General features: G+C 38.7%; 3 protein-coding genes across 3 annotated transcripts in view; 1 reads left to right on the top strand and 2 right to left on the bottom strand.

The window, feature by feature from the left end:
• capn2l (calpain 2, (m/II) large subunit, like) overlaps positions 1-15,426 on the bottom strand; it is a 16,120-nt gene extending 694 nt beyond the window's left edge. The window contains exons 1-20 of the mRNA XM_052122417.1: positions 15,158-15,426; positions 14,338-14,407; positions 12,509-12,627; positions 9,276-9,409; positions 8,878-9,046; positions 6,342-6,425; positions 6,133-6,218; positions 5,037-5,111; positions 4,686-4,846; positions 3,508-3,677; positions 3,217-3,228; positions 2,643-2,854; positions 2,500-2,536; positions 1,445-1,510; positions 1,294-1,351; positions 977-1,041; positions 761-829; positions 538-616; positions 333-449; positions 187-245 (exon numbers count right to left, since the gene is read on the bottom strand). Of these exons, the coding sequence (XP_051978377.1) occupies positions 187-245; positions 333-449; positions 538-616; positions 761-829; positions 977-1,041; positions 1,294-1,351; positions 1,445-1,510; positions 2,500-2,536; positions 2,643-2,854; positions 3,217-3,228; positions 3,508-3,677; positions 4,686-4,846; positions 5,037-5,111; positions 6,133-6,218; positions 6,342-6,425; positions 8,878-9,046; positions 9,276-9,409; positions 12,509-12,627; positions 14,338-14,407; positions 15,158-15,394 (2,079 nt within the window). The 5' untranslated portion in view covers positions 15,395-15,426. The remainder of the gene's footprint in view (positions 1-186; positions 246-332; positions 450-537; positions 617-760; positions 830-976; positions 1,042-1,293; positions 1,352-1,444; positions 1,511-2,499; positions 2,537-2,642; positions 2,855-3,216; positions 3,229-3,507; positions 3,678-4,685; positions 4,847-5,036; positions 5,112-6,132; positions 6,219-6,341; positions 6,426-8,877; positions 9,047-9,275; positions 9,410-12,508; positions 12,628-14,337; positions 14,408-15,157) is intronic.
• A 9,970-nt stretch (positions 15,427-25,396) lies between these two features.
• On the top strand, positions 25,397-57,228 carry LOC127639547 (calpain-2 catalytic subunit-like). The gene is made up of 21 exons (XM_052121612.1): positions 25,397-25,815; positions 29,490-29,559; positions 31,394-31,512; positions 37,219-37,352; positions 40,189-40,357; positions 41,336-41,419; positions 41,553-41,638; positions 43,058-43,126; positions 43,237-43,397; positions 47,139-47,308; positions 47,973-47,984; positions 48,102-48,313; positions 48,996-49,032; positions 49,115-49,180; positions 49,264-49,321; positions 49,666-49,730; positions 50,727-50,795; positions 50,900-50,978; positions 51,105-51,221; positions 56,769-56,827; positions 56,929-57,228. The coding sequence occupies exons 1-21, from the start codon at positions 25,579-25,581 to the stop codon at positions 56,950-56,952; spliced, it is 2,097 nt and encodes a 698-aa protein (XP_051977572.1). The 5' UTR covers positions 25,397-25,578; the 3' UTR covers positions 56,953-57,228.
• An 11,879-nt stretch (positions 57,229-69,107) lies between these two features.
• mrps28 (mitochondrial ribosomal protein S28) lies at positions 69,108-70,610 on the bottom strand. The gene has a single exon (XM_052121613.1). It carries the CDS (start codon positions 70,447-70,449, stop codon positions 69,874-69,876), a length of 576 nt encoding a protein of 191 aa, XP_051977573.1. The 5' UTR covers positions 70,450-70,610; the 3' UTR covers positions 69,108-69,873.
• Between the last annotated feature and the right edge of the window lie 1,479 nt (positions 70,611-72,089).

Below are 72,089 nucleotides of genomic sequence, written 5' to 3'. Positions count from 1 at the left end.
CTGGTCAAGTGGTTGAATTTATTTTTCAAAACATTTTGATAGCTAAAAAAATGACACCAAACAAAATGCATTTGTATGACTAAAGTTAACAAAAAATGTAATGTAATTGTCAGCCCTTCACTACCAAAAGTTAAACTCAAATCAAAACTTTAAATCTCTGGATCAAGCATTTACAGAGAAACATACCTCCATCATGTTCAGCTCCACCATGCCATTCTTTTCCTTGTCCAGCACTTTAAATGTTTCTGAACATGAAAATGTACAGCATCAGCAGACATACAGTACTTACACAGCAATCATTATTCAATTTTAGCTCACTCTCAAACACTTACTGAACATGCATTCAAGGCGCAACAGACAGCTCACAAAATTGTCAAAGTCGATGATTAGATTGCTGTTGCTGTAACGAGCCACCATGATCTGGTGTAGAGAGTTATTCAGAGAGAAGCCTAAAATAGACAAAGAAAATATAAAGACAAAGTTTCCAAACTTAGATCCCACAGAGTTGATTGAGAACTTTAAAACGCAAGCTCTGACCTGATTTGTCTATAGCCTCTCTCATTTCTGAAGAGCTCATTGTGCCTGATTTGTCCTTGTCATAGTTTCGGTAGATGTCCTGACAGGGCATGAACACAGCCAGACCATAACGTTATGACATTTTATAGAATCCAGTTGCAGAGTAAATTACCAGGTAGAGTCGGCATTGAAGCCATATTGTAAAGAGCGAGGGAAAATTATAATTAGATGTATGAAAATATACCAAGTAATTCTCAATTTTAGTCCAGAGAATTTTGAATTCCAACAGGCCAAGCTTTCCACTGCCGTCTTTCTGAGACATCAGTTAAGTGAATAATATTTATAGAATAGAATTAAATAACATATTGTTGTATTTGGGTCATTTCTAAATATGGTAGATTTCACACACTTGTTACACAGAAAATTTAAATGATGACATCACATATTGTGGAAAGGATACATCCAGTAAGTTCACCATGTTGCGGCAAGTTTCCAAACTAAATCCATCCGTTTCAATGTCCTTGCCTTTGAAAAGTATATTACATGAATTAGTATAATTATAACAAACAACTTACTATGTGGTTCAAAAGAGTCCAGATTGGAAAACTGGGAATCAAAATGGATCATCAGATAATTGTTATGCTGGTAATCGTATTGGGGACAAAAACTGAAAATACAAAATATAAATATTTTGGACTCCACAGTATATAATCTACAGTATGTACAAAATATTAAGCATGTTTAATTATGGTCCACAAAAATGTTAAAAGAGCTTACGTTTAGATACCACCTTGTTCAGGATATTTTGCAGCTCAAACACAGACATTTCACAGTCCTTGTGGAAGAAATATTTTTAGAAGTGGTCCATAAAATAAACATGGACATAATTCTAAATTGCACAGTTAGATCATTATCATGTGCTACTCACTGTCCCTGCAAGTTGTCCAAAGAGATTTTTAAAGCGGTTATCAATATCAGCCTCAGTGACTTCAACCTAAAAGTTAAAGTATTAGTTATAATAGAAATCAAAACAATGAACATGTTAGTACAGTCTAGTTAGACCAGGAACATACTCTGTGCAAGTTAAAATAAGAGAATGCTTGTTCAATGGATTGCAATAGCCACATCTCATGAAAATTATGTGACTGTGGCAACATTTATTCAAAATTACATTATGTTGTTCATTGCACATATGGTGGCAGTTCTGAGACGAAATGTCCACAGTGGTGCTAAAAGCGAGTAAAATGTTCTCCCACACAGATGAGGTTTTTAATGTTTATACTATATCAATATTTAATTCCACCCGAACTTAAACCTAAAACTTAAATCTAACCGATATTTCATAAAACGCAAATGTGAGATGAAAAATGCCATTGCTGAAGCAACCACGTCATTTTGCGACGCGCATGCTCTTTAGGACTCATGCCCCAGTCCTTTGCATAGCACGTGCTACGCTCTATCAGTTGAGCAAATTAATCACATTTAAGTAAGTGCTCATTAACAGACAGTCTACTGTTTTACTTGTGATTTGTTTGAAAGGGGAAAAAAAAGGAATTGTTGTTATGAAGCTTTAGTGTTTAGGAAACTGCAGCGATACATACAGTGAACCATGTCAAAATACTTTGGCAAACATGTAGGAATAGTAACATGATATGTTATGAGACCAGGTTGGATTGCAAGCGTGTGGTCCCATTTTACAGCACTATTATTGCTGTAAACTCAGTTCCCAAGGGAGCAATAGTTCCCCTCAAATATTTGTGTCATTAAACTAGTGCAGTAATTTAGGTAGCTACTGTAGCTAGAAAAATATTGATGGTTTAAGGGACTTTAACGAACTTGCTGAGCAAGATTCTCTTCAAAATGTTGCTCCAACATGACGGTAATGGTCCTGATAGAGAAAAAAGACTGAGGATGCGTTTAAATTTATGTACTTGCATAGAGTTTGCTTTAGACATTAGGCATGACACAGCACCCTGAATTTACCTCGGGAGCCTTTAACTCGACAGGGTCATCAAGCTCTCTAAAAAACACATAACAAATTTAGTTGGGAAGAAAAAACATTGTCAAAATCTTCAGTGTTACGTCAAATACTGCGGCCCACAATAATAATTTATCCAGGAACTCACTGGAACTCTGCCTGTTTCTCAGAGAAGACACGCACGCAAAAGTCCCCATCCTGATTAGGCTCGAAAGTGGAGGGCACAATGAGATACTCGCCAGGGGAGAGGCAGAAGCGAGAGCACACTTCACGCAGATTGATGAAGGTCTCGGAACGAGCCGCTGAACCATGCTGCACGAAGAAGTTACGATCCAGATGGAGATTCCTTTGACCAACAAACTACAACAGTTGATAGGACAGGATATTTCAATTAGATTTAAGGAAAACCCACAAAGGATGATCTTTGTCAGGGGTCGGCTACCATTGGCATGCAAGTGATACAAGAAAAAGAGATTATATTTAGTTATGAGCTATATGGAAGCTAAATGAACCACACAGAGCAGATAAACTGTCTTAGTGAACCACTGATCAAGATTCAAATGATTAAACTGTGATCAACAAAAACAGTTAAAAATCTACAGTATGCAATGGGTTTTAAAAGCTATAAGGAAGACCAAAACATTTGTGTATTTAATGCTATGTAGCAAAAACATGATGTTGTATGTCTCAGGATTTTGTGCATCATTATCAACAGCCCATACCTCCTGAGGCACCTGTGGACGACAACAAGAGAGAAGTTCAGGAATAATTTGAGACAATCAGAAAGAATAACTGGTTATTTGGTTCTGCTCTCCACCTCCATAATTTTACACTGCTTCTACACTGGAAGTGTGCAGCATATTGCGATGCACAAAAACTAGATAGCATCCATTATAATCAACACATTTTTCAGCTGATTGGTCTGTAAGTAATTGCGGCACAACATAGCATAACATTAGTCACTATTAGTGTTGACACCGTGTTAGGTTGGTCCGTCACAGCTCTATTCTCACCTCGTAGATGGCGAAACCAATGGTGTGCATGTCTTCTCCAGCCTTTCTCATTTTGCGGCGGTTCTTCTGGATCAGACCCACCACAAAACTGCAACCTGCTTCATTATCAGCAGGGTCGTCATCCTCTTCCTCCAACTTGATCAAAAACTGAGGGTTCATCCAAAATGAGCCTGTAGGGATATATGGGTAAAAACATACAGTTAAATTGAGATCTTTAAATAACATTTTGTGTTTCTTGTGTTTATGCTGAATCATTCGGTTGCAAGCTATGCTGGCAGTTTATGGAGTTGTTCAGTTTGTAGTCTTAAAACCTGAAGAGAATTAGCATTTTATGGTCATGGGTTGGAAATTGAGCTGTTCAGTTACAGTATGACATCAATTTGTAGGCCAACCGTAAAGGTTACTTTGCCATGGGTTTCCTTCAACATGATCACGTGGAGAATAAAATAAATTGCTTCCAAAAGTTCATTTACCCGGAAAAAACAATTGCATTCAGCTGAATTACTGACAAGTGCAATCCCCCATCAGACATTTTTGCATCAATTTATTTTTGGGTGTTGACCTTTCCCTCTAACGTTACTGATAGTATGGCACGAGCAGCCTCCGAGGTGTTCACAAAATCAATGGTGAGCGCGATTATGAGGCTGCATTTTTACTCTAAAATGACCACTTTACTCCACTGACAGTTAGGGTTGGAGGTTGTGTTAGGATGTAGAGTTAATAATGCATTCCTTCTGACTGTATTACTCCATTTACAACTAAAAATTGCTTTTGCCATCACTCTGTGGACATTTTAACATAGAAAATGGAGCTGACACGTGCCCATATGTTGCCCAACAACATGTCCAGCTTCGGCCACTGGGGGCAGTGGTCTGAATTTTTAGCAAGCACAGACGATTTCAGGAGCAAAACTTTCAACCTTCTGTCGCCAAATTGAAAATGAGATCAGCCTGTTCCCTCTGAAATCTCCAATGTTTTTTAGAATGGAGGTTTTAGAGTAAACTGTGATCTGTGCTTAAAATCACTTCAAGGGACTCCAGTGTTCTACTACATGAATTACACAGAGTAATACATCAAAAGTGAATTTTGGATCTGTTGTGTGCTTTAAAACTATAAGTTCCTACATTAGAACATTAAGACTGATCAGAGTTAATCAGGTGGACTATGCAGTTAATTACCTGGGTAGTTCCTGCAGCCTCCGGCAGTAGATCCCCTCCGCCAGTTGCCATCAAACTTGGACAGCGCCCACTTATTAAAGCTGTCATCTGACAGAGCGTCTGGGGTCAGGTTACAGATCTCCACCCGTGAGTAATGGCGCAGGAAATCAGAGAAAGACATCCTGAGATACAGAACAATATCTTTACACTGGACAAGATAAAATAATTACAGATTTTGGGGTGCTTGGATTAGAAGAGTAGACATGAAATATGTCAAATGTGCTGATAAATGTTTATTTATTTTTGTATTTGATTAATTTGACCCACAAATGAAATGGCAATATGGTCTTTATGTTTAGAAATGCAGATTACCAGAACTCTCCGTCCTCTGCTTTGGAGTTCAGTCTCTCTCTGTCACTATCGCTGATCTGACGCCATTCTTTCTCCCTATAAACCAATCGCATTGAAATTATGATTCAGCTGTGAATTTCCTGGTCATTCTTTAACAAACATTTTAAAATTCGCTTACAGGGGACATTTTAGGAAAACAAGATTTCCTTGCTCTTTTCAAACAAGTGTTTGATCTTCTATGTAGACATAATCTTACATGTTCCTCTCCATCTCACCCAGCCCATTTGCCATTATTCAGACATCATTACAGCATTGATGTCACAAACATGGCAACATTAAAGTAATAGTTGAAAATTGTGACATGAAAATTCTGTCAATATTTATGTACACTAATGTCTCTAAATTTTTCTCCCATATAATGAGAGTAAATATGAACTTTCAAGCTCCAAAAATAACTGTAAATAAACTCTATAAAACCACAGTAGAAGTAGCTGTTATGACTTGCACTATATTACAAGTCTTCTAAAGCCATATGATCACTTTGAGTGATGAACATATTGAAATTTATGTTGAAATTAATTAATCAATTCCTGTATGCAGCAGGCAGCACCCAAATCAAATATGGCGACTTCTTCAATAAAGTCAAACCTCATTGTATTGAAACGTGAAGGATGAACATTCTGCTAAAAATGTCCATTGTATTACACTGAAGACAGAAAGTCATAAATGTTTAAAATGACATGAGGGTGAGTAAATGGGTGAACTATTGGGTGAACTATTCCTTTAAGGTGAGGTGATTTTGTTGTGAAACCAGGAAGAAGTTTCTTCCGTTAAACTGCCTGACAAGGAGGAGGGGAGAAATAGAAACTGTCCTTCCCACACCTGAAGTCATAAGGGTTCAAACAAAGTTCCCATAGCAACTCACGGCTCTCTCCCAGACAACATGGGTGTGGTTAAGTTCTGCAACACTACCAGAGTATCCGCTTAAAATAGGTTGTTTGTAAATCACAGGATTAAGCAGGTTTTGAAACAATATGTCAGAGATCTTTAAGTGTTTTCATTTGTAGACATCTAACATTGAAGACTGTATACAGTATCACCATACAGTGTTACCCACCCATCACTCCAGGGGCCAGTCCATTCTACCTGACCCCAGGGGTTTCTGATCCGAATTAGCTTGGTTAGTTCACCTCTGTACTCCACCTATGCAGACAGCATGAAAACATGTACAGTACTGAGCAAAAAATATATCATACTTCACATTCCATAAGCAATTAAATCCTACTGCAATTTTAAAGAATATTAGTCGACAAAGTCACTACTGACCTCTTCAGCTCCTGTAACTGAGTAGGCGTGTCCTTTTACCAGCTTCTGACTAGTAACCGCCTCTGAGTCAGAGGAACTTGTGATCTACAGCAAACCAAAGCAAACAAACTATGACTACATGACTATCAATTACAGGTTTCTGACAATTTCAAAACAGAATCAGTTACACATGACTACTAATTACAAGTTCCTATATAGCTGGACAACAGAAAGAGTACTTATGTTGGGAAGAGTACTCCAAAAATAAAAAGGAGTAAAAGTACACTTCCCAAAAAATATACTGCGAGTAGAGTATGATCGCACAGTTAATAGACATGTTCCGGTACCCTGAAGTCTACCCCATTCTACAGAGTGACTGACAAGCAGCATCTTCCATTAGAGATTTTAGTATAAATTTAAATGTTTATTTTTTCCACAAGCACTACTGTGGGTTGTGTGAGCAGCCTCAGAGACTCAGGTTCTGGTCCCATGGAAACCAGGAAGGGGTCTTGTTTACATATTCAATAATGAGCCTGATTCTGAGGTTGCATTTTCCATCTAAGATTAAATTTTTACTCCACTAATGGTTAGGTTTAGGGTTGGGGTAAGGGAGTAGAGTTAATAAAATATGCATTCCTATTGACTGTATTACATCATGTACTACAAAAATTCATATAAGGTGCCACTCTGTGGACATTTCACCCAAAAACTATAACTCACACATGCACAGACGTTCTACAACACATCCAGCTTCGACCACTGGGAGCATTGATCTGAATTTCTGTAAGAACAGACCGATATCAGCTGAAGAACTTTCGATCTACTGTCAACAAATTTACAGTGATATGAGTATAGCTACTTCTGCTAAAAACGAATTAAGAAAGAATAAAAAGTAACTTGTTTGAAAGAACCGAGAGTAGTGAGCAAATAAAATCAGGACCGGAAGGTAGCGATAGTGAGCACAGTTGGAGAGAATGTAGCAAAGTATTTACAGCACTTAAAACATTTACATTTATGCATTTGGCAGACGCTTTTATCCATTTCGACTTACAGTGCACTTATTACAGGGACAATCCCCCTGGAGCAACCTAGAGTTAAGTGCCTTGCTCAAGGACACAATGATGGTGGCTGTGGGGATCGAACCAGCGACCTTCTGATTAACAGTTATGTGCTTTAGCACACTACGCCACCACCACTCATATATATACTCAAGTATACACTTTTTTTTTTTTAAACTACTTCATAATGAACTATTTCTGAGAGATAAAACATCTGTGAACACAACACTTTGCAAAAATTTGTTAAATGCTTTAACATTACCCTACAATCTATGAATATGTACGTTATTTGAGATATAAGTGTGGCTAACTTGCTAAAGGTAGCGGCATCACTTCTGTCAGTTGAAAAATGGTGAATGCTTCAGTGTCGTAACAAAACATTAGTGTATAATTTGAGTTGATACTACACTGTGAAAGGGCAGAGGGCGGGGCCGGCTACACACCCGGCCCCTAATCAGGTTAATTAAACCTCAGAGAGGGATAAAGGCCAACAAGACTGCAGTGGGACAGAGAGAGAGAGAGTTTTACAGGCTGCTGTCTGACACTTTTGTATGTTTGCCTTTTCGTTTCAGTTCTTCATTAAAATATAATTTATACTGTCAATCCGGTTCTTGCCTCCTCCATTTCATTAATCCCTTGCCGCCAGGAGCCCCTCATTAAACGGCAGGGAGGGGCTCCTAGCCTCCTGAACGTGGCGGGGTAGGAAGACTGCCTCCGATCCGTCCGGGGAGGCGTGGCTGTCGTCCGTTGGAGGTTGGAGGAGTGGCCTAGGACCAAGCTACGCTGTATCGGATAACTGGCAAGTAAGTGTTTTTTTTTTCAACCTCTCCTCTCTCTCTCCCACTGCCGCAACGTGTTGGCCTTTCCCTCTCTGTTTTAAAATGTTTTTGTTAATTTGGCACAATTAGGTGGCACATTTTTTTTGTTTCCCTCCCCTTGTCCCCTCCCTCAATCAGGTAGACAGGATGACCTGCCGGCAGATGGGGCGGAAAGCACGCCCCTCCCCGGCCTGAGAGAATGAGGGAGGAATGTGACAGCTACACACCTGGCCCCTAAAGCCTCAGAGGAGACTGCCGTGGGACAGAGAGAGAGAGAGAGAGAGAGAGAGAGAGAGAGAGATTTACTGGGCAACTGTCCGACACCTTTGTGTGTTCTTCATTAAAATATTATTTATATTGTCAAGTCGGTTCTTGCCTTCTCCTTTCCATTAATCCCTTTGCATACACTTTTTAAATTCATAAACTAGACAGCCGAGTGTATACTGTAGTGCATAGTGCATCATTTGGGACACAGCTGAAGGATTTATGAAATCCTCTGAAGTTAGGTTAAACAATTATTTAAGCAATATTTTAGTGGTGCTCAGGTAAACATTGCTACAGCTGGGACTCGGATGCCCAAATAGTGTGCAGTTACACACTGCTAGTTAATTTGGTAACATCTTTCTCTAATTAACTGAGGTGAAAATGCATAAATTCACAAATAAACATGAAGTTTCTCACATCTATTGAGCAACCAAGCAGCGAGCCTCTGCTCAAAGCCTTCTGGATGATTTTGAAGAGGTTTGGATTTGCTTTCGCTAGTTCATGGACTTCAGCGATGCCTCCAGTGAAATCTTCAAAACCCTCTGTAGTGCTGCCACCAGAGAGAGCTTCATAGCAGCCGTTCAGCCTGAATACAAGGAAGCCGATCATTATCATTATTACAAAGTATGGCTATATATTATATATATTATTATTTGTATTTATTTTTTAATGCAATATATATATATATATATATATATATATATATATATATATATATATATATATATATATATACATACATATGTTTCTTTCAAACCCATGACCTTGGTGTTGCTAGTGCCATGCTCTACCAGAAAACTTTATGAAACACTCACTTTGCATAGGCCTTTTCCAACAGAGCGCTCCAAAACTCTGAGCCCTCTGCGGAGTGAACAAACAGCAGCTCTTCTTTCCTTGTAGGCAAACGGTCATCAATGACAACATCCACCCAATCACCAAACTGCCAGAACTGAAAGAAAAATGGACAAGCGTACACATTCAATGAAAGTTTGTAAAAGGGTGATTCTCAGAAAACATGTCAAGAAAATGTCCTGGTCATATTGAACCCAAAATCATTACAAAAAACTAAATTACATTATGCATCAGGAAATGCATAATGATCCTTAAGGAAACTTAAAAAGTGTGGATGTAAGATTCAGAAACCCTTGTTATTAATGTGGCCATTTAGTGAATTGCAGCCAGCTCCCTGTTGCTCTCGCACACACTCCATAGGGACACGAGCGAACGAGCATCGACCAAAACAATGACGTAACGTACAAAGAGGCTGAACGTGATTCACCGACATCATGCTGACAGATGAGGTAATTCAAATTACACAGTTATGATTGTTTTTCTACAAACTTTGAGACTAAACACATACAAATAGAGAATTATGTTGGCATTTGTGGAGTTGCATTAGCATGGTTTAGGTCATAATTAGCAGACCGCTACCACTTTGTCTATGTAAATGAGGAATTTTTCAAACCAAACAAAAGTTAAATATGGAGTGCCACAGGGATCAGTTTTAGGGCCTCTGCTTTTCTCCATGTATATGCTTCCCCTGGGAGATATTATCAGGAATCGTGGAATAAGTTTCCACTGCTATGCCGACGATACACAACTTTATATTTCTTCAAAACCTGATGAGATTTCACAATTCTACAAATTAGCAGAGTGTATCAATGAAATAAAAGATTGGAAGGCCAGAAATTTTCTTCTACTCAATTCTGACAAAACTAAATCTCTAAAAATAAGCCACTAAAATATAATTAGACTCTCGATGGATGTACTGTTACATCATCTTTAACAGCGAAGAACTTAGGTGTTATATTTGATACCAATCCGTCCTTTGAAAATCAAATTTCCAATATTTTTAGAACAGCATTCTTCCACCTAAGAAATATTGCTAAATTACGGCACATGCTCTCTGTTGCTGATGCTGAAAAACTAATTCATGCGTTCATGACCTCAAGACTAGATTATTGTAATGCATATAATGAGGATGTCCAGCAAGATCAATAAATAAACTTCAATTGGTTCAAAATGCAGCTGTCAGAGTGCTGATGAGAACCAAGAAATATGATCATATTAGCCCCATTTTATCATCATTACATTGGCTACCTGTTAAATTCCGTATTATTTAAAAATTCTGTTAACTACATACAAATATTTGAATGGTCTCCACAGTACTCAAGTGACTTTCTTCCATGCTGTATTCCATCACGTTCATTACGATCGCAAAATTCTGACCTGTTAATAGTTCCTAGCATGTCAAAATCTACAAAAGGAGGTAGATCCTTTTCATATCTGGCTCCTAAACTATGGAATAGTCTCCCTAACAGTGTTCGGGATGCAGACACACTCCCACAGTTTAAGTCTAGACTAAAGATTAATCTATTTAGCCAGGCATACACTTAATTTATCCTCCAACCCACAAGTAGGCTGCTTTAGTTTAGTCTACCAGAAACAGAAACATTGATCATGATTTATTACTATATATCCTGAAGTCACCAGAACCGGCTAGATCCAGCACCATTCCTGCTTCATGTTGGACTCCACTGCTACGTGTCGCTGAATGATAATGACTAACTGCAGCCGGTGCCAGCCAAACATCACTTCATTCTATTATGGAAGGATGAACTTCAGAGGATGAACTGATGCCAACTCCAGCCATAAGACATGGGATACTTCATATGCCATTGTCTGAACCTTGAATTTAGGATGAACCTCACTGAAATTACCGGCCAGGTTGAACTGCGATGCACCTCACTGATCTCTGCCTGCATCACCTCTGTCTATTGATGGACTACACTCTTGAAATGGAATACAGAGACTAACAATTGCCATCAAAAGACTTCATCAGACAATTAACAAAGACAACTGCATCTATGTGAACTTCTGCAGTTAATCCAGGATGGACTTCAAAGACATTAGTCATTAATCTTACAGTTCATACAAAATCTTTGTTTAAACACTGACCCTTAACACTTACTTAGTTTAATAATTTTAAACCATGACTTTAACTATACATAAGTAATATTGACATTATATTCATGATATTAGTCAGAGGGGAACTGGCCCCCACGGTGAGTCTGTTTTCTCCCAAGGTTATTTTTCTCCATTAATCAACATCTTATGAAGGTTTATGTTCCTTGCCACAGTCGCCTTCGGCTTACTCACTGGGGTTATAAATACAATTATTATTTAATTACCTATTTTTAAACATGAATAACATTCGTATTTTATCTAATAACACAATTGACTTGACATACAGCTACATACTACCGAACTATCCCAGACAGTTTACTGTTGCACTGCAATGTTGCACTATTGTATGTTTTGAATGTCATTAGTTGTACTACGATCAATAAACCAGTGCATTTGCTTAAATTTATCCTTTATAGCTGACTTTTAGTATAAAGAGAAAATCGTTGAAGTTATTTTTGAAAGTTACGAAGCAAGGTAGCTTGCAATTCATCAGGATATAAGGATTTCTTTTTTTTTTTTTAAGTGAAAATGAAATTCAGTACCAAAGGAGTACTACTATGATGTATAAATACTTAACAATTTAAATATAATCTTTTTTTCACATTGCAGTAAATTGAGAATACCACAATGACCATCTTTTTGTGTATTATGTAATGAGAATAGGGTGATATAATATAATGTACACAACTCATACAAAAAAGTCACAATCTTAATCGCCCTGAAAATAAGGCTTAATTTTCTATATGCAAAACATAATTGTGACGAGGAGAAGGGCGTGGCCGGGCCATGAGGGTGCACGACCGGTGCTGAGTCACCTAATCAGTGGGAGAGAGAGATAAATGGGAGCCAGCGATGCCAGTTCAAGAGAGAGAGTCACATGCGGCCGTTTTTGTTGTTGAGTAAAATAGGACATGACATGAGACTCACCCCAAAAGTATTTTACGGTGTAAAACATGTACTGACATGTAAATACATCACCATCTCTTTTTTTCTGTATGTACAGTCACACATTTTTTATGTACGATAGGGACAGATTGTAATATTGTTATAATGGTCTTGATATGAACAATGAGATATTCACCTGAAAATGAAATATTCCAGCATAGTCACTGTCAAAGGTCTGACCAGATGGGACTACACGGGCAAACACATCCTGGTTCAGGGTTAGAGAAGCGATAGCAGCTAGAAGCCAACAGTCACCTGTCAAACCAGTTAGAAGACATAATACTGTGTTGACTGTTCCACTTATCTTCCTATTCCTATCAAACACATTTGACATTCAAAAAGCGTCCAGATACCTTTTGTCTTAATTTTGAACACCATATCAACTGTTTTTTATTGATTTATTTTTCATTATAAACCTATCCAACATTTTTTTTTTAAATGTTTTGCTTGAAAAATGTCTTTTGGGGGCCAGTGCAAACAAACTTCAACAATGAATTGCAACACTATCATATTTCATGGAACTGATAAAACATACATTTTTATCAACCTAACCTTGAACTTATTGTCATGTAACGAGACACCAGCTGTCCTATTACCCTGTTCCCACACACTTTTTGGCTTTTTTGCATCACTTACATTTCCTCCCAATCTTCCTTTCTAGTGCACAAAGTTTGCCAGTTAGTGCCATTAACTGAGTGCTTGATTCTGATGAGAGCTCATAGCACACAAACATTTTCTGCTTGGAGAATTATATTTGCAACGGTGACACATGGAACATTTAGTCACCTGACACATTAAAGGCTTATAGCTTAAGAGACAAAAAAAAAAAAAAGAGTGCACAAAAGTTGAGTTAAATGGAGAAAAGAAAGTTTAACAGGATCAACAGGATTTGTTTGGGAGTTGCAGCACAGACAACAAGGTTTGGCTGTTCCGTTTGACAATGCTAGTACTGAAGCAACTACTAATTTTAGGTTAGTCATTTTGATTTCAGAATAATATATTATTATTATTATTATTATTATTATTATTAAGTGCACTTTTTTTCATTTAAAGTGCACTTTTTTTCCTTCAATCTCATGTGTTGTGAAAAGTCTCATGTAATCTGAATTATATTTATATCTCATTCAGCAATATTAAAATAATGATCATCGATTGTTAAATTTGGAAATCATGCATCAAAATCAAAACATATTTAAACCTCTATTAAAAACATATGCAATGATTATATTACCAATTACAAGTTTGGACACACCTAATCATATTTATTATCACGATTTTCCATTTTTGACCATAAAAGCAAAGTCCTGTATGAGTGTATGAAAATTATGTGGTGACCAAAAATGTTAAACAAATAAAATGTATTATGTATTTTATATTTAATTGCAGTCTAATATTTTTAAAGAGCTCATCGCTTGACAAGAGTAATTTTTTTATGTTGATGTACCTCCTAAATTGAAACAGGAAATACCGCAAGGCCCGTCCCTTTGTTAACCCCCCAACCATGAACCATTTTTACTGATTTGTTTATGTGCTACATTTGCATCTTGCTTGTTGGTTACAGGTGGTATTAGGGGGAGGAGCATCTGATTGGAAAAACCTGTGTAGTGCAAGTTGAGTCAGCAACATTTTTGTTTGCAAGAGAAAAATGTAAAATTTTAGACACATATCTATAATAATTTAAATTTAAATACACACACAGGGATTGTTCAAACAGGGCGTTTCCTCCCCTGTCCCTTCACTAATCTGCTGATTGTTAATGTCCTCCATCAGCCATTCAAAGGATATACTTAAACCAGAAAATCAGCTTTTGTGTCTCAGGTTTCATTGTCATTTCAATGGCTGAATAACTACGGGGAGATGTACATTCAAGACGAGAGGATTCTATGCACCTTTGTTGTCATCATTTATACTTGTCTGACCACTCAACAATGGATCAATACAAAAATACAGACTGTATGCACTTACCCAGAGCACCCTGGCAGATGTCGGTTCTGCTCGCTCCTCCACTAATGAATGTTGGGTTGGACGTCAGTTGCTAGATTACAAAACATGCATTCCAAAAACATGAATCACAGGTTAATTGTCAAAAGATGTGTTTGTTATAGAATTCACAGATTCAAAGTAATCAGTATTTTGTTCAAGTTTTATGAAGAAACCCTAGGAAAACTTCTTGACATTCTTAACTCCTTAGCTGTACCTTTTAAGAAACATTAAAAAATTTATTATTTATGTACAAAACAACTATTGGTGTTTACACCACATACAATTTTTAAAGTCATAAAATCTTTCATGAAAGCATGCATTCTGGGGGAGTATGATCTCATTGCTTCCTGGTTTGTCTGGCTCTGAAGTGCAGTTTGCTGAAATTCAGACTAACATGTGAAGGCAGAAGAAAAAGCTTGGAAAAAAAAGATTTGTTTATCAGAAAAATGTAAATGAAAAATGACATATTGAATAGACATTGCGTGACATTTTACTGTCAAATATTGTAAAAGAAAATTATGTATTTAATAAGTACAAAAAGTATATGTAAATATTCAGTCATCAAAATGCTTTTCCATAATGCCATTGTCACTGTGTTTATAGAAAATGTGTCAACAGTTTTTCTTTTTTTTTTTTTTTTACTGTAATTTATTTTTATTTATTTAAGTGCAGGATTTTCAAACCTTAAACACATGATAGAGCAGCTTTTTGACAAATGTGATGATGCTCTTTAGAAAACACACATGCATCTAAATGCTCTTTAGAAAACACACATGCATCTGTTCTTCTTAAATACACTCACCGTTGGTCTCAGCCATTCAACACCGCGCACTTTAGAGGAGTTCGGTCCCAGTTCCTTGAACCCGAGCGCGGTTGTATTGGCTTCAAAAGTGTCATCCTGGAACAAGCGTCCGCACTCCAGACACTCGCGCTTGAGCGCTTCATAATCCTGATTGAGGAATTTGATCGCTTGCGCGTTGGTACCGATGCCCGCTGCCCGCGCCCGGTTCTGCTGGAGTTTAGCCGCTATTCCTGACATCTCGACGCGTCTGTGATAAATGGCGGCACACCTGAGCGCACCGAGTTAAATAGCGAGGGCGTAGCCATAGCAGACAATAAAGCGAAAGTGTAACAAAGAGGTTGTTGTGAGAGTTACTGTATGTACCTATTTCAGCCCTTACACAAATTTACCATTAACGGTTAATATAAAACTGTAAGCCAGAAATTAGATTCAGAAGGCTCTGTACACTGTTTTAAGGCATTAATAAGCAATTACAAAAATGGACCATGCTAGTACCTTGGGGTACCTTGTAAATACAATGGATATACAGTAAGTATAGTTATAATTTAGAACCATGTTTAATGTCAGAGCAACACATTACCATCTGAGGCCTTCACTGTACCACAGTAACTGTAGATAAAACAATAACTGTACTGACCTATTCTGGACAAAAAACTAGGCTATGGCAAACTCTTTGAAGGGAGTTATGAAACCATATCTTGAAAATTAAAGACTTAAAAATACTGTAGAAGAATGCAATTTAGTGGTCTTAATGACTGCAACTGCTTTTATTTTCAGTTGAAAAGCACTATGAACCAATTTAATTTTGATGACCATTCAAAGTTTACATACTGTACATTTCTTGAATTGATTGTTTTCTGCCAACAAAACTTTTTTTTTTTTAAGGAATTCTGGGTCAGCGGCATCCATAGTTTAGTTACAGGAGATTTATGAACTTCTTCCTCAATGATGACGATTAATGTTTTTTCAACTGAGGGCCAAGCAAAGCCACTGCAACATACCTGTAACAACAACAGCACATAAGCACAAAACCCAAATCTGTATATGATCATGCTTTTCAGATAGGATATGAAAATGAACACATAATTCATAATCTACAATAACTTGCCATTTACCTGCAGGATATCCAGCTCAATTTTCCCGGTGTTCTTCTTTTTTAATGTTCTAAACGTGTAGAGCACAGATGAAAATGTTAGAGATATCCATATGTGTAATGAATGTAGAGACGAAGGCAGAGGCAGATGAGGGTTTTGGATCTACGTGCGGTTTTATTTTAACAAGAATGAAAATAAACAGACAGGAACAAATGACACAACCACGATGGGCAACTGAAACCAAAACACGAACACAACGGCGAAACACGGAACTAGGGAAACACGGCAGAACAGGCACAGAGCAAACATGGAAACGTAAACATTCAACGATCGACAAGTGAAAGGAAAACAAACAGGGTTTAAATACACAAGGTAATGGAACTAAACGATAAACAGGTGAAAACAATGAGTGAGTGCTGGCAGGTGGTGAGGGCAGGGAACTATGGGAAATGTAGTGCATGACAGGTGACAGGAGAGACACGGGGCAGACAACAAGGGAATCGTGACAATATGAAATTTGTTTCACAATCAGTTGAGCAAGACATCTGCCAATACAATTCAGACACTTATCAGAGCAGCTCTATTTAAGTCTTCCATTTATTTATTGCCTTAGCTGCCTTTCTATTGCGTGGACTCAAGCTGCACTTAACACCCTCCTCCATCTCCAGCTCCTCGTCTCGAATGGAAGCTTTGCTTTTTAGTTTTCTCTGCATCTGTCTTGTGTTCTGTACTCTAAATCTACAATATTAGTCTCAGAAAACATCTTTAGAAAATGTACACAAGCTTTTAAATAAAATTCACATGCTTTCTTTGGATGTTGATAGTGCAACACAAATTGAATGAACTTCAAAAATTAAAACACAATCTATATTAAGCCTAGTGACACTGAAAGGTGATGTGTTTGCTCTGAAAAGAATGACAATAGTGCAGCACTTTACCAGTGCTTAGGAGTGTTTATAAAGTCATAATCAGCCATTGTAGTTGTGATTTGAGTGAAAGTGAATAAAATGCAGTTGCTGTAGCGCCTAAAGTGTTCATTTAACAAGAAAACTGCAATGAAACATAGAATGTAGCACATTGTGTTGTTTGCAGAAATTTAATTATATTAACGTTCATTTAACTTCTTTGGTCCACCATGGCGAGGCCTGTTCTGAGTGGAACCTGTCCTGTTAAACCGCTGTATGGTCTTGGCCACCGTGCTGCAGCTCATTGTCAGGGTCTTGGCAATCTTCTTATAGCCTAGGCCATCTTTATGTAGAGCAACAATTCTTTTGTTTTTCAGATCCTCAGAGAGTTCTTTGACATGAGGTGTCATGTTGAACTTCCAGTGACCAGTATGAGGGAGTGTGAGAGTGATGACACCAAATTTAACACACCTGCTCCCCATTCACACCTGAGACCTTGTAAATTGGGCCCAATTTGGACATTTTCACTTAGGGGTGTACTCACTTTTGTTGCCAGCGGTTTAGACATTAATGGCTGTGTGTTTAGTTATTTTGAGGGGACAGCAAATTTACACTGTTATACAAGCTGTACACTCACTACTTTACATTGTAGCATAGAGTCATTTCTTCAGTGTTGTCACATGAAAAGATATAATCAAATATTTACGAAAATGTGAGGGGTATACTCACTTTTGTGAGATACTGTATATACAAAGGTCCATGTTGCAACGCAGAAGCTGGTATTGACAATCAACAGTACTGTGAAAATCATGGAAATTGTCAGGGGTGCCTAAACATTTGCATATGCATGCATATATATATATAAATATATACAGTGGGTACGGAAAGTATTCAGATCCCCTTACATTTTTCACTCTTTGTTATATTGCAGCCATTTGCTAAAATCATTTAAGTTCATTTTTTTTCCACATTATTGTACACACAGCACCCCATATTGACAGAAAAACACAGAATTGTTGACATTTTTGCACATTTATTAAAAAAGAAAAACTGAAATATCACATGGTCCTAAGTATTCAGACCCTTTGCTGTGACACTCATATATTTAACTCATATATTAAGGTGCTGTCCATTTCTTCTGATCATCCTTGAGATGGTTCTACACCTTCAATTGAGTCCAGCTGTGTTTGATTATACTGATTGGACTTGATTAGGAAAGCCACACACCTGTCTATATAAGACCTTACAGCTCCCAGTGCATGTCAGAGCAAATGAGAATCATGAGGTCAAAGGAACTGCCTGAAGAGCTCAGAGACAGAATTGTGGCAAGGCACAGATCTGGCCAAGGTTACAAAAAAATTTCTGCTGCCCTTAAGGTTCATAAGAGCACAGTGGCCTCCATAATCCTTAAATGGAAGATGTTTGGGACGACCAGAACCCTTCCTAGAGCTGGCCGTCTGGCCAAACTGAGCTATCGGGGGAGAAGAGCCTTGGTGAGAGAGGTAAAGAAGAACCCAAAGATCACTGTGGCTGAGCTCCAGAGATGCAGTCGGGAGATGGGAGAAAGTTGTAGTAAGTCAACCATCACTGCAGCCATCCACCAGTCGGGGCTTTATGGCAGAGTGGCCCGACGGAAGCCTCTCCTCAGTGCAAGACACATGAAAGCCCACATGGAGTTTGCTAAAAAACACCTGAAGGACTCCAAGATGGTGATAAATAAGATTCTCTGGTCTGATGAGACCAAGATAGAACTTTTTGGCCTTAATTCTAAGCGGTATGTGTGGAGAAAACCAGGCACTGCTCATCACCTGTCCAATACAGTCTCAACAGTGAAGCATGGTGGTGGCAGCATCATGCTGTGGGGGTGTTTTTCAGCTGCAGGGACAGGACGAATGGTTGCAATCGAGGGAAAGATGAATGCGGCCAAGTACAGGGATATCCTGGACGAAAACCTTCTCCAGAGTGCTCTGGACCTCAGACTGGGCCGAAGGTTGACCTTCCAACAAGACAATGACCCTTAGCACACCGCTAAAATAATGAAGGAGTGGCTTCACAACAACTCCGTGACTGTTCTTGAATGGCCCAGCCAGAGCCCTGACTTAAACCCAATTGAGCATCTCTGGAGAGACCTGAAAATGGCTGTCCACCAACGTTTACCATCCAACCCGACAGAACTGGAGAGGATCTGCAATGGAGGAATGGCAGAGGATACCCAAATCCAGATGTGAAAAACTTGTTGCATCTTTCCCAAAAAGACTCATGGCTGTATTAGATCAAAAGGGTGCTTCTACTAAATACTGAACAAAGGGTCTGAATCCTTAGGACCATGTGATATTTCAGTTTTTCTTTTTTAATAAATGTGCAAAAATGTCAACAATTCTGTGTTTTTCTGTCAATATGGGGTGCTGTGTGTACAATAATGAGGAAAAAAAAATGAACTTAAATGATTTTAGCAAATGGCTGCAATATAACAAAGAGTGAAGACACCAAATTTAACACACCTGCTCCCCACTCACACCTGAGACCTTGTAAATTGGTCCCAATTTGGACATTTTCACTTAGGGGTGTACTCACTTTTGTTGCCAGCGGTTTAGACATTAATGGCTGTGTGTTTAGTTATTTTGAGGGGACAGCAAATTTACACTGTTATACAAGATGTACACTCACTACTTTACATTGTAGCATAGAGTCATTTCTTCAGTGTTGTCACATGAAAAGATATAATCAAATATTTATGAAAATGTGAGGGGTGTACTCACTTTTGTGAGATACTGTATATACAAAGGTCCATGTTGCAACGCAGGAGCTGGTATTGATAATCAACAGTACTGTGAAAATCATGGAAATTGTCAGGGGTGCCTAAACATTTGCATATGCATGCATATATATATATATATATATGTGTGTGTGTGTGTGTGTGTGTGTGTGTGTGTGTGTGTGTGTGTGTGTGTGTGTGTGTGTGTGTGTGTGTGTGTAAAATAGGTGTTTACTTATCAATGTAATGACTCCCCTGCTCTTTCTTGAGCCAGCACTAAAGAAAAAATGCCCACCCCATTTCTTCCCAAATTTTTCAGCTTCCTGCGGGGAAAGATGTGTTTTCTATCATATTTCTTATGCTTAAGAAGAGAAATAACCTTCCTTCAATTTATGGGATGCCCCAATCCATTCACATTCCATGTGGAGAGAGACAATCCACTCATATTAACATTTGACATTTTAACATATTAGAAAAAATAGATTGTGTGTCAAAAACAAGATAATAAAACTACATTCCAACATTAGTGCAACAGTCAAACCCCAAACTCCCCCCAGAACCAAACAAACAGAAAAAATTTAAAAGTGCATCACAGCACCAACCGGCGTCCATCCCTCTAAACTTAAACAGTCCATGTACGCATCCGAGAGTCCCCGCAACAACTTTGCTGTCGGATTGCTCAAGTCTGGTGCTTCTATATAACAATTTGTTACACAACAGAAGATAATCTTTAAAACAAACACCAGCCAATAAACAGAATAACCACACTTAAAAAAACATGTAGATTCATCCACTTAATTGTCTCGAAGGTGTGTTCCTCCACAAAAAAAAACTCCATCCGCTGAATGTTAGGAGTTCCATCCCCAGCACTGCCAAGATGCCATTGTTGGGCCCTTGAGCCGGGCCCTTTACTCTTTCTGCTCCAGGGGCACCATATCATGGCTGACATGCATGCACTCTGACCCCAGCTTAGCTGGGATATGTGAAAACAAATACATTTCACTGTATATATGCAAAAATGAATGTATAATGTGTGACCAAAAATAAATAAAGGCTATCTATTTATTATCTATATTTATAGAAAGAGAGTAGGTCACTAAAAGTGAAAAGTGAGTTTTTCCTACTTTTAGACACAACATTGTCTAGTAACTTCTGTAGTTCAAGCACAGACACTTCAGAGTCTTAAGAAGAAAAAAACAATGTCAGGCTGATGAAAAATACTGTGATCAATCAAATCTGCTACACATGGAAATAAATGATAATGATTAAATATCAGTAATTTTACTCACATTTCCAGCAATCTGCGAGAAATGTGGGTCCACTTTATGTGTCTCTGATATGTAATACTGAGAGAAACAAAAACAAAATAATTGAAATGAAATTATATTTTAGAATTTAATAATAATGATTATTATTATAGAATAATATATAATTTAATAATTATTATATTTTAGAATCAAATAATTATTTAAACCAAAGTCTGAGATGACAATTCAAATTCTAGAGTAAACTTGGAAATATACTTAGTTTTAGGATTTAAATTTTTTGAAACTAAGACATAAAATGTTTAAATATTAAGATATTTAAATTATACTATTAAGAAATATAAAGATTCTGTGACATTTGTGCCAACATTGCCAGTGTTAACTCCTCTTCACAATACAGGATTTTGTTGCTTTCAATGAAGCACTTTTTAACATGCTTAAAGGAATATTCCGGGTTCAATACAAGTTAAGCTCGACGTTGTGTCGATGAGTTGACTCTAGGGGTCACCCATCTCATGGCCGGTCGCCAAGAACCCAAAAAGGCTTCAAAGCATTCCCCGTGACCGGCAGCCCAGGAAGTAGGAGATCTGCTGCACAGGAGCTGGTAAGAACACCACTCCTTCCCCAAGTTCTTGATTTTCCTTTTCTTATTTCACTGCACGCCCCAAGGGCCGCAGTACCCACATTATAAGATAAGTGCGGTTTTCTCATTTCCTGGGCCTCACAGTCGGTGTTCCCGGCCGTCGATATTATGAATTCTGGGCACTGTTTCTCTCTCTGGCAGGTATGGCACCTGCATGAAAAAAATAAAAATAAGATGCTGATGCAGAAATGCATTTTAGCGAGTGTCCGGCATCAAGGTTGGTTCGCGGCGGTAGACCTGAAGGACGTGTACTTCCATACCAGTACGAGGTCCTCCCCTTCGGTCTGTCCCTGTCAACGTGCGGGACACGTTGTGTGCACACAGGGACCTCGTGCTCAGGCACCTCAGCCGGCTGGGGCTTTGGGTCAACTGGGAAAAGAGCAAGCTCTCCCCGGTTCAGAGCATCTCTTTCTCAGTATGGAGTTAAACTCTCAATGACAGCATGCCTCACCAACGAGTGTGCGCAGCTAGTGCTGAACTGTCTGCGTACACTCAGACAGAATGCAACGGTCCCACTGAAACCATTTCAGAGGCTCCTGGGGCATATGGCATCCTCAGCGACGGTTACGCTGCTCTAGTTGATGCATATGAGACCATCTCAGAGAGACGAACATAGCGCCATGGCACGCACCGCATTATCGTCATGCAGGCTTGTTGCCGTCTCTTCAGCAGGAGTTCCCCTAGGCCAGGTCTCCGGGCATGTCGTGGTTATGACAGATGCCTCTTAGTGTGGTAAGGGTGCCGTGTGCAATGGGTACGCAGTCGCTGGCCCTTGAACTGCCTCGAGTTGTCGGTGGTACTACTTGCCCTGAGGAGGCTATTGCTGTTGATCTGGGGCTAGCATGTGTTGGTCCGGACGGACAACACTCGTCAAATGTCACAACTTGACTGTCTTCTCCTCCTCTGGAGTCAGCTGCGGCTCAAGTCGCTGCGAGCCACTCACATCCCAGGCTACCTCAACAACACAGCGGACACGTTGTCACGGCAGGTCATGCTCAGGGGACAGTGGAGACTCCACCCTCTGGCAGTCCAGCTGATTTGGAGACGATTCAGCCAGGCACAGGTAGTCCTGTTCGCTTCCCCAGAATCCTCCACTGTCTGCTCCGGTACTCTCTGACCAAGGCTCTTCTTGTCACAGATGCCCTGGCGCACAGCACTACGTTTTCCCCAGTGAGCCTACTTGCACAGAAGTTGTACAATGTCAGGGAGGACAAGGGGCAGAGTCTTCTAGTGGCCCCTCATTGACCCCTAGTGACAACTCATAAACCCTCCATCAGGGAACGGAGTTTACATCAGTAACCGAGATGTTGTGGCATTTTACCATTTTGTGGCATAATGTTGATTACCACAAAATTCATTTTGACTCGTTCCTCATGTTTTTTGAAAAATAGCAAAAATCGAGGTTACACTGAGACACTTACAATGGAAGTGAATGGGGCCAATATTTTTGGAAGGTTTAAAGGCAGAAATATGAAGCTTATAAGTTTATAAAAGCGCTTACATTCATTCTTCTGTTAAAACGCATGTTATTTGAGCTGTAAACATTTTAAAATGTCATTTTTAAAGTCATTTTAGGATTAGTTGACATTATATCATCATGGCAAAGTTGTAAAATTGGCAGTAACTTTACTCAGAAAAGGTTAGTAAGTGATTTTATTACACTAAAATCTTGTTTGCACGCATATTGTTTGTCTTGAGGCTATACGTTTAAAAGAAAGTGCGTATTTTAACGATAAAAAAGTTGACCACCAGTCACTTCCATACTGTCACTTATGAAATAAAATATTCTGAAATTCATGTTAATTGTTCTATTTTCCACTCAAATTGTTATGAGAATCATATAATTTGTAATTTAAAAATTTTAGTAAATTAGAAAATAAATGGAAAATAGAATAGTTTTCACCAGTAGTCTTAGACTTTTGACTATTGTATGTATGTTCCATTATTTACATCTAATATGATTTAATATCAGATATATTACATTATGTTTGTAATAGGTAGATACATTCACCTTTTCACATTTGCATTAATTTCCGCATACATCGGCCTGTAGGGATGAGAAAGTCAGAAATACATCCATTATACATTCAGGTAAAAATACAAGAAAGTTACGTGTAAAATTATGATTTAGGTCTAGGTTTTAGAGTTTGGATCACTTTAGTCTACTTTCATGGTTTAGAGTTTGGGTTTATTGTTGAGATTGGTGGAAGTGTTCAATTCCCTGAAAATAACCTATGCAACAGCACAATCATATGGTGTAAAACTAGAACATCACAAACTCTTTGTTTTGGATCTAATCTGTTGAAATATCAGCAATACAGTCATTACATACCCAACAATGAATACAAGCTCAGTGTTAAAACAAACAAACAAACACATTTTTGACAAACCTGGCAGCCATTTCTTTCTCTGTGCTGTTGGCAACATGGTCACAATGGGAACCTACAGTACACTGACACAGATTTGAAAAAATAATAATAATGCATATATAAATTATAGAAAATATAGACATTTGAGCAAAATATAGAGAGTGTAAAACTATTTTACACAAAATAATTAATGAAAGAGCAAAAGTGCATATGGTCACATACAAAAATATCCAACAATATATTTTGAATTTGACATTAACTGTATAAATGTTGCATCAAGATGTTTATAAGACATTCAGCAGATGTGTTTGAGATGAGAGAGAGAATTACGGGCATGTCCGTCATGTGTATGTTTATGTTGTGTGTTTTGGTTTTGAGTTTAATTAAATATTATTTATATTGACAAGCCGGTTCTCGCCTCCTCCTTGCCCATCCTTTAACTGTGTTACAGACTGTTTGTAAATCTGATCTTTTTAAGATGTTTTTAAGACATTCAGCAGATGTCTTTGAGATGTTTTAGTTTAGACCGTTTGTAAATCTGATCATTTTAAGATGTTTTTAAGACATTCAGCAGATGTGTTTGAAACATTTATGATTTAGACTGTTTGTAAATTTAATATTTTAAAGATTTTTAGCAGATGTTAATTATATTGTGATGCTTTCCCGATGATAAGATCCAAAACAGACATCTCTGTGCGGAATATGTACGCTTCCCCTTCCACAGGGGTAAATAAAGCTGACTCTTCTCATTTTCATTTCAGTTTCTATACACTTATGATTACAAATGAAGGTTATACAAACTGTGATAAAGGACAATTAAACACCTAATGCATTCGATTTTGCTCCATCAGGTTAACAAAATAGACATGGACAACCAAGCAAGATAGAAAATCAACGCCTTGATGCACCACCTTTAAGATCCGGCAGATGGTGATGTTGAGCAACTCATCGAGTTCACGTCCACTGTTCTGAACATAATGTTAAAGCATGTGAGCTCCTATTGTAACTTGCGCACAATTACTTTATATTAGTACAAAGTAACTTTATTCAATATAACTTAATTTATATCGTTATTTCACCGCAGTGTTGTGAGAAATTGTCAAAGAAAACTTATATCGTTTATTTTCCAGGATGATAGTCCAAAGCAGCAACATTTTCTCGTAATCGGCCAAATTAGGTATGCTATTGTTCCGCTATGATGGCAGTCGCTGTCAGTGTATTTATGACACAGAAACCTCTGTGCCATTGCACTTTTTATACTCTTCCTGCTCTTCACTGCGAGCGTAAAATCGCGCAATAAGCTTGGCAGCCGGACCACGCCTGGAAAGTTTGGGGCGGAGAATCACAGTTATATTGAAGGATCAAAAAAATATTCTTCAAAAGCGGAATAATGTCGGGAATAGCCTCTACCCTAGCCAAGAACAGAGCGAAGGCTGCAGGGTTTGGAACTAACGCCAATGCGACTAAATATCTCAACCAGAATTTTGAGGCACTGAGGAGCCAGTGTCGCAGTAATGGGACCCTGTTCTTAGACCCGACATTCCCAGCCGCACCCGAATCTTTGGGCTTTAAAGAACTGGGAGCCAGCTCTTACAAAACCAGGGGAATAGTATGGAAAAGACCCGGGGTATGTTTTTCTAGAGGTTTATGTTATATGAGAAACGGATATAGTGTATTTTCCCTCATTAAACGGGGAATCATGTGATGTGTTATTTTTACTATGCTGTTGAGTTTATGAAGGACTGTTAAACTCGGGTCAATGCCAAAGTTTTAGACCCTCTTTTGGATACAAGTCTAAGAGGACGTTCACGGGTGATTTCTGAAGAAATGACCGAAAGAAAGAAATTATATTTTGCTTAAAGAAAATTAAGCATAATTTTAAGACTATTATTATTATTATTATTGCATTGTGCCACTTTAGGGAAACTTAAGCACATTTTAGCCCCAGTCCCTGACATCACCCAGATCTCAATTTGAGATTTTTTTTTTAGGTTGTTTGCTCATCTGCAATATGTAGATAAGACGGATGTCAATAAGACATTCAGCAGATGTATTTGAGACGTTTATGATTTAAAATGTTTTTTAATCTGATCTTTATAAGATGTTTTGCAGATGGCAATTAGAATGTGACGCTATTGAGAAGAAAAGATGTGAAACTAACAACTCTGTGATGTACGTCTGCACACGTCCACAGATTTTACTTCCAGATAACACGTGTACATATCTGAGATATCTGTGTTTTATCTTTTCATCTGGAAAGCGTCACAGTACAGTGTTGTGTATAAAGTATCCATTTGTCATACTTATGTAAAAGTACAGATACCTTCCTGGAAATTGACTCAAGTAAAAGTTAAAGTAGCTCATGAGAAAATTACTTAAGTAAAAGTATTAACGTAACTGATATTAAATTTACTTAAGTATCAAAAGTACAGTTAAATAGTATATAAACCCATGCCCTCTGAAGTGATTCAGTTGGTTTTGGGTGAAAACAAACCAAACTGTAACTAATTTTCACTGTATATCTTGCCATTGCAATCTCTATGCATGATCACGATTTCAAGCTTGATTTCACTTTCTAATGCTTGATGCTTGCTCAGAGTGCTAGGTGGCGCTACAGGAAGTGTAATCAAACTTGAAATCCTGATCGCCAAGAAGACCGCTAATGTCAAAATTTATAGTTGAAAATGGAGTTATATATGGAGTTATATTTTGGTCTGTTCTCACCCAAAAAACTATTTGATCCATTCAGAATACATTGTATGACACTGGAGTCTTATGGATCACTCTTATGCTGCATTTATGTTCTTTTTGTCACTTAAAAGGTCTGGCCACTATTCACTTACATTGAATTGACCTACATAACAGCAATATTCTTGTGAAAATCTTTTTTTGTTTGTGTTCTGGAGAAGAAAAAAAATGTAAGTCATACACATCTTGAATAAAATGAGAGTGAGAAAATTATGAGATAATATAATTTTTAAACAAACCATCCCTTTAATGGTGCATTCAAGACACATCAGAATGATCATATTTATGGGATTATGTGGCCAATAAACAACCACCCAGAACACCCTAGCAACTGCATAGCAATGTGCAGAAACACAGTTAAAACCACTTAACAACAGCATAGCAACAACCTAACAACCACCTAGAACACCCTGTCAACAGCAAAGTAATGTGCAAAAAACACAGAAAACAACTTAGCAACAGAATATTAACAACCTGGCAACCACATACTGTAGCAATGTGCCAAACACACAGCAGAGATCATCTTGACAACTGCATAGCATGACCTAGCGACTATCCAGAAAACCCTAGTTACAACATTCTGTAGCATAAATGTGCTACAAAGCAAATATAACACTTTAGCAACCACCAGAAAATTAGTTTTGCTTCGGCAATGACCATTCTCATCTTCATAAAATATAAAAATAAATATTGTTGTACATTTTCATGAGTGCTGATAATTATTCATACACATCATATATTGTTTAAATGTCAAATTTAAGCGCATGTGATTGACTTTTATATGAACAGGTCTCCTGGAAAGGCGGGAGACTGATCACACATAACTTCATTATTTCACAGCTTTCATAATGTTTAAGCCAAAACTTATACATTTAATTTGTCGAAAAAAGAAATGAACTCATATGAGCAGTTTCTTGTCTTTCCCAGAGGAGACAGACAACAGAACACGTAATCTGGTGCATGCTTCGCTTGTGATTTTGATGCAGATTTTGATTTGCAAAACAAATAATTCAGACTGCTTTTTTTAATCTTTTTGTTTAGTTCAAAGGAATCAGATTTAAAAGATTTGAATCAAATGATTCTTTCAACGAATCACACATCACTATCACCAATCTGCATGCATTTTTGCAAGTACTGCTGTTATTTATACATTTATTTTTTAGGTGTTTAGTCACAAAAGTAAAGAAAGGGTCTGGAGAAATTGTTTGGATTAAAGGTTTACATTTTCTCGTTAAAATGTTGTAAAGTGAAAGTAAATTTCCAAAGAAATATTTATACTCAAGGAAAGTACAAATATTAAAAAACTACTTAAGTACAGGTACAAAGTATTTGTATTTTGTAACTATACACCTCTGAAATCTAATTAAAATCTGCTAAACATCTTAAAAAGGTCAGATGTACAAACAATCTAAATCATAAACATCTCAAAGACATCTGCTGAATATCTTTTTGACATCCGAGAGAAAACATCTTATAAACATATTGCAGATGAGCAAACAACACATCAAATAGACTATTTGATGTGTGTGTGTTTACATCTGGAAAACATATTTTTTAGGTTGTTTGCTCATCTGCAAATATGTTTATAAGACATTTCCTCTCGGATGTCAATAAGAACATCTATAAGACGTTTGTGATTTAGAATGTTTGTAAATCTGATCTTTTTAACTCAATTTCAATACAATTTCAATTTATTTATATAGCACATTTAAAAACAACTTGATATTTTTAAGACGTTTAACAGATGTTAATTCGATTGTGATGCTTTCCAGATGAAAAGATCTAAAACACACATCTCAGAGACGTATGTGTTCTGTCTGGGTTAATGCTAAAGTTACTGTTTTATGATGATTTTTAAAAATAAGTCTGTACCAAAATACTATAATGTAATAAATACTTTAACATTTAAGTAATACAGCATTTTGTTCCATGTTATGGCAATGAGAATATCATAATGAACATCTTTATTTGCATTGCAGATAAACGCCCCTTACGCTGGTGATATCTTTTGTTAAATGAGTTTTAATTGATAAGTGACTTCTGTGATCCGCTTTCCGCAAATTTTACATAAAGTAGCTAAATTGATTGAAGTTTCATTTTGAACATCAGTGGTCAAAATAATAATAGAGCTTTTATTTGCAATCAAATAATCAATAAATAGCCTTTATTTTATTTCTTGTTTTGAGGATTGCACCCACATATTTAATGTAAACCACCCCTACTCATATATGCCATGTCTATATCCTTTCCTTGTCATTTATTTTCATTTCATCACAAAAATCATGTATAAAATTAACCTTAAGGTGTTTAATGTGGTTACATCTGAATCAGTTTTTTCCACTTTATAAATATTGATAAGAATGACTGAATCGACTTATACAGTCATACACTATCAACAACAACAATGAGTTTAATCATCATTCATTTGGATGTAATCAATATTAGTTTAAATAAAAATGTAATAATATTTTAAGATAAGATAAAATAGAAAGCTAAAACAAAAGGAACGCATGCACATTTTGACATTTTTTTACATGATGATATCTTGTGCAGGAGCTGTGCTCAAAACCTCAATTCATCATCGGTGGAGCTACAAGGACGGATATTTGTCAAGGAGCCCTAGGTAAATGGAAATAAAAGATTTATACATGTTTAGGATAACTTCTTAACAGGATCCAGCATGTTTATTCTCTATGTTTATCAAAATGTGAAGTTTTAAACCTGTTCTTCATACAGACTGCATCTCCAAGTAGTCAAACTAATTTATTTTTATGTTTTACTTCTCTCCCTAACTTCTCTTTAAACATACCTTCTAGTCGATATTGTGTGCAAAATGTTACAACTGCCTCAATCAGCAATTCAGCTAAGCTATTTAGTGGCGGCCATTTTCTCAGCACATTCTACACTGTTATAACATTTTGACAGGTAACCAAAAAATGTGCTTCATTTTGGTTACATCTAAAATAACGTCATGGTTACTGTTGTAACCTCCGTTCCCCGAGGGAAGGAACGAGATGTTGTGTCAAATGAAATGACACAAGGGGTGTCCAACAAAATAAATGTTTAATAGTTAGGTCAGGTAGAAGTATCTACTTAAAGTCACACGGACATTTCAGTTTTAATTGAATATAGACTATAATCTATGTTTTGTCATATATAGGTGGGTTGATTGACACGTCAAGACCCTGACAGGTTAATTTAACTAAGCTTTTACAATTAACTGAGTTTGTGTGAACTTGGCAAGCAAACACAGCAGACACACCGTGCAGTTCCTAAGGGTGTGTCACATTATGAAGGATGCTTTTAACCAAGTACTCAAGTGTTTATGTCTTTCTAGTGGCTTTGCACTAGCTCTTCCCTACTATACATCTCTCGTTCCTTACTTTTCTTTGTTTACTGTTAGACAATTTGCCAAGCCAAACACATAATTTAAACCACCTGGACACGGAAACTAGCCAGGAGGTTTTGAACATAAACGCTCTTGTTTTAAGTGGCTGTAAAGACAGAAAGACTTGGCTGGAACTGTCTTGTTATAGTCAATCTCTACTGCTCGCATTAAAAACATGCAAGTTAAAAATGATACATGCAATAGACTGCAGAAAGAAAGTTAAGTTTCTGCACTCCTCTCTGCATTTTCAACATGCGTCTGGTTGCTCATACTTGCAGCTCACCACTTGCGTGACATGAAAACCACAACTGCGCTCATTGTCTGGCTCTGTTAAATCAGGAGCGTAATTTACTTGCGCTCCATCAAAATGTGCCTAATCTCAATGAATTGGCTTTTTGAATATTATATGTTTAAAAAGTGGTTTTGTACATTTATTTTGCATTACAAACATGGTTACAACTATTTCCATTTCCATATATTTTTATAAAACGTCATTCTACAAAAAAGTGCCATTTGTTCCCCATGTGTAAAAGTAATAAGCTGATGCCAGTAATCAATATAAATTATTATGGGAACAAAAAACATAAAACGCCTCTTTTTTTCATCACTTTATCTAATGTTTTGTTACGTTTTTCAGTAAGGGACTATCTTAAAATGCCAATCCTGCACAAGACTTGTGAAGTTAAATTAACCAGTAAAAATGTAAACCCTGTTACCTTCTTAAAGGCATCATTTCTGTATGTCCCAGGATAAATTAAAATGCTTTAATAAGATGGCAAAGTGTATATTATTAACAACTATTTATCTATTTAACTATTTAAACATTATTTATCTGATGAAATGTTTAAAATAATACAGGAATATACTGTAAAAGTCATCTGTAGCAGTTTCATAGAGTGATCCAAAAAGACTGAGCTTGCATGTTGCATTAAGTGATTTGTTTTGAGGTCTGTATGCTGCAAGTTTTCTATGTCAGTATGTTGGTTTCTACTGCAGACCACAGACCAGTTGTAAATATAACACAGATGTCACGTCCTGTCTCTCAGTCTACTGTCTCTTTCTCTCTCAGGTGACTGCTGGCTTCTAGCTGCCATTGCCTCCCTGACCCTGAATGAAGATGTTCTAGCCAGAGTCGTGCCTGATGGACAGGGCTTTGGTGATAATTATGCTGGAATCTTCCATTTTCAGGTGCGTGCATGCAGGTTACACTTTTAGAGTAAATAGGTCATGCTTTGCATTTCATTGCACATGTTACAATATAAATACTGTAGATTAATATTGGACAACATTATTTCTGTAATGTATTGCTCTTTCATTGTATCAACATTAAATATGTGTAGCCCCCTTTACTTAAAAGCAAATGTCCAAAAACATGGCACTACCATAGTACATGTCCCAAGACCATGGTGCAATGTCCAAAGCAATAGAATTGTATGGGTCAAAAAAATGCTGATACCATTGTACATGTCCCCAAAATATGGAATTTGAATAGTACACATCCAATATATATATATATATATAGTAATACCCAGAGGTGGGTAAAGTAGCCAAAAACTGTACTCAAGTAAAAGTACAATTACTTCAAAAACATAATTACTCAAGTAGAAGTAAAAGTACTAACATAAATAATTACTTGAGTAAGAGTAAGAAAGTATCCAATTAAGAGTACTCAAGCAGTGAGTAACTCGTTACTTTCACAAATTACATAATGGACGTTAACTCCCCTATATTCCATTACATAATACACATTGAACATGTATTACAGAATTATTATTATTATTATTATTAATGGAAATTCTTTCATCATTCACCATCATGTTGTTCCAAACCCATATGACTTTCTTTCTTCCATGCAACACAATAAAGAGATTTTTGACAGAATGTTTGCCTGAGTCACTATTTACTTTCAGTGAATGTTTTTATATATATATATATACAGTCAGGTCCATAAATATTGGGACATCGACACAATTCTAATCTTTTTGGCTCTATACTCCACCACAATGGATTTGAAATGAAACGAACAAGATGTGCTTTAACTGCAGACTTTCAGCTTTAATTTGAGAGTATTTACATCCAAATCAGGTGAACGGTGTAGGAATTACAACAGTTTGTATATGTGCCTCCCACTTTTTAAGGGACCAAAAGTAATGGGACAATTGGCTGCTCAGCTGTTCCATGGCCAGGTGTGTGTTATTCCCTCTTTATCCCATTTACAAGGAGCAGATAAAAGGTCCAGAGTTCATTTCAAGTGTGCTATTTGCATTTGGAATCTGTTGCGGTCAACTCTCAATATGAGATCCAAAGAGCTGTCACTATCAGTGAAGCAAGCCATCATTAGGCTGAAAAATCAAAACAAATCCATCAGAGAGATAGCAAAAACATTAGGTGTGGCCAAATCAACTGTTTGGAACATTCTTAAAAAGAAAGAAAGCACCGGTGAGCTCAGCAACACCAAAAGACCCGGAAGACCACGGAAAACAACTGTGGTGGATGACCGAAGAATTCTTTCCCTGGTGAAGACAACACCCTTCACAACAGTTGGCCAGATCAAGAACACTCTCCAGGAGGTAGGTGTATGTGTGTCAAAGTCAACAATCAAGAGAAGACTTCACCAGAGTGAATACAGAGGGTTCACCACAAGATGTAAACCATTGGTGAGCCTCAAAAACAGGAAGGCCAGATTAGAGTTTGCCAAACAACATCTAAAAAAGCCTTCACAGTTCTGGAACAACATCCTATGGACAGATGAGACAAAGATCAACTTGTACCAGAGTGATGGGAAGAGAAGAGTATGGAGAAGGAAAGGAACTGCTCATGATCCAAAGCATACCACCTCATCAGTGAAGCATGGTGATGGTAGTGTCATGGTGTGGGCATGTATGGCTGCCAATATAACTGGTTCTCTTGTATTTATTGATGATGTGACTGCTGACAAAAGCAGCAGGATGAATTCTGAAGTGTTTCGGGCAATATTATCTGCTCATATTCAGCCAAATGCTTCAGAACTCATTGGACGGCGCTTCACAGTACTGATGGACAATGACCCGAAGCATACTGCGAAAGCAACCAAAGAGTTTTTTAAGGGAAAGAAGTGGAATGTTATGCAATGGCCAAGTCAATCACCTGACCTGAATCCGATTGAGCATGCATTTCACTTGCTGAAGACAAAACTGAAGGAAAATGCCCCAAGAACAAGCAGGAACTGAAGACAGTTGCAGTAGAGGCCTGGCAGAGCATCACCAGGGATGAAACCCAGCGTCTGGTGATGTCTATGCATTCCAGACTTCAGGCTGTAATTGACTGCAAAGGATTTGCAACCAAGTATTAAAAAGTGAAAGTTTGATTTATGATTATTAATCTGTCCCATTACTTTTGGTCCCTTAAAAAGTGGGAGGCACATATACAAACTGTTGTAATTCCTACACCGTTCACCTGATTTGGATGTAAATACCCTCAAATTAAAGCTGAAAGTCTGCAGTTGAAGCACATCTTCATTTCATTTCAAATCCATTGTGGTGGTGTATAGAGCCAAAAAGACCTGACTGTATATTGAAAGTGAATGGTGACTGAGACTGTCAGTCCCTTACATTCTGTCTTACATATTTTGTGTTCCACATAATACAAAGCCTCACACTGGTTTGGAACAACATGAGGGTAGAGAAATGATGACAGAATATTAAACTTCGGCTGAGCTATCACTTTAAAGAGATAGTTTACCTAAAAATGTAAATTCTCTCATCATTTACTCACCCTCATGTCATCCCAGATGTGTATGACTTCCTTTCTTCTGCAGAACACAAATTCTGATTTTTAAAAGATTATTTTAGCTCTGTTGACCAACTTTTTGATGCTCCAAAAAGCACATAAAGGCAGTATAAAAGTAATCCATAAGACTCCAGTGGTTAAATCCATGTCTTCAGAAGTGATATGATAGGTGTGGGTGAGAAACAGATCAATATTTGTCATGTTTTGCTAGACAGAAGGGGGGAGATATGTAGAGAATAATGTGAATCACCAAAAACACAAGAAGAATGTGAAAGTGATCTGTTTCTCTGTTTCTCGTCCACACTTGTCACATCACTTCTGAAGATACTGATTTAAACACTAGAGTCTTATGGATAATTTTTATGCTGACTTGTGTTTGTTTGTTTAGCTTTAAAATGTTGCCTTGCCACCCATTCACTTGCATTTTATGGACCTACAGAGCTGAGAAATTCTACTAAAAATCTTTAGTTCAGCAGAAGAAAGAAAGTCATACATTGAGTAAATAAAACTATTTCGAGTTCTCGCTATTTTGTAGGAGTGTCTGAATTCTGAGTGAGCCTCTCGTTCCCTACTTTTGTTCACTCATTCTTACCCACAATGCACTCTAATTTCAAGTGTACATTTCAAGTACTCTCGATGACGATTAATTTCCCACAATCCACCATGGGGAAGACGTACAAGCTAGGAGTTTACTGCTTAATTCACTCCTGCAATGTTTTATTTCATGCTGAATGTAGTAAATTACTTTTTGATGAATCATTACTGGATTAAAATAACATAATAACAAATAGAGAGACAAAACATACAGATATATTTTAAAATGCACTCTTTATTTGATCAAATGTGTTTACTCTTTACTTTAATACACAGTAAATATTAAAAATGACAAACAGAATGAAGATTTATTGTATTAATATATTATTTAATAAGAATAACTAATAAGGCCCAAGTACTTTAAAATTTAATATGTGATGTTTCTGCACCAGACCCAGAGCTCCGACACTTGTCCGAATTCACTAATTTGTTCACTTTCTGCTGAGATATAGTGCACTAACTGCCATTCACTATATAGGAAATAGTGAACGAGTGAAGGATTGCGATCACAGCTCCTCTCGTCGCAACAATTGCCTTGCGCCCGCGCACCTCGCTGTGCACACGCAGAAATACTGTCTGTTCGCGCTCCAGTTGTCGATCACGCGAATGAGAGTATTTTAACTTGGATGTTTACAAGGATTTATACAGTTAATCCGCCTGAAGTAGCCGAGTAAATGCATAAATACTGCTTATGACATGCGGGACAAAGCACACTGATATATTGCTGCACTGATTTAAAAATTTACACTTAAAAACTGATGTCATAAGAGCCCAGTTACAGAGTCACCCTGAAAATGACATCTCCAATAAATATCTCAATACACAGAAAAGCCCACGTTTGAATTAGAGCCAAAATTTACCTCAACGTGCTGCCTGAAGTTGGAGCTGTGACTTTAATCTTGAAATATCAGCTTGTCTTGGTGTTAAATGAAGGCATTGCATGACGAAACTATTATTTTTTTTCACTGTGTGGAGCGCAGAAAGTGTTTCACTTTGAATAGTTTGATGCTGCTGCACTGATAACTTGAGTGACAGTCTCATCACTCAAGTGGGAGTGTCTCATCAAAGTTCATATTTGAAGTTTTTAACATTTAATAATATAAACGGTAGTGAACTGTAAATTTACGGTATTTTATTGTGGATTTTCTTCCCCAGCATGCTTTGCATGAGACTTGACGTGGAGATTAAATGTTAAAATAAAGAGCAATTTTATGTGTTTTGGTGCAAGATGAATAAAGGGGGGGGATTTGTAAGTATTTAATCTTCTGTAATGTTAAGATTTAGAAGAGTATCTGTAATGTTGGAGTTTTGGGTGTTACCACTGTGGTGTAGAATCGAGCTTGAGCGTAAAAGGTCCTGAAATTAAAAGTGTATAAGTCTAAGGCGAAATGAGTTTAAAATGCTTGGTTTAGTAAATCTAATTTATCTCTTAGGGTTAGAAAAAATTAAATAAGTTTGTTGGCGAGTCACAATAATTACTTGAAAATATGATGTTGTTGTTTTTTAATCAATGGTCTAACAATGATATTTCTATTTACAGTCAAAATATGTTTCTTAATCTGCAAATGTTTATTTTTCTAAATGAACAATCAAAATAAATAATTTCATTTTATAGTTGAAACATGTTCTTTCAAACAACATTTTGAAAATGCCATTGCAACTTATAGTGTTAACACGCTATTTGAAATGACTATTTAAACATGTTATTTTAGTTTATGGTTGAAAATCCTATTTAATTTTGCAGTCTAAATATTTTAATTCCCTTCATTGTCTAAAACTGTTATTTCAGTTTATGGTACATGTTTGGCACTCTGTGCTGCCATGCAATTACCATTATTTTACGTATTTTATTTTTTACCATGTAGTTTATGTCCCAGTACCATGGTGCATAGTCCAAAAACCCATAACAATAGCATAGTATGGGTCAAAAAACATAATCATACCATTGTACCATAATACCATAGATCATGTCCACAAACATTGTATAAAATTACTACATGTCTAAAATAAAGCATATCCAAAACTATGGTTTTACCATGGCACTGTCTAAAAAATTGTTTTACCATAGCTCATGTCTCAATTATTGATGCCATGTCGAAAAACCCATAGTAATACCATAGTATGAGTCAAGAACATGGTAAAACCATTGTACATGTAAAAAATAAATAAATAAAATTGTTTTTTTTTTTACATGGTAATACCATGGATGTATGTCCAGAACTATGGTATTACCATGTCCAATAACAAAACAAAATATGGTATTACCATAGTTTATGTCCCAAGGCCATGGTACCTTGTCCAAAAACCCATAGCAATAGCATTTTATGGGTCAAAAACCACAATTATTCCATTGCACATGTCCAAAAACATGGTAAAAGTATGAGACCATTTGGAGTTATTTTGTTTGTAACTGTAATGCAAAGTAGGTCCCTAAAATATTTTGAGTTTTAAAAGGTCCTCTTTGTGGTTTGGACCACATCTTGAGAATGAACATTTAAATATTGTTCTGTGCTTTCTGCCCTTATCCATTAGTTCTGGCAGTTTGGCGAGTGGGTAGATGTTGTCATAGATGATCGCCTGCCTGTAAAAGACGGAGAGCTGGTGTTTGTTCACTCTGCTGAGGGAAATGAGTTCTGGAGCGCCCTTCTGGAGAAGGCCTATGCTAAGTGAGTCTTTGTGTATTTGTTTGTGTTGTTTCTTGTGTTAGTGTGTTAAAGTGTGTGCACGCAGCAAGCAACTTCAAACTGCTGTTGTTCTGTCTTTTCTGAGTGCTGAAATAAAGCAATTCTTTTTAACTTACACTTTATAAATTGATTCTGTTATTCATTTATCTTACTCCAATTTTATATTAATCTGACTCCAATTTTAAATTGACCTCTAATTTAGATTAAAGCTCTAATTACTTTAAATACTCTAAATCCTTCTATTCATTTTCCTTTCGATCAGTATAGCCAGTTCCATTCTTAGTCAGCGGTTGTAGGGTTAACTAATATCGTCTGGTTTGGCTTATCTCATAACCAGACGATATTGCCATTTAGTCACGTACATACAACTGGCTAAGACGGGCGGTGAGCAGTGACTGAGACTCTTTATATGGCTTTTCTCCTATCCGATTATCCTTGGTGGTTTTCCTACCTGGTTGTCCTAAGTGGTTTACCCTATATTAAAGCTCCAGTATAGTCTACACCGTGGTCTAATGAAATTCAAATTGACTGAGAGTATTTATATGGGTTTTCTCCTACCCGGTTATCCTAGGTGGTTATCCTATATTAAGAATTCAGTATTGATCAAAATCCTGGACATAAGTTTGCGGTAACAGGAGGCATCCCTCGAATATACCAGTGATAAATTATTTCTGAGGAATATAGAATATAGAATAAATAATTTATCACTGGTAGATTCGAGGGATGCCTCCTGTTACCGCAAACTTATGTCCATGATATTGATCAATACTGGAGCTTTAATATATTATTATTTTATAAATGATTTGCCAGGTAGGATTTAAAACGTAAGTTACAGAAATTCAAATCAAAGCCAATTTCACACATGATCAGAATAAACAAACAATACTAAAAATAAGATAAGAATCAAGAGACATACCTGACAAGACTACATGTAATGGCAAAGCTTGGGAGATCTGGGATTTTATGAAGAGAGATACCAAATGGTATTATCCTTTGAACAATGAGAATTTGGGGGTGAATGGGTTCTGGGATTCCTGGAGTTTAACCTTATTAACATACAGGAAATCATTTAAATTATAGGTCAAGGAGGGGGATAGACCTCCAGAATTATGCAGTATTTGGCAAAGACCTTATAACTTTGTCACCATTAGTTTTACCAACATGGGAAAGAGACCATTATACCAGTCGCACTGAGACATCTTAAATTATATCAAACACATATAGTTGCATTCTTTGTTTTCATGGTTTTCTTTGTTACATTTTCACAGATACATATCGTGTGTCTCTGTGTGTGTGCCTTGTGGGGGAGACAAGGAGGAGAGAGAACAGCTGGAGTTTGTGGGGGTAGAATGAGGATGGCAGGATGTCTCAGGTGGACAATGTTTGTAAAGTGGGAAGCTGGGTTTTTCACACAGTGATGTATTTGTTTTCTCAGGTGCAGATCTTACTTGTTAGAGAGTTTGAGCATTGTTTTTCCCAGAAGTGTTTAGTTGTTGTTGTGCTGGGTTACAATTATCTTGGCACCTAGCCTTACAAAAATGTAACTGGACTCTTATGACATCAGTTTTTAAGTGTACATTGTTAAATCTGCTGCAATATATCAGTGCACTTTGTCCCGCGTCCCGCATGTCATGAGCAGTATTTATGCATTACCCCTATTGCAGATATTTCTGGCTGATTAACTGTAGAAATCCAAGTTAATTGTAAATGCATTTTGCTCTGCCGTTCACGTGATTGACAACTGGAGCACAAACAGACAACATTTCTGCATGTGCACAGAGAGGTGCACGTGGCGCGTGCATGAGATATGTGTGGGCGCGAGGCGATCGCATAGCGAAGAGAGTGGTAGTATCCGAAATTGTACACTTGTTGACTCATTCACATTTTTCTATATAGTGAATGGCAGAGAGTGCACTATATCTCAGCTGTGAGTGAACGAAATGAGTGAGTGAATTTGGATGCTGATGTACACAGAGCGTTGGAGCTCTGGGGCTGTTGTAGAAACGTCCCATATGAACTTTTAAAATACATGGTTCTGCCTTATTAAAATAAATCTTTATTCTATTTGTCATTTATTTTAATTTTTTTCTCCCCTTTTCTCCCCAATTTCCAATGCACAGTCCTCAGTAGTCCTCAAGTCCTCAGTAGTTGCCTCAGCGTCTGAGATGTCAATTCACGAAATATTATTTACTACAAAATACTTCCATTGCAAGTGCCTCACTGTAACTTATATTTTTGTTGTAATCAACATTATGCCACAAATCCTGTTGATTGAGCTTAACTTGTATTGAACCCGGAATATTCCTTTAACTTTGCATACAAGTACAGCAGGCATACGCATGGAGATTCGTAGAATAAGGGTATGTCATTGTGTGGAGTGTGTTTTTAACGAACAGTGTTTGGGTCTTTCTGGTAGATTTTCACAGCCAGTTACACATCTTTAATTCTTTCATTCTGTTTATTGTTGCCGGACAAACACATAAACCACCTGCCGTAAAACTTCTGACTGCAATTAAGACAATCCACTATAAACAACTACTTATAATTTCATGGCTGAAGCACTTACAATATTGGTGTTTGTATGTGTGTGTGTGTGTGTGTGTGTGTGTGTGTGTGTGTGTGTGTGTGTGTGTGTGTGGAATGGGTGATTGGGACGTACTGTAAAGTGCTTTGGTAACCTCTAAGGTTAAAAAAAACGCTATATAAGTGCAGACCATTTACCATTTACATTTGTTTCTCTAAATGAGACTGTCTTCCATAAAGTTGTGCATATGCATTGTTTTCTAACTTTATTGGTATATTTTGGGGACTCTGACAGGGTGAATGGCTGTTATGAGGCTCTGTCTGGAGGTTCCACCACTGAAGGTTTTGAGGATTTCACTGGAGGCATCGCTGAGAACTACGATCTGAAGAAAGCTCCATCCAACATGTTTAAGATCATCCAGAAAGCCCTGGATGCTGGAGCTCTTTTGGGCTGCTCCATCGATGTGAGATTCCTCTACCTGCACTAATTACACTCTTAAATAACTGGTAGTTTATTTTGTTTTTTCATGTGGATCTGAGTGAGTGAATGTTTAGATCATTGGAATGACAGTGTGAACTACACCAGTATGTGGAGGTTAGCCAATCATAACATTAACATATTGTATAAAACATTTAGATTTACAAGGGTCATACTAAATTAAATACTTTATCATTTATTTTTATAAGTCCACTTATAATGTAAGTTATATAATATGTAAAAAATTTAGTTTTCCATGACCACTTTCCACTCTTTTCCCAACCATAAACAGGAAGGTTTTTTTGTTGATGTTGTTGCTGCTGTCATTTTAAGATTTCCATTTAAATACCCTCTGTTGCTATCCTCTTCACATGTAAAATGAATAACACTGTTTACACAGGCTGTAGGTTTGTTTATCAATGTAATTTCCTCCTAGACCCTGCAAAATAAGTTTTTGCAATTTTCCTGTTTAGATAATTAGACAACAACAATGACTAACTGCTGATAATTTCCTATTTCTTATGTGTTCCTCCAGAGGGCAGTTTTACTGGAGACATCTGCACTCTAAAAAGTATAATTGCTTAAATCTATTACTGTAATTCAAAAGATTGGCAGCTGACATACAAATGGAAATCTTAGTAATATCTATAAAATAATAAAGCACAATGCTGTATTCAGAAGTCATAAATGCTTGGTCAGTCCTGAACAGTGATGAAAAACATATAAGGTACCACATGACAATGGCACCAGAATGATCTGGACAAAATGTTCAAGTGAATTATGATACTGAGAAACGTTAAATGGAAAGTATACACTGATAGGTAGAAACTGGAGAAACATTTTGACGGCTGACCAATCAGAGACACCTTCTGTGGTGCTAAGCCATGTACATTTTCAAATACCCCTGTTTCATGCAAATCACCAATATACTAAATGTTTCTATTTCTGTTTCATATGGAATTAGATCACTAGTGCTGCTGATTCAGAAGCTGTCACCCGTCAGAAGCTGGTGAAAGGACACGCCTACTCACTCACTGGTGCTATGGAGGTATGAGTATGAGTTATTGGCAGGCCATTTTTGTGTTAGTGACTGAATTAATACTTACATATTTCATAATAAAATATATTTTGTCATGTTGTTATCAATGTGTAATAAGAGGATTATGTTGTTTTTGTCTCAGGTGAACTATCGTGGCCGCATGGAGAAGCTGGTTCGTATGCGGAACCCTTGGGGGCAAGTGGAGTGGACTGGAGCCTGGAGCGACAAGTATGGTTCAATTACAGTCAGCAACAGAGAACAATATACATACAAGTTATTCAGTGTAATAAGATCATTTAAGGTTGTTGATTTAAACCCTGCGTCCAAAATCAAAATCATTTGATCAAGGACACACTTCTTGACCAGTAAAACAGTATGTTCTTTTGGAATGAATGCGAGGAGTATGAAAAGAGTCCGGACTAACTTCATCCGGGGATGTTGCTATTGACCTGTGACCCAAATAAATTATGAAAATAATTAGCTCTGTGTTTGTTAAACAACCACCATTTAAGCACAAGGAACACATTTTCTTGCTATGTATATCACTTACAGTGAAACGAGCCATCCAACTCGTGGATCACTGATGTTCTTTTACATTCAGCATTTTGAACATAATGTCTTCTTAGCTCCCGAGGGATTATGGGATGGTAATGTGTCCAGTCAATCCACACTTCAGAATTTAGCTGGAAAAAGTAGGTCATCCTGGTATTTTTTGCTTACTGCTTCATGAATACTGAGGATTCGAATACTACTCCATTGGCATACTGTTTTTGACATACTATATAGGGCAGTATGGATATTTATATTTAACCACGTCCCCTGACCGAACATAAATTCAGTTGTAAGGATTTTTTTTTATCAACCCATAAATTCAAGCTTGATGAACCACTTTCAAGTTTTTGCGATTCGCAGTTAGCAGAGGGCAGTCAGCACAACTCCAGCTGTACAGTTGATGGAGCACAACTCCAAATTCAGAGGTCTCGAGATGTGTTTTTCAATGTTCCAAACTGCATTTAACTTGACACGGCATCATAGAAATGCATTGTTTATGCGTGACTTGAAAACCAGTGGAATGTAATGCAAGCACATCCCTTACAAAAATGTAAAATTCGGCACTTATCATTTTCACATGCAAATGAGCTTTGTGGAAAACTTGCGGAAAATTGTCCAGTTTTGCCAAAGGTTTGCTACCGATTCACCATTACCTGGCAAACATTTGCGGCAAATCACAAGCTCATTTGAATGTGGAAATATTTAGAGGCAAATTTGTGGCAACTTTGCATGGACTCTTGATATTTTGTAAGGATTCCACTGAAAATTCTTACATTTTGTCTTGCAATGTTTATTAATGACACAAAAAGGTTGTAAAACAGCCAAATTTTTTTAATAATTACATAATTACCATGAAGAACAAAATGATGACCCTTGACTATCATTATTAGCATTATTGCTGATTATTACCATTATTGATTACCATTATTAGTGGACTTTAAGTAAAATGCTTCAAAATTTTGAATATGGAACTTTACTTAAAGTAAAAACAGTCAGTGGAATTGCTTTGGAAAAGATTGCATCAGTACACCAATGCGACCACTAATGGAAAACTGCTATTGATTAGCTGAATTGTTTAATTCTTATTCACTCTAGTTCATCTGAATGGAATGCTGTGGCTGCTTCTGAACGACCAAACAACAGAGCTGAGGATGGAGAATTCTGGTACGTTTACAAATTTTGGGTCAGATTAACAAGCACAACTCTGAACTCTAGAGCCTAGAACCCTTGCTTCTGGATGTCTCTGATATGTTGATTTGTGTGTGTTTGTTCAGGATGTCTTTCTCAGATTTTCTAAGCCACTACTCTCGTATCGAGATCTGCACTCTGACCCCAGACACCATCACTAGTGATTCTGTAAAACACTGGGCCGTGGCCAACTATGATGGTACCTGGAGGAGAGGCTCCACCGCTGGGGGCTGCAGAAACCACCCATGTGAGCACAACAAACACAAACACACACACACACACACACACACACACACACACACACACACACACACACACACACACACACACACACACATAATAATTGTGGTCTTAAAACACCTTAATGTAAAGGTGACCCTTGAACTTTTGGGTCATTATGACCATTTACACTTAATTTAGCTATCAATAATAGAATAATACTTAATTAAAAGTACTTTACAATTGTTTCCCCATGACAACTGTAGGAAATAAAAAAAATCCCCATTAAAAAGGGTTTACTCCTAAATAAATTAATTGTAATTTACACATGAACACTCACATGAGATGAAGACTCTAGGCATATCAGAAACCTTTAAAAAGCTGTTTTATTGTACATTGGCGAGGGCACCCTCATGGGGGCAGCCATTTTAGAATCACATGACCTGGGGCCGGTTTCACCAGCTATACGTACATTACAACTTAGCTTAGTTGTGGCATAAATGGGCACAAAGTCACAATTTACACACTACTAAATATTTGACCATTAAACTTAGGTAGAAGAATCCGACCAGGAGTAACTGATGGAATGAAAAAGCAGACTGATATTTTGACATCAGTGATCTCATGTTTTGTGCGACAGGCATCAATCCTTTTGACATACAGAATGATGTTGACATTTACACCCGTTTACATTTACAAAAGAGAAAAAAAATACATTTAAGTGGCTCTTCAGCATGAAACCGTTCAAATGGTTCAGTTTTCAGCATGCGTCGCCTGGTGTCATGTTTCAACGCATTCAATATATATATATATATATATATATATATATATATATATATATATATATATATATATATAGGATATGAAAATGAATAAATGTCTATTTTTTTCACCCTTATTTATTTTAGATACAGTTCCTATATATTGTTATTTACATATGCAAATATACTATTATCAAATCTACTTTATTACGTATCGTATTTTAATGGGGATATAGTTTATTACAGCTGACAGTTACGTGAGCAAACAAGGTTTGAACATCACCCGTAACAAGATCAAACTGAAATTCACGGTTTCTTAACACTTCTGTGTACAAATTTGATGGCTGATTATTGGATCAATACAGGTAAACGTCATATTATGCGACTACGCACTACGCATTACTTTACAGAGAGCTTACGACCTACAAGTTAAGTCTTGCCTTAAGAACAGGTGGTGCAACCAAATTAAGCACTGACTTATTTACAAACTAGCTAGAAGTTTCTAAGCCATTAGTGTGAACTTTACATCTTAACTTACATGAGATATTACGACAGCTGGTGCAATCCTACCCAGTTGAATACTACTCACTTGATCTCAGTAATGTCTTGCTATTGGACACTTTCACTCTGGGCTGGACTGGTAATCTGGCATACCGCCATTTTCCCAGTGGGCTGACTCACTTTGGGGCCGATCAGGGGCGGACTGGCTATCGGGAGAACTGAGTTGGCCGGTGTGTCGGGCGCGAAATGTGCCGAATGGACCACAAAACTCTTCTGCAGTAGAGCTGTGACTTCTGCACGTAGGGAAGCAGCGTCCTCACCACCTACCGAGGTGAAACGGATGCCTCTGAACCTGGGCTGGTGCCTGGCGAACTGAATCGTGTAGCCGAGTCAGATCATCCTGGCCAGCCAACGCGACGGGTTGGAGAGCGTTAACCATGCCTCTAAACTCCGGGCGAGGGGCACCAAGTGGACAACCATTGCTGACATACCCACGGAAAGGGTCTCGTGGCGGAGCGGTGCGGGAAGTCCTCCGTTGGAGGGCCTCGTGTCCCGATCTCGCTGTATAGGGAGAGACGTTAAAGCACTTACCTTGCTCCGCATACCCCACACAGGACTGGTCAGTGACGGGGAGGAGGCCGAGCGTCCACGTAGCCTGTCACAACCGCCTTTGTGTGGGTATGTGTGTGTCGCGGCCGGGTGCATATAGGCAGGAAACCCACACCTACTACGCTTTGGCCGTGAATGCTTGGTGCACGGCTGTCATAAGAACAATGGCCGAAGGCATCAAGTGTATGACCCAGAGAGTGAAGAAAGCTCTCTTTTTTGAAAATGTAGGTATCGCAGCCCCTCGGATGTGCAGAGAACTCAACAAAAAAGGAAACCAAGGATTCTCCCTCCAGCCCTCCGCCAGGGGGTGGAGTGGTCTGTCCACCACCTCCAAATGTGGCACGAGTATCAATGGCGCTAAGAAGCCTTCCTAGAGTTCTTGGTCACGGACAGTGAGACAGGGGGTGTCAACTTCCTGCAGGGAGCTCTATACTGGGGACGAGCCACTGGCTGCTGTGCAAAGCCTTTGACAGTGTCGCCGAAAAGGCCAGCCTGGGAAAGGGGGGGCGCTAAGGAAGTGAACCTTGTTGGCATCCCTCATCTCAACCAGGTAGGGCCAAAGGTGGCGCTCCTGGACCACCAATGTGGAAATCGCCCGAGAGCCCGTGCTGTGACCTTCGACGCCCATAGGGCGAGGTCGGCCACCGAGCTCAGCTCCTACATTACTCCCGGGTCAGGACAACCCTTGTGCATTTCTTTCAATGCCTTAGCCTGGTGGACTTGCAGGAGGGCCATGGCATGCAGAGCAGAGGCGGCCCGCCCCGCAGTGCTGTAAGCCTTCGCTGTCAGAGACGACGTAGACTTACAGGCCTTGGATGGGACACAAATGCAGCGCAATCGCCTGCTCCATCTGGGGATCATCCATGTAGCCCCTGGCCACCCCGCCATCGAGAATGGTTAGAGCAGCAGATCTCGAAAGCCTGGTCCGGGCAGTGAAAGGTGCTCGCCACAACTTCGCTAATTGTTCATGCACCTCCAGGAAGAAAGGCAACGGGGTGGAGCGCGGTGGTGAGTGGTGCTCCGACCTCAGGAACCAGTCATTAAGCCGTGAGGGTTTAGGGTAGGGTGGAAGGTTCCACGCTAGCCCAATGCTCACAGCAGCCCAGGTAAGCATGGCCATCAGCATGGCATCAGCCTCAGACTGGGTGACCACGCCTGAAGGCGGCAGCCCAGCTGAGTCCTCTGCATTGGACAGAAGCAGCCTGCTCTCCGACGTTGCTATCGATATCTCATCCTCCTCCTGAGCGCTGAATGAGAGGTCGAACCTGCTCTGAGGTGGGCCGCCTGGCTCATCGCGGAACTCAACCGGGGCACATGAGCGTGCTGGGGAATGGGAGGTCTGTGGGGATTCACCTGGCGGAGTTACTTCCATTGAAGCCCCCAAATTGCCTCCAGCGCTAACCGTCACAGTCTTGTGCCCGTGGGCAGAAGAACCGAGGTGGGGAGCGGCTGGAGTTCCTTTCCGTCTGTGGAAGGAAAGCCGTGATCGCAACGTGGCCATAGTCATGTTCTCGCAGTGCGGACATGAACCATCCACAAACGCTGTCTTAGCGTATCCCAGACACGTAAGGCAGCGATCGTGACCATCAGAAGCGGAGAGATAATGACCGCAACCAGAAACTGCACATAACCGGAAAGGCATCTTTAAAATCCAGCAGCCGTTGAATGAGAAATTCTGAATGAGTGGTTGCACAGCTCCTTTTAGAGTGGGGGGGTGGAATGCAAATTCCATTTGCCAATTTTCATTGGCCTTTTCTTAAAACATCAGAGGTGTTTGGGGCTCCCAAGAGTGACTCCTAGTGTCACTACATCGACACAACGTCTAGTGAGTGACAGATAGGGAACTACAGTTTTGAGTATTTTATCATTATCATTTACATTAATTCATTGCTTCACAGACACTTTTTGGATGAATCCTCAGTATGTGATAAAGCTGGACGATGAGGACGATGATCCAAACGATAATGAGGTGGGCTGCAGTTTCGTGGTGGGTTTGATACAGAAGAACCGGCGCCGTCTCAGAAAAGTGGGGGAGGACATGCACACTATTGGCTTTGCTATCTATGAGGTGGGTGGAGATACAAGATACCTGGAATGGAGCATTGGATCTAAAAACGGTGGATGTGAAAGATGGAGAGAAAAGGGACATTTATGAATATAATTTTAAAAGCATCAGATCGCTAGTTTAGAACATTCTATGAAACCATCAAGATTTTTTCTTTGTTTATGAATCGTTCCGTATCAAGGGAAGTCCATCATTTTGAGCTGAGCCCTATCTATGGATCAGAATATCATCCCTTACAAAAATCGAGAGTCCGTGGCAAACTTGCGGTAGCTTTGAGCTTTGCGGTAAATTGTTTATTGTTGCCAAAGCGAATCACAAGCTCATTTGCAGAATAATGAGTGGCAAATTTGCAGCAAATTTGCAGCTAGAGTGCCAGAACTCAAGATGATTTTAAGGGATAAAGACTTGGTGGTGGTCCCTTTTGACTTGGGCCAGTAAGAAACAACATAGCAAACCACTAGAACACCCTAACACCACACTAGCAACCACACAGCAATGTGCTTAAACCACTCAGAATACCTTAGCAACTGCATAACAACACCCTAACTTGGTGGTAGATAGTTTTGCACAGGCAAGCATCATTCTAGTTTTTTTTTTAAAAATATATTTTTTGTAAAGTTTAATTATACAATCCAATTATTCTAATTATATTTTTTGGTTTCCACAGGTGCCTCCACAGGTAAGTGTTGAAAAAATATAGCTTCTCTCTATTTCTTGACCAGTCAAATGAAAATGATGTTTACTCACACTAGTTGCAGCATTTCTTGTTGTCTAAATGGTTATTGTCTCCCATCAGTTTCATGGTCAGAGAAACGTGCACCTGGATAAGAACTTCTTCTTGACACATGGACAGAAAGCTCGCTCTGAGTCTTTCATTAACCTGAGAGAAGTCTGCACACGCTTCAGATTGCCACCGGGCGAATATCTCGTTGTGCCTTCAACATTCGAACCCAACCTGGATGGAGACTTTTGCCTGCGTGTGTTCTCAGAGAAACAAACAGAAACACTGTAATATATTCACACTTGTGTAAAGTTTCCTGCATGTTTTCATGTCCACATATGACACTGCATGGAACTACTATATCTGTGGCTATATGCCATTCAAATAATTGTTAATCTATGACAGATTTATTTAATCAGTGGTTGCATGTAGTGTTTTTTTTAATTATACCTATTATTCTTTTGAATGCTTAGTTTTAATTTTATTTAACTGAGTGGCTATTTGAAATAGAGTACAGCAGTAAAATACCATTAATTTCTCTATAGAGAAATAGATTTTTAACTATGATGTAAACCTTTATAGACAGGCCTAACGTGAGCTTTGAGGTTCTCAAGCGATGATATATGCTTTTTTAGAAGCCACAAGTTTAATTGCTATACTAATAATGGATAAGTAACGTTTCTAGGCAATTTTTGGTGATTTTTGGTAACTGTAAGTTATGTTAGCTATCATAGTGTTTAGCTTAGTTAATATACTCTGTCCAGAATGAGACAGCTAGCAGAATGAGAAGGTTTGCTAGCTTGCGAGCTAATAATGAATGTGGGGTGCAAACAGTATATATTGCCATTTTCACCAGGGTTAATGCATTGCTATTTACACCATGGTGCAAAAGAATGGAAGACTGCATACACCTGAATGCAAAAAGTATATTATCTGCCTTCATTTAATTTGCTAATTTGTGCCTCCTAGACCATGTGATGACCCTGTGGATGCTGAATTACCTAACGTAAGCAAGAGTATGACAATTTTTGCTATAAAGCTCAGTCAGTGTTTTCATGTTGTTTAGCTGTACCGGCTTTTGTTTTCAGGAGAGTGTTTCAGACGCTGAAGTTGATGCTGGCTTCAGGGGCCTGTTCATAAAACTGGCTGGAGATGTAAGTTCAGATAGTTTGCTATGCTTTAAACTTGTATAATAGATTCAAAATAAAGCAACCAATGCTTGTTTTTCACTATGCAGGACATGGAAATCTCAGCCACAGAGCTCAAGAGCATATTAAACAAAATTATCGCAAAACGTAAGTATGTGTGCCAGTGGCGTAGCCAAGGGTGGGACGGGCTGGGCCTGGGTCTACCCAAATTAGACTCAGGCCCTTTTATAATTTTAAAGATTATTCTTTGACTTCAATTATATATTTATAAAATAGTTTAAAAATGCATAAATTCTGATTTCAGAAAGTGCAAAAGTACTGTTTAAATGTGCCACCTCTATGTTATTCAGGAAAAATTGATTAAAAGTTATTGGCCCATCCATTAGTATCAAGGCCCATTTCCTGACTATGCCCTTGAATTATGCACTTTTTTGTTTTCACTGAATAAAAAATTCTCTTTCTAAAGGGTTATGTTTTCTTGTGTTTTGTAGGAACTGACATAAAAACAGACGGGTTTAGTTTAGAGACGTGTCGTGTCATGGTGAACCTCATGGATGTATCCTCACAACTGTAACAGATTAGTAACATTTTGTGTGTTTGTGTTAACGTGACACATGTGCAGGGGCCAGGCATGACAAGAATGCAATGTTTGAGGAGTGAGTTAGTTACATTTAAAATAGTGTAAAAGTTTGTTTACACTGACAGCAATTTATTCAAGTCACTGCAGGGCGGATAGGATGCTGTCTTGGGCACTTGTATTCTTAGAGGCCATAGTGGGGGTGGGGGGCATCAGAAGTTCTTGCTCTCCAGCCATGAGTCACTGTTTGATTAGTTGCCCTTGTGTGTTTCTTTTCGACAATATTGGACTATATCAGAATGTGTCAGGCGTGAATTTAATTCTGTATGTTAATCTGCTCTTTACAAGTTTGATTACTGTCAGACTAAAACAATAATTCGTCTTTTTAATTTCACATTTTTGCAAGGTTGGACTAACAGACTTACTTAATGCGATTGTAGCTTTGCTCCGTCCAGCCTGTATTCAAGTTAACGGACCACAATTGGCTTGGTGTTTTGCGTATGCTATGAAAGACAGTGGTGACAAGCGCTGTGTATATAGTTATTCCTCATTTGAAGTGCTTCCTTCAAATATTACATTATGCGTCATGCAGGCCTATACCTGGAGAGACAGATAAAGACTGTAGCTTGACTACGAAAAAACCTGCTGAAGCCTGATTATAACTGCACAGATAAGCATACTAGCATTGCCAGCTGCCACTGTCACTTTGTAATATCTGGACTCGAGTCCAGTAGCTTACTCTCACTGAAAATAAATGACTGCAAGATGCTGCAAATTGCTGAAAGTGTGAATTCACCATAATGGATTGGTAACACAGGGTTTAAAAGGAATTTGTTCATCGTAGCATAATGTAGTATTTCTTGGAAACAGTAACACATTTTTATATACATACAGGATATAACACAGAGTGCAATCTCTGTTTTAATTGTTACGTCATGTGTTGCTGAACTGTAAGTTCCCTTAACTGTGTCTCAGGACAGCGGAAATGGGAAACTTGGTCTGGGAGAGTTTGCTACTTTGTGGAAAAAAGTGCAAAGATACCTCGTAAGAAACCTTGCACCGCAGTGCTTTTTTCTCTCTATTTCTGCTTTTTAAACTATTGAACAATTTAAATGATGGAAAAAAATCTTCTTTTATAATTGTCCTAGGGAATCTACAAGAAGAATGACTTGGATAATTCTGGAACCATGAGCACTCCGGAGATGCGCATAGCACTGAAAGAGGCCGGTGAGTCAAGCTAAATACTAAGTGCCAGCACCATTCACAATTACAGGAAGTCTCTCATATGTACATGCAAAGATCCTGTTTTGGTGGCATATTGTGAAGTTATGTAAATTTTCTTCCCTCTCCTAGGTTTCTGTCTTAATAATGCTATATTTCAGCAGTTGGTGGCACGCTATGCTGAGACAGATATGACCCTCGACTTTGACAACTTTGTGGCCTGCCTCATGCGTCTAGAGATGATGTTCCGTAAGTCTACTGCCAATCTGTAGACCCCCTGTCTAGCCCTCTCTTCTATAGTTTTGTGCTCTGTTGAGATGTTACATTTACTGTTATTTTATAAGGGACTTTTAAGATGGTGTTTTCAGGCCTGGAAATGTTATTGAAATTAATACAATCCCAAAAGTCATGGAAAAGTTATGGAAATTCCAGGAACGCTAATTTTGGTAATGGTTAAAATAAGGCTACATTTGTTAACAACATTAGTTAACATAAACTAACAATGAACAATAATTTTACATCACTTATATGTCTTGGTTAATTTTAATAATTGCAACATATACTAATACTTTTTTGTTTTATGTTATATGTGCTAACATTAATTAATACATTATGAACTTACATGTACTAACAATGAACAATTATGTTTTTACAAATGAACATTAACCAAGAATAAAGGAAGGTTCTGGGTTCAAAACAAGTTAAGCTTAATCAATAGCATTTGTGGCATAATATTTATTACCACAAATTCTTTTTTGACTTGCCCCTTTCTTGTCCCTTCAATTTTTGGACATTAAAATACTAACTTTTTCAAAAGTATAGCCACAAGATGTAAAGGATATATATAAACATGGTTTTAGTTTGATAAAATCACTTACTAACCTTTTCTGTATAAAGTTAGAGCCAATTTTACAACTTTGTTGCCATCATGATGTAATGTCAACAAACTTTTAAATGACTGTAAATATGATGATTTAAATGACTTTACAGCTCAAATAACACATGAGTTTAACAGTAGAATTAATCTAAGTGCTTTTATAAAATTATAAGCTTCAAATTTCTGCCTTTAAACCCTCTAAAAATTGGCCACATTCACTTCCACTGTAAGTGTCTCACTGTGCCCTTAATTTTTTTTTTTAAGAAAAGGAGGGACGAGTCAAAATAAAACTTTTGTGGTGATCAACATTGTCATACAAATGCTGTCGATTGAGCTTAACTCATGCAATATTGCTAATTAATACTGTAAACATACTGTATATTGATCATCATTTGTTCATAATACCTAATGCATTTACTAATGTTAACAAATGAACCTTGGTTTCTATGGAGAATTTATATTCTTCAGGTTCATATCTACTGTAAAATATTTCTGGCTCTATTTTCGTGAGTGTGCAAAGCTCAGCGCTATGCGCTACGACCGTTTCAACATCTTATCCAATTTTCGTAAGCGTGCTAATTCCAAGTGCAATTTATGTGCAAGGTGCAAGTGGGCATGGGAGTGTTTGTGCTATTGTGGGTGTATACGTGCAAACTGAGGGTGTATTGTATGTAATTGAAATGCCGCAAAATGCAATTTGTTATTTTCCTGAGAAATAGATCATTGCAATAAGACTTTTTATTTTATTTTTATTTGCAGTTTGGATTCCACCAGCAAGTGGTAATAAAGTGAAATTACAGATCATCAAATAATGTCCCTGACAAACTTTTTTTACATAATTTTTCAGGTGTAATCGCTTGAGATTTGTATTAAACTTTCTAGAGGACATGGTTTATTTTTTCAATTATTTTTATTATGTTTATATGTATTGTATTTTGTTTAATTTGTAGCCTACTAGTAATTTTACTATTTTACCACCTGTTGTTGAGATTGATTGTTAAGTCTCTGCAAAAGGGGCCAGTGGAAGGAGAAACTAAAATGTCTTATTGGGTATGATTTTTGTACCACGTAGGTATTTCATTTATATTTTCATTTAATTTAAAGTGCAATGTGAATTAAGAAAAAAAGAAATTTTATTTCCCTATAGTTTAACTGAGCATTACAACCAAATACAAAAGAGAATTATATTTTCGATACATATAAAAGGAGCATGTCACTGACATAGAAATATGCCTGGCATTAATCAAGGGCGCAGTTAATGCACATTTTCAATTTTAAGCCATGGCATACAGTCCATTTACCATACTTCTTATCAAAAAGCTGTCTTTGTTTATTTTGTTGGTGCTTGACTGGGTATGGACCATAATAGAACGCAGATGGTGTAAATCCCAGAGAAGAACCTCAGAATTCAATTGCACTTAATCCAGTCCATTTGATTGTTGCGCGGGTGATTTCGCCAAACCTAATTGCGCCTAGACTTAACGCATGCTTGCAAGATAATACCAGAATTTCATGCCCATGCCCACTGACTTTGTTCTTATGAATTATGGCACAGTGTTGCACTTAAAGCTAGTGCTCTTAAAATAGGCCCTTCATGTGCTAGTTATTGTTCTTGTGCAATCCAATAATTTGCTGGAAAAGTCATGGAAATTCATTGGTCAAAAAGAGTGGAAACACTGATTCCCTTAAGATTCAGTACACTTGACATTGCATCACTAAGCCAACTATATGGGGAGTGTCCTTCTACATGACCTAGTTGAAACCCTTCTACTATAACGGCAATTCTAAAATTGCCTATAGTGCACTTTTAGGCACGCCAACACCATTCCTCAGAATTTTCTTCTTTCAAGACAACGATTCATCTCTCATCTTAGAAGCCCTTTACATTTGTCACCGTTGAAATACACGAGCCAGTGGACAGAATGTTCAAATGCTTAGATGACTCTCCACTCCCCTGCAGTTTTCCGGCAGGCATTTTACTTTGGTGAACGTGTCCTCACTTCAGCAACACACCTACTCCACGCAGCTCTTTGGCTTGAGTATCCCATATCCTTTATTGCTATTGCATATCGTGTATATATATAGATAGATAGATAAGAATGCAGAGCTCGCCATTCCATCTGAACCTGTCCCAAAGAACGCTTGATTGGTGACACACAATGCTGTTACCCTCTTCCCCACTGCTGTTTGTTGAGAAAGGAATTTTGTTGTTCAAAATGTTGTTTCTGTGTCTCACATTCCAATAAAGAATGCAAAAAAGAGTTGTTGTACGAGACGATCAAACTTTTTCAATAAAGAGCTCTTTTCCACATCAAATCTCACACATTATGCACAACCACTTCCCAATGGTGAGTGGTGCATTATACCATACAATTATCAAACCAAATTGCACTCTGTCACATTACACAGACGCGTGGCGAGCCCTTAAAATGTATAAAAATTATAGAACATGGTTACGTGACCACTCCGTTTCAATGTTGTTCTGTCTTCCACTGTTCTGTCCAAACACATGTAGTGCAACGAGGCAAAATACACAATCTTCTCATAAAGAACATGATGGGGTTGATTTTGTCAAGCCCAAAAATGGTTTTACAGCCGCTATTTTCTTGTCCCAAAGAAAGATGACGGGCTTCGGCCAAGTTTAGATTTGAGATATTTGAAATGTGCACTTGCAAATTGCCCGTTCAAAATGATTACTTAGAAATGGATCTTATCGCATGTCCAATTGGTTTGTGTTGATAGATCTGAAAGACGCATACTTTCATGTAAAAATGTCACCACATCGCAAGATATTTTTGAGATTTGCGTTCGAGGGAACTGCTTATCAATTCAAAGTCCTGCCTTTTGGACTGTCCCTGGCTCCTCGCACTTTCACAAAGTGCATCAATGTGGTATTTGCCTCTCTGAAACTGATCGGCATGTGCATTTTGAACTACCTTGACGATTGGCTGTTACTGGCCCAATCGGAGGCTCTATTATACCAGCACAGAGACTTTTCGCTCCAAAATCTGAACAGCCTGGGCCTCAGTGTCAACTGGGCATGCTTTCCCCAGCCAACAAATCTTCTTTTTGAGAATCCATCTTGATGAGCAAGTGAGCGCATTCAGGCCATTTTCCAGTGTCTGTCTCAGTTTAAACTGGGGAGAGCAGTTCCACTGAAGCTGTTTCAAAAAGTTTTAGGGCTTATGGCGGCAGCATAACTCATCAATACTGGCTCAAGCACCATGTGCCACGTCATGCCTTGCACCAAGGGCGCATGCGCATCACTATATCGCGCCACTGTCAAGCTGCTTTAGCACCTTGGACATCTCCTGACTTGGTGTCATGCTGGGGCAGATTTCCAGGTGGAAAGTTTTGACCACGGAAGCTTACAATGCAGGTTGGGGTGCAGTGTGCGATGGATGCCTGGCTTTCGGCACCTGAACAGGTGTCTGCTGTTTCCCTAGCCTTGAAGGCTTTTCAATCTGAAATAGCAAATTATCATGTTCTGATTCGCTCGGACAACACGACAGTTGTGACATACATAAATCGCCAAGGTGGAATTTGTTCCCTGCCAATGATGAGACTGATGGGTTGCCTCTTGTGAAGCGAGTGCCAGCTCCTCTCCCTGCTGGCGACAATTGTCCCAGGCCGTCTAAATTACCGTGCGGACCTATTGTCACACCAAGGAGTGATACCGGGCGAATGGCACTCCATCCTCAGACTGTCCTGAGGATTTGGGAAATATTCGTCAAAGCAGAAATCGGTCTATTTGCCTCCACTAAGAATGGCCATTGTACCCTCTGGTATTCCATGTCCCAGGCCACGCTAGGAGTGGACGCAATGGCCCACAAATGACCTGCGAAACAAAAATACGCATTTCCCCTTCACTCTGTCATATGCAAAGTCCGAGAGGACATGGAAACGATTCTATTGGTTGCGTCTAAGTGGCCCAATCAGTCCTGGTTTCCAGAAAAGATAGAGATTCTGTACTCTATCTATATCTGCGTATCACTCACCTGAAGCCAGCACCTATATAGACAAACATGGTTTAATCATAAAGTTATTTAAGAGAGCGAGGCGGCTAAATCCCCCTCGATTCAGCTACGGCCCCTACTTGGGACCTAACTTTGGTCCTAAAAGCTCTCACGGGGCCCCCTTTCAGCCCACTTTCATTAAAAATAAAACTTCCTTCCCGACTGGGTTCGTGAAGGGGTTAATTCATACTATATTACTATAGTTCATATATCCATTCTGAATGTTCCCTTCCTGGCTCACCATGAGTGTCATTCACTTGTGGCATACTCTTGTCGGTCGCCATCCCGCCATCACTACGGCATCATATTTTCCTCTCAGGGAGGGTTATGTCGTGTAGTGTGGCATGATGAGAATCTGTTCTATATAGTATCAGCTTAGTGACGCAATGTCAAGTGAACTGTATCGTAAGGGAATGTCTTGGTTACGTATGTAACCTCGGTTCCCTGAGATGAAGGGAATGAGACATTGCGTAAGCTGGCCACACAACAGACTCAGAGTTTTTGGTGATGCACTCTTTGTCCCTCAGTCAGAAAATTCTGAGGAATGGTGTTTGCGCACCCGCTTTTATAACGTACAGCTTAGACACCATAGCCAATTTTAGAATTGCTGTTTTTGTAGAAGGGTTTCAACTAGGTTGTGTAGAAGGGCACTCCCCATAGCATCAGTCTCATTCCCTTCATCTCAGGGAACCAAGGTTACAGAGACTATTTGGCTAATTTGGTCATGTTTTTAGCTACCAGCATGAATGTAGCTCTTTGAACTCTTTGGAAGTTTTATACTTTTTACCATATTGAAATAGATTCCACAGAATTCTTGCACAGATAATGCTAATAAGCGTGCAGATTCTGTTGAGTCCTGATTATAATCTTATATAAAAGCTAATGTATGTCTCTCCTCTCCAGGGGTTTTCAAGAAGCTTGATCCCCACCAAACTGGCTTCATTGAGTTGGACTTTCCGCAGGTAAGAACGTAATGCAATTTGTCATGCTGTAAAACCTCTATATGTCTATATAATCTAAAGAGTTAATATATTTTGTAAAAATTTGTCTTTGTTTCCTTTAGTGGCTGAACTTTACCATGATTTAGGTCACCTGCCACCAGACCACAACATTAAAGAAATAATTATAAGAATTACATGTGTTCAAAAATAAAATATATACTTCTTTTTACCTGTTATTTTTAAACTGGGTATGGCTCTTTCTATGTCTTACTTTAAAAGTGTTTCATGATTTTATTGTGCTTTTCATTACCACACTATTTTATTTTACAAATGCAAGCCTTGTTGAACCAGTCTTAACCACTATGTAATAAAAAAGTGTATGTACTGTTGCATTTTTCCAAAATACATTATTAATAACTTTTGATACTGTATGAACTTGTATTTTTATGCATGGATGTCTGTTACTACAATGGTACTTCCGGTCCCTTTAAGGCTCTGTGAGACCCAGAGCAGACACTATTCATTTGGCATCTCAGCTGTCAATTATACGATGGTCCCGCCCTATGGGTGTCGCCGTGCACTGCTGTACCCTGATTGTTCGTCTGTCATTTCTGCACGGCTCATCATCATTATTCTGTTTTTCCATTATATTTAGCTGGTAATGATAGCGACAGTTTACACATGTGTAACATTATAAAACCTCTGCCCTATATCTCTAGCCACAAGTAATGAAACTACATATACTTATTTCAAAATAGCTTATTTGATGTATTTCTAACGGTGCGCGTGAAACGAAAATAAATGCAATGTAACTTTATTGTTACAGCAATCATAATATACAGTGCACATTAATTATTCATGAATTAAGGGTGGGTATCTAAGACCTAATTATGTTCATTTAGACAACAGTCGGCATTGGAGTCGATTCTATTAATAAAAAAATATTAATGTTAGAAAATTTCAGATTTTTCGAAACTGTAATTCAATCAGAGTGCTGATGCTCATGTCTGGCCTATTGGTTTCACATCCCCAAGTCAGCTGACATTTAGTATCAGTAGGCAATGCCGTGTTTTCTAAAAAAGTGCAGGATCTGCCCCATTGCACCTCAAAGAAAACCGCAGACAAGTAAAACGTTGGTTGTTTATTTAGAGTACACATTGTAGTTGTTTACAGTTTGAGGATGATGCACTGTTCTATAGGCATTTATGAGGCTGACAACATCACACACCTGTATCACACAGTGAGATCCATTGTCTACAGTAACATAGTATAATACAGTATGATGAGAGATATATTTGAAAGATGAAGGTTGTTTGTCATTGTAGGTTTGACAGTGATGGATTATATTCACACACTTCTCTGCAGACACAGCAAAAATGTTCCATGGTAATACTATAGTATTCTTTGAAGTACTTTGGAGTACAGTGCAATATATACAGTATATGCAGTACATTAAAACACACATTATGAACCACCATAACATCAATTCATTTTTATCTCTGGATGTCTGATATCAACACATTTATAAATGAACTTTTCTAACCCTAAGCTTGCAGCCCATAAGAGGAATCTTTTTTTCTGTTCTAGTGTTGCCGTTAAAACTAGTAACTAGAAGGTTGTTGGTTCTATCTAATCAAGAAGTGAGGCATGAGCCATGTCCATTGTGCCCTTGAGCAAGGCACTTAACCTCAAGTTTAATTCCAAAGAAATGGTCAACCCTGTGTCTTAATTGCGCTATAAAATGCCTTTGTTGGTTTGTTACAGAAACTATACCCCACCCTATCCTTACCCCATACCTAATCCTAACCAGCAAGGTAGGGCTTTACTCATAAAAATAAATGACTCTTTCTATGCCAGTCTACGTTTATAATATCCGTGGCCTGTCCAGCTCGACACTTCTAATTAAGAAATCTTCAAATTATTTTCTTACATTTAAGCCATCCCAGATGTGTATGCCTTTCTTTCTTCAGAAAAACTGAAGTGAAGATTTTTATAAGCAGATTTCAGCTCAGTTTGTCTATACAATTCAAGTAAATGGGTGCCATCAGGCTGCTGGCTTTTTGACGGTCCAAAAGGCATATTCAGGCATCATAAATATAATCCACACAACTACAGTCGATCAATTAATATTGTTTGAAGCAAATCGGTAGGTTGGTGTAAAAAATAAATAGATCATTAAAACTTTATTAACTTTAAAAAATAGCTTCCTGCCACCAGTTGACACATCAGAAATGTTAGCGCAATGGTGCTAACATGCGAGAAGTCAGAAGTGTGCGCTTTGTATACAACAGAGGAACGAACATCACGCAAGAGTTAGGTCATTTCAAACAGCAATACAGCGCTGGGTGGAAGCAATGATTTAAAGTAAAAAAAGTTTGAATTATCGATTTGTTTCTTACACCAACCTATCGGTTTTGCTTCAGAAGACATGAATTGATCGACTGGAGTCATGTGGATAACTTTTATACTGCCTAAATATGCATTTTGGTCTGTCAAATAGCCAGCAGCCTGATGGCACCCATTTACTTGCATTGTATGGACAAAAAGTGCTGAAAACTGCTTATAAAAATCTTCACTTCGGTTCTGCTGAAGAAGAAAAGTCATACACAAATGGGATAGCTTAAAGGTAAGTAAATCATGAGAGAATTTCATTTTTGGGTGAATTAACCATTTGCGTTAAAATGTTTATTTTTGCAATTCCATTTGGTGGTGCTAGTGGTGCAAAAATGACACACTTAATCTTTAACATTGAATGAGTGCTGTCAAAAAATCGGTGCTATTTAAATGATAGTTTCTCTCACCAGCCTCCAATCCACACATTTACTTTTTTATCTGGTTTGGTGTAGCAGTTTAAGCTTGGGGCTCGTAACCAAAAGGTTGCTGAGAATGTGGTAAACCAAAAGACATTGTTGTATTTTTATGAATTTAATATTTAGTTTGGAAAAATTTCATAAAATTCAACAATAAATGTTATTGTTCCAAAGTTAATTTCCAAAATATTCAGTTCATTTGAAAATACCATCTAGATCTTTCGAAAAGTAAAATTCAGCCTGTTCTATTTCGCTTAAAGGAGGGGAGGCTGTCTCAGATGAATTTGCAGGCCAGAAGGCTAGGGAGGAGAACAACCAGGGAGCGACGCTTAGTGGCTAATCCAGGATAGAAGGCGCACTGGATCAACGTTGTGTGCAAGCGGAACACCCAGTCGGTTGTGCCGCATTACCGAGTTCTACCGGCTCAGACCTGACAAAACACGGGATGAGACCGAATCAACCCTGAGATTGTAAAATCTGGCAAAGGTATTGAGTGTTGCCCAGCCCGCTGCTCTGCAGATGTCTGCTAAGGAGGTGCCATGGGCCAGTGCCCACGAGGATGCCACACTTCTCGTAGAGTGTGCTCGAACCCGCAAGGGGGCGGGCACGGCCTGGGTGTGATAAGCTAAGGAAATGGCATCAACGACCCAGTGAGGTAACCTCTGTTTGGAGACGGCGTTCCCTTTCCTCCGTCCGCCGAAGCAGACAAAGAGCTGCTCAGAACATCTAGAGCTCTGCATGCGGTCCAAATAGGTATGCAAAGCATGTACCGGACACAGCAATGAGAAGGCTGGGTCTGCCTCCTCCCGGGGCAGCTTGCCTGCAGGTTTATGACCTGGTCCCTGAAGAGGGTCGTAGGAAACTTGGGCACGTAGCCCGGACGCGGTCTCAGGATAACATGAGAATGTGCCGGACCGAACTCCAGGCAGGTGTCGCTGACAGAGAACGCTTGCAGGTCCCCAACCCTCTTGATGGAGGCTAACGCGATCAGGAGGGCCGTCTTCAGGGAGAGGGCCTTGAGCTCAACTGAATCAAGTGGCTCGAAGAGGGGTCACTGAAGGCACGAGAGGACCACTGAGAGATCCCAGGAGGTGGAATAGCCTAGGCCGAGGAGGGTTCAGTCTCCGGGCGCCTTTCAGGAACCTGATAATCAAGTCGTGCTTACCTAGGGACTTGCCATCTACTGCGTCGTGGTGGGCTGCGATAGCAGCTACATACACCTTCAAGGTGGAGGGGGACAGCCTCCCCTCCAGCCTCCCCTGCAGGAATGAAAGCACTGACCGAACTGCTGGTCTTCGGTCCAAGAAGAACACCAATTTGCGAACAAGCGCCACTTTAGGGCGTAATGTTGCCTGGTGGAGGGAGCTCTGGCTTGGTTGATCTTGTCTATGACTGCAGGTGGTAGATTCAATAGATCTTCCGCATCCCGTCCATGGGCCAGACGTGGAGGTTCCATAGGTCTTGGTGCGGGTGCCAGAGGGTGCCCGGTCCCTGAGAAAGAAGGTCCTTCCTCAAGGGAATTTTCCAGGGAGGTGCTGTTGCGAGGAGCATAAGATCCGAGAACCAGGTCTGGGTAGGCCAGTAAGGGGCCACCAGGATGACCTGTTCCTCTTCCTCCCTGATCTTGCACAGCACCAGTGCAAAAAGGCTCACTGGGGGAAATGCTTACTTGCGCAGCCCCCGGAGCCAGCTGTGGGCCAGCGCGTCTGTCCCGAGAGGAGTCAGCTCCTGTCAGGTAGTACCAGAGCGGGCAGTGGGAGTCAAAGAGGTCCTGGGAGGTAAAGAGATCTATCTGTGCCATGCCGAATCGGTTCCAGATCAGCTGGACACCCTGGGGGTGGAGCCTCCACTCTCCGCTGGACGAAACCTGCTGCGACAGCACGTCTGCCATCGTGTTGCGGTTGCCAGGGATGCAAGTGGCGCGCAGCGACCTGAGTCACGGCTGACTCCAAAGGAGGAGACAGGCGGTGCTGTCTGAACGGATCAAGATGTGCTTGCCCCGTATTAGTGGGAGAAACCTCCGTAGGGCAAGCAAGATACAGCCAGCAACTCTTGGCAATTGATGTGCCAATGCAGCCGGGGTGCTGTCCAGTGGCCAGTGGCAATGTGCCCAATGCACATGGCGCCCAAACCCTGTTGAGAGGCGTCTGTGGTGACTACGACGCGTCTGGACACCTGCTGCAAGGGGACTCCGGTCCACAGGATGCAGAGGTCTGAGTTGAAAGTCTGACGGCAAGAAGGGGTGATTGTCACACGGTATTTGCAGTGGCACCATGCCCATCTCGGGACTCGAGTCTGTAGCCAGTGCTGAAGCGGTCTCATATGCATCAACCTGAACCCCACTGGAAATGCGCCTTAGATCCAACAGCAGTGCTTCTTGCCAACAGAGGTGAGTGGAACAGTGGTAAACTCAGCTTTGCTGTTGCACAACCATTCGGCTCGTAAGAAAAATTCTCGCTGCCCCGCTTCCCTTTATACCTGTATGTCCGGGGCGGGGCATGCAAACTTGACATTGGCCTTTTCTCAGGTTCAGAGGTATGTTTGGCATCCCAGGAAGACCCCTTGTGTCACTTCATTTTACACAACGTTGAGTGAGTGACAGAAGGGGAACAACCGATAACTATGGGTTTTAGCTCTTAAAGACCCTGTGAATTCAAAATGAAAGTTGTTCGGCTTTTAGTACATATCTATTAGCTTTAGGGTCATCTATATATCAGTGTACTTCTAAAGGTTGACAAAATTCCTTTTCAGAAGATATAAGCATTTAAATTCTGGAGTCTCTCTCTTCCGACTAGAAAGACACAGTCAAATCATGATGTCAAACTGTATGAGAGAACCTTTGTCCAATCAAATGCGTTCTAGAATGAGAATGCACCTGCCCCGTTAATCTGCTCACCGCACAATATCTGTGTTCTCACCTGCCCTGATGGTTCCTTCCAAGAGAGCACAATCCATGTTGTAGGGTCTTTCCAAACAGAATGTCCAATAATAATCACTGTAGAAGTGAGTTGTGACTGACCGTTATCACATTTCAGGCCCCTGAAACCCTCAGAGTGGAGGGTAGTTGTCTTTGAAGGGAACAGGGCATAAGGACTTAACACTTCTGATTGGAATGTGCTCATGGGAGTTCGACATGATGAAAGTGTCTGGAGTTTATATTTAATGCAGCTGTTTTTCAGTGGTTTCTTGGGATGTATGTACATCATGAGTGTTCTATTTAGTGTAGTGTGATTCAAAACATTGATATGTTGTAATGTTTTATTAACATGTTGCTGATTCATCTTCATGAATTACACAACAGCTCCTGCCTCGTCTTTAGTTTTTGTTTGTAACAGGTTCAGTTTGATCACTTATATACTATTTATATATTACATATACAGAATGTACCATCAAGATAACCAGACAGTTAGTTTAATGAGTGTTTTGATCACAAATCGTCTGATTCATTTCACCACTACGATTACAATTTACAAAACAAATAGTTTTTCTAAGAGGAAATGTGTGTTGGGGGCTACATCTCTGTGTGTGTGTTCCCTGACTGGTGGGAAATGGTTAAACTCCTGCCAGAGATATGAGTCACAAAGGCACTGGTGTGATGTAGCATTAGAGAACTCTGGGATAGCTGGCCGCTCATCACAGCCTACAGCTTGCTTGCTGGCTTGTGTGTGTGTGTGTGTGTGTGTGTGTGTGTGTGTGTGTGTGTGTGTGTGTGTTTAAGGGTGTGCACTCATCAGCGTCCTACAAAGTGTGTGTGTTTGTAAAGCAAACACTGGGTGGAGGAGGTCGAGAAAGCTTATCGCTGAAATAAATTTTACCTTTGAGTTATGACTAGGTTTGCCAACAAACATGGGTTTGTCCTTGGAGATTAAGGCTGTTTTGAGAATAGTATTCATTGATTGAAAATGTTCAGAGCTGAAGTCTATTGCTGTTAACTCACTGTACAAACACACGCATACACATTCTCCTCCCCTCTTTGACTGTGGCTGTCTGGTTCCCCTTCTGAATCATTGAGGTACTTCCTCTTACAACGTTTTTTCATGGAAACCATAGTTTCTATCAAACTACCATAGTAACTTCATATAAGTTTTTTAACAGAGGAAATACACATTTCACCTTAATATTAAATGTACGTGTCGTCTTGAACTGACCCATAGGGGTATGGAAGCAGAAACATTCAAATGCAAGTTTTTAGTAGTGTAGTCAATTTAATATGTTCATTTAGTGCAATTAATTATTTAAAATAAACACACAGCCCCACTTCTGCAGATATTTACACTCACTGAGCACTTTATTAGGAACACTATGGTCCTAATAAATGGTCTGATGTGGTCTTCTGCAGTTATGTACAGAGGGGTTATCTTTTTTGTTAGCTCGAACCAGTCTGGCCATCCTCTGTCATCAACAAGGCATTTCTGTCCACAGAACTGCCACTCACTGGATATATATATATATATATATATATATATATATATATATATATATATATTTTTTTATTTGTTTATTTTTTTAATGTATTTGGCAGACGCTTTTATCCAAAGTGACTTACAGTGCACGTATTACAGGGACAATCCCCCCGGAGCAACCTGGAGTTAAGTGCCTTGCTCAAGGACACAATGATGGTGGCTGTGGGGACGAACCAGCGACCTTCTGATTAACAGTTATGTGCTTTAGCCCACTATGCCACCACCACTCCGTATTTTGTTTTTGGCACCATTCTGAGTAAACTCTAGAGACTGTTGTCGTGAAAATTCCAGGAGATCAGCAGTTACAGAGATACTCAAACCAGCCCGTCTGGCTCCAACAATCATGTCATGGTCGAAATCACTGAGATCATATTTTTTTCCCCATTCTGATGGTTGATGTGAACATTAACTGAAGCTCCATTAACTGCTGCCACACGATTGGTTGATTATATAATCGCATGAATATGTAGGTGTACAGGTGTACCTAATGAAGTGCTCGTGAGAGTATATAAATGGTAGAACGAACATTGCCATATTAATAAATATAAGCAATCTTACAAGCTATAACTTATATGATAGAAAGTATTCTCTCCTGTTTGGATAATTTTGAGACTCACAATAGTTCTAAAATTCTCTTTGAAACAACAAAAACAAAGGTTTAGTGTTTAGTTAGTACTTACTTTTATGAACGTAAAACTTCCCCAATAAAAACTATTCAATAGAAACTGAATAGGAGTAATTCCATTTCTCTGGAAAACTAAATAAAACCAAGTTTAGAACCAGTTATACACATCAGAGTTAAATATGAGACTGTATACTCAAGAAAAGCAAGGGATTCATCATTGATAATCAGTAAAAAAAGGTATTTTTAAAATCAATATTTAATCCACAATTGACATCAAATCGTCCACCTGGATTTTTCCTCCAGCTCAGTAGTTCACTGTGGAGCTCACATTGATATAGGCTTAGCCGAAGGGCGCATTGAGGGCACTCGTGAGCACCCCTCTGAGCTCTAAAATGTCAAATGGGACATCCTACTGTCTTGTGGACTTCGCAGGAACATGCAAATGAAGGCCACTAGACCCGCAGTCCACAAGTTTGCCATTTGAGACAGGGCCTTTGAAGTACATGTGTTTTTATGTGCTGTGTCAGGAGGGGGCAATCAGCGTTCCTTAACAAACCTCACAAGCAGCGTACAGGACACAAGATGCATTCTTGACAGCTGGACGAAGCACAAGGAAAGGCAAAAATCTCAAGATTCGATTTTCAAAATTTCAACTACTTTTTACTTGACAGAGCACCTTAAAAACAGAGCATTTACAGTGCTGAAAACCAACGAGACACTAAAAAGGTCCATCTGGCACACATAGACGACAACTTAAAAAGTGCAGACGGAACAAAAGAACGCATCCTGTGAGAACAGGACAGATTGACAAACTCAATTGCAAAATGGATTGGTGTCGACCGTAGGCTCATGTTCAGTGATATGGGAATTGATTTTAAAGGAACTTTTTGGATTGTCTAATTAATGCTGTTATTGTCGTCCTCAACAATGCAATATATTTTAATCTGAATTATTTTATTTATTATAGGACCTATATATTATAATTGTTAATTATTATGTATTATTCATATTGAATTATGTATTATTGGTCCTTTCTCAACAAATAATGATTATATGTGATTAATTGTGATTCATTTCATTAAATTAATTGGTATGTCATGTCAATGTAATTAAATTCAATGTTATCAATTTATCAATTGACAGCCCTAGTTTTAGTAAACAGTGCCTTTGTAGAAATGTACTGTTTAGTCAAAGTGTCTAATAACAGGATGATTACTGAGTGAAAGTGTCCAATAACAGGGCTGTTACTGAGATTAAGTTAGGTCCATTGTACAACAGTGTCACTGTTTGTTCCTGGCTCGCCCCCACCCAATTTAATTGATCAATTGTCACACATTATACATACATTTCTGCATATACATGGTGAAATTATTTTTTTTTCACATATCCCAGCTTAGCTTAGCTGGGGTCAGAGTGCAGGGTTGCCATGATACAGCACCCCTGGATCAGATAGGTTCAAAGGCCTTGCTCAAGGGCCCAACAGTGGTGTCTTGGTGGTGTTGGGGCTTGAACCCCTGACCTTCTGATCAGTAACCCAGAGCCTTAACCACTGAGCCACCACTGCCCATATGGAGTGTGTAAGGCTGAGTATCATTATGTTTATCAACATAAACACACATAGATAGAATTGTGGAGTTTCAGATTCTGTGGAACACAATCAGAAAGTGGCTGTGAGGAACTGAATGCTGCATCACTCAGACATCAATGTGTCTGCACTCCTAATCCTGCATTCAATGAAATCATATGGACCTTAGTCAGGATGGTACATGTGACGTGATTTAAATGAAAACTTGGGTGTTTAATCGGTTATGTCCTTTTGTGGTCAAAAACCATTGATTAGTGGGGAATATTTTCCCCCTGGAATTGATTTTCAGGGTCATTTTTACCTTTATGGGGCCATATTTTTTCCTAAACACTCAGCATGCCGCCAGAGTCTTTTTAGCAAATCAGTTCTCTCGGTGGCCATCTTTGGTGCGCTCATGGGCAGCTTGTATCTAGGTAAAAAAGCTGCATAAAAGTACAACTCCTATCTACTTGAATGGGGAAAGACAGAAATCCCCAAGGCAGTTGGACAAGATTACGATCAAAGTACATATTTCAAATCAGCAATAAAATCTGACAACACTGGTATCATAAATTGTTCTTCTTTACCTTTGCTTGTACAGCTAATGTGCATAGGCGTTCTTGAGTTGATTGACAGGTGATGTCTGTATCTAGAAGGTGATTGGCTCTTATACCTGTAAGATGGGACTTCCCTTCTAAATCCGCTGACCATTCCAATTTCTCCCATTCATTTTAATAGAAGTGGCCCATCTCTGCTAAATAGTCTCTGATGCCATTCATTAATGTCAAATACAGTATGTCCAAATCAATTCTCAGTCTGAAGATTTATGGCGGTTACCTCATCCTGACCACACTGTAAATTTGACCACAGGAGGTTAAAGGTTCTGCTGCTGAAATCTGTCTGTTTCCCAAAATCGAATAACTGCCCCTAGTGGCTGAATCTGGTAGTGTTGTAGAGGTGAAATGTCCACATGGTTGCGCCAAAAGCAAGTTGTATTTTTAGTTGTAAATTATGTAATAAAGTCAAAAGGAATGTATATTTTATCAACCCAACACCTAAATATAAACCTATTCATCAGTGGAGTAAAAAGAAACCTCTGAATTGTGCACATAATTGTTATGTGAACCCAAATATATACTTTTCCCAGAACCTATTTGTCAATAGATTGCTCATGCAACATGTAGCACCACACGGATAGGTAAGCACATTTGAATTAATGCAAAAATGTCTGTTGGGAATGCCTCTTGTCAGTTATTTAGCAGTATAATGTTGATACATAATCAATTGCAATATGTGCAAAACTCAGCTGCCAGAATCCTGACTAGGGCCAGGGCAAGTGACCACATCACTACTATCTTGAAATCCTTAAACTGGCTCCCCGTCAGGTTCCGTGTTGTTTTTAAAAATCGCTTACCTACAAGACTTCGCATGGTTTGGTTCCCCAATATTTGTCTGAGCTTTTATCAACGTACACACCAAAGCGCAATCTCCATTCCTCTAAATCTGTTTTTTTTTTAACTGTTCCTCAGACTTATTTATGCTCTATAAGTGACAGGGCATTCTCTTCTTATGCTTCAAAGCTATGGAACTATTTTTCCAGGAGGCTTTTAGTAATACTATCACTTTATTTTCTGTGTTTAATCATTAGTTGTTTAGAGATGCATGTTATATCTTGTATTAAGCTCTGTATTTTATTTTCCTTTCTATGTAAAGCACACTGAGAGGCCACTTTAAAGGCGCTATATAAAATAAAGTTTATTATAATTATTATTATTGTAAACATTCATAAGAGGCACGTGGATTGTGACATTTTTGTCCTGTCACATGGGAAAATTTCAACTTTCTGTGGCATTTTTTCTCCAATTTCTGACCCTGGCCCTAATTACAGTAGGTTTAATTTTCCCAACCCATGTTTTCCAACACATACATTTGTTGTACACTGGCATTTAACACACATTTTTGAAAAGAACACATTAAATAGACCATACTCTTGGCTGTATCCCCTGTAGTTCTTGCCTTGTTTTCATTTGTGTGAAATATGGCTTCAACTCTGACTAATGTCCATAATGTTCGCATGGTAACCTAAACTAATTTTTCTATTTCTCATGTGCAGGGCATTTTCAGACAATTTGATCCGGATAAACCGGGCACCATGAGCTCGTACGAGATGTGTCTGGCTGGGAGTCAGCAGGCAATAACTGGTTTTCAAAGTTTATTATGTGAAAGTGCATATCTGTAAATCACATCAACTTGGACATGTGTGTAGACAGACTGGTTTGCTCCTGGTTAGATGGTTGTGTATCTCCTTGTCCAAAGGCTTTAAGCTTAATAACAAGTTGCATCAGATACTGGTGGCTCTTTATTCTGATGGAGACATGATTGACTTTGACATCTTTGTTCGTTGCCTGGTCAAATTGGAGGCTATGTTCAGTACATCATTTACATTATGATGTCAATGCCTCAGTATGCTACAGTAACACTGTTTACTAATATTCCACTAAAACTTCTTATTAAACGTGTCTTCTCCAACAGAGGCTTTTACAGAGCAGGAAACGGGGTTGCAGAGCTCAATATCAGTGAGGTTGGGTTTCTGTCTTCTTTTGGCTTTCCAAGTGGTGGGACATATAGTTTAGCCCTGTTTGAAGTATATATGAAAGACCCACTTTTCATGATCAATTTCTGAAGGATAACGTCATTTCCCATCCAACAATTTCACTCGAAAAATCCAGCTGAACAGGAAAGGAAGAAGCATCAACCCACTCCACAACTACAGCTTTATAGTCATTACACCCAAAGATGCCCGAGCAATACAGTACATGCTCCTTAAAACACTCAAACATCTCCCGAGCTTCTGCTTTTGCCCAAAAAATGGGACCTCCTTATAATACAAGATGTATTCTACACCACTAAACTGACCACTACATTAATAAGACCATTTAATCTTTGGTGAGATCATTTCAGAGATGTAAATGCCATGATGGAAATATTTATTGCTGCATTTCAGAGAGCTAATTAACACAGTATGACAATAACCCTGCGTTATTGTACCTTGCACATATAGTGCTGTGTATTTGATGATGGTAGATTAACTTTACCTTTATGCACTGGTGTCTTTAAAAATACAATTAACATTTTATTTCCAGGGGTAATGTTACGACTCAGCTTTTATCACTGTGATTCAATGCTTAATTAATAATCTAATCATTATATACGTAACTCAAGCTAAAGCATTCAGGGAATTTTGCTCTACTAGATTGTTTTCATGCTGTGCATCTAAATATAAAATATCATATTTGACTTTTGCATATGTTTCTTAACTAGGTATTGTAATGTGTGATATGTCACCTTGTAACAGTAGTTTATGTTGGACCTTTTTTTTAAAAAACATACCATGGATTTACTGCAGCACTACTAAACTAGTGGTTAACCAATTGGATTTTTATGGCAGATGCCAACATACATAATACAGATTGATTATTACAAATAAGATGCCAGGCAACATTAATAACAATAATACAATTCTGAGAAGGCGTAATGTTTATTTTAATTTGTCATGCAGCACAATATAAAGTCCATTCACACAATTCAATCTGAGTGGTCTCCAGCTACTCTTTCGCCTTGGCCTCTTTGCTCTCCAACAGTCCCAGTAAAGTGGCGTCCGCCTCCAGTAGCGTCGTGTCGGTGCTCGCTCCCAGGAACCGTGAGGTCAACTCCAGATCCTCCAGCCTCAGTCTCACCCTGCTGCCCCTCTGATACTTCTGCTCATCCGTGGACGGCCTCTTGCACACACAGTGGAACTTCCCACCGAAATCTATGTACAGATCTTCATTGACGATATGAAATATTTTGCCAACTACCACCTTGTCTTTGGCAGGTCCCATCTGCATGAGCGGGGAGTGCCGTAAGAGCGAAGCGAAAGAGGTCTCGTCCCTGGAGCTGAGCCGCACCGCTGCGCCCTGATCGCCCCTCTGTTGTTGTTGCATGTCCGAATGCAGCTCATACGCGGCTGCAAACCCACTCTTAACTTTCTCCGATGATTTATCATCCGCACCCGCATCTCCTCCAGTAGGTCCGCTCGCATCCGAGCTGTGTAATGATCTGAGTGTGGTAAAAACACTGTATTTTGGGAGCGAAGACGATCTGGCGCTCACGTTGTAGATCACCTTACAGAGCGACGCCATGTTGAAATGTCATTCTGTGGAAGGAAGAGTCAACCGGATGTCGCGTTTGTCGGCCACATACGTCTTCTTCTTCTTTCTTTTAATGGCGGTTGGCAAACAACTTTTAAGTGCGCATTACCGCCACCTTCTGATATGGAGTGTGGATCACAATAGCCTTTCCTCACTACCCTTAAACTAAATATATAAATACCTACATACATCCATAATAAAACCAATAAATAACTTCATAAATATCTAATAACATTATTAATATTCATACATTTTCATTATTAATAAATACAATTTTCTAAGGAAACTAAACTCATATCCTTCTACTAAGCCCCGTATTACTCAAAAACACAAATATCGCTCTATACCCTACATGCCCTGAATTCTTTTGTAATAGTTCCTTCATTTCAAATCTAATTTTTTCTTTTCTATACCAGTCTTTCAGCCTCATCCTTTCCTCCTTATGCTTATAACAATTAATAATTACATGTTCTACTGTTTCGTTAATATTACAGACCTCACACATCCCAGTTTCATGCTTCCCTATTAATTTAAGCGTACTATTCAATCCAGTATGCCCAAATCTCATTCTTGAAATAATGTCCTCTTCCCTTTTATTTCTACTATTTTCTCTCATACCTCCTACTCTCTTCCGGATACTGTAGTACATTCTTGCTTTTGTTTCTATATCCCACTCCACTTGCCACTTCTTTCTCATTTCTTCTTTGATTATGCTTTTAACTTCCGCCTTACTATAACTTATTGCCATATCTATCTCTGTTCTTTTTGTTGCATTATTGGCATATTTGTCTGCCATTTCATTTCCTTCTACTCCTATATGGGCTGGAATCCAGATGAATTTTACTACTACTCCTACTCTATTAATTCTATAAACAGCTTGGGCTATTTCCAACAAAATATCCTGTCTTGCTTCTGATTTCATGTTCTTAATACTGGTTAACGCACTACTTGAATCTGACCCTATTAACACTTCCCTTGACCTACTATTTTCAACCCACTCAAGGGCTAAGAGAATGGCCAGCATTTCTCCTGTATACACTGACATTTTATCACTTACTCTCTTATTTAACATAACATTCACTTCTGGTATAATGAACGCAGCTCCTACTCTATTATCTTCTGTTTTTGAAGCATCTGTATATATCTTAACAAACATAGAGCCACATACGTCATCGAGGCTGTCTCGTTTCATGTATTTTTTTTTTTTTTTTTTTTTTTATCCATTGTCAATGGCTTTTATGTATATGCCCTTATATTTATAAAAAAATTGTTTTAACCTTTTTTGCATTCCCAATAATAATAAAAAATAAATGAAACGAGACAGCCTCGATGACGTTTACGGTCGACAAATGCGACCTCCGGAGGACGTTCTTCTTCTTCTTCTTCGTCGTCGTCGTCGTCTTCTTCTTTAGGTTTTTATGGCGGGTTGCGAACCAACTTAATAGGTGCATACCGCCACCTTCTGTAATAGATTGTGAAGATAATCAAATCGATATTCCTTCATATTCCCTTCATCCTATTCTTTAATCCACTGCTCCTAATAAATCTCATTGCTTTCATTTGTTTCCTCACATTTGGACCATCATTTAAGATATTGCTTATTATGAATTCTTGAATTACTACGGTGTTTA

This window comes from Xyrauchen texanus, chromosome 48 (genome assembly GCF_025860055.1).
Source record: "Xyrauchen texanus isolate HMW12.3.18 chromosome 48, RBS_HiC_50CHRs, whole genome shotgun sequence".
Lineage (NCBI taxonomy): Eukaryota > Metazoa > Chordata > Actinopteri > Cypriniformes > Catostomidae > Xyrauchen > Xyrauchen texanus.
This window is presented reverse-complemented; position numbering and strand designations above follow the sequence as displayed.

Excerpts from the sequence above, each read along its gene's own strand:
- LOC127639547 (XM_052121612.1), top strand. The coding sequence starts at position 25,579 with ATGTCGGGAATAGCCTCTACCCTAGCCAAGAACAGAGCGAAGGCTGCA. Across the intron at positions 37,353-40,188 it reads CTGGAGAAGGCCTATGCTAA|GGTGAATGGCTGTTATGAGG; the intron begins GTGAGTCTTTGT and ends GGACTCTGACAG. Across the intron at positions 49,322-49,665 it reads AAACAAAATTATCGCAAAAC|GAACTGACATAAAAACAGAC; the intron begins GTAAGTATGTGT and ends TGTGTTTTGTAG.
- mrps28 (XM_052121613.1), bottom strand. The coding sequence starts at position 70,449 with ATGGCGTCGCTCTGTAAGGTGATCTACAACGTGAGCGCCAGATCGTCT.